The sequence below is a fragment of the Peromyscus maniculatus genome, chromosome 4 (genome assembly GCF_049852395.1).
Source record: "Peromyscus maniculatus bairdii isolate BWxNUB_F1_BW_parent chromosome 4, HU_Pman_BW_mat_3.1, whole genome shotgun sequence".
NCBI classification, from domain to species: domain Eukaryota; kingdom Metazoa; phylum Chordata; class Mammalia; order Rodentia; family Cricetidae; genus Peromyscus; species Peromyscus maniculatus.
The window spans coordinates 35,831,885-35,903,973 of NC_134855.1; the positions used below are offsets into that span (position 1 = coordinate 35,831,885).

A 72,089-nucleotide genomic window follows, 5' to 3' on the forward strand; every position below is an offset into this window, starting at 1 on the left:
ATTTGTTTCCTCAAATCCTGAGGCGTTTGTTGTCTGTTGTTCTGTTGATCTTTGCTATGAAGACTGGGGTAACATAAAATCTCAAAGTTGTTTTGATTTGCATTTCCCTAATTGCCAGGGATAGTGAGCTTTTTTTTTTCCAGATGTTTCTTAGCCATTCTTTTTTTTTGGGGGGGGGGGGTTGAGACAGGGTTTCTCTGTGTAGCTTTGTGCCTTTCCTGGGACTCACTTGGTAGTCCAGGCTGGCCTCAAACTCACAGAGATCCGCCTGGCTCTGCCTCCCGAGTGCTGGGATTAAAGGCGTGCGCCACCACCGCCCAGCTCCCATTCTTTTTCTTTAGAGAATTCTGTTCAGGTCTTTTTTTTTTTTTTTTTTTTTTTTTGATTCTTTGTGTTCTTATGTACTCTGGATATTAATATGACAAAGGTCAGAAGTATATCTGGGAAAGATTCTCTTCCTTTCTGTGAACTTCTCCTTTCACCCAGTTGATTGTTTCTTCAGCTGTGCAGAAGTTTTTAAATGTTCCCACTTGTCAATTGCTGGCCTTAATTCTTGGGCAGACCCACCTAGCAAGAAGGAAATCATGTCTGGTGCTGCAAACCTACCTAACTACCCAGGACTAGTGAAGTCATGGGCTTTGGAAGAGAATCTACAACTGTCACTTAACTATCGTAATCCCTAACTACATTCTAAACAGTTGTCCTTATATGCAAAAATAAGTATAATCCTCAACCCTTATCAAAGAAACTTCTCTATGCAACAGATGGGAACCATCATAGGAAACTATAACCAATCAAAATTCAGAGTTGTGGAGCATAGTCCCAACAGATACATCTACAGAACAACTCCCACTCAGGGAACATTGCAGAAGGTGGGTAGAGAAAAGAGTGTAGGAGACTTATAAACTCAGGGAGTTGGCTGTGAAATTGTTTGCAAGTGATATCAGAAACTACAGCAATAAGTGTCACCAGCAGGGCTGCCTAAACATGAGCTGAATAAGGGCAACAATAGACATGATAAAATGAATGGGGAAAAGACCATAAGGCCACAACACTACACAAGTAATTACAGGTATCTAAAAAATACTGAGACCCCAGGGAAGAACACACCAAGTTGGTTACCGAGTACCAAATGGTCAGCCCTGAAAGCATACATACAAATAACATTATGCAGATTGAGCAAATTATAATTAGGAATATATATGCATATATACACATAGATGCATGCAACAACAATCGATGAATAAAGAAGGCATGAATTTGAAGAGACCAAGGAGTGGAATAAGAGAAGGGAAATGCTGTAATTATATTATATTCTTTAAAAAAGAAGTAGCAAAACATTATTACAGAAAAAAATCCTGACAGATTAAAAGTCCTATTGTAATTTTACAAGAAAAGTAATACAAATGTATTCTGTGTATCTTAAAAATTACACATTTATGCTATTTTTGACCATTTTTACTCCATATGCATATATAAATTAAGTATATTATAAACATTAAATGTATAGAAAGCTCAGATTATATACTGTATTTCTAAACATGCTTAATAATATTATTTCTTCCTTATAAATATTGTACATATTGTTTCTCTGGAATTTGTGGGATAGATATCATTTTTCTCTAGTACATTATCACATAAATTATATTCAATATTGTAGAAAACAAAGTGAACAAGTATCTGAGCATTTCTTTCTCTTAATGACTGGTTGAAAACTTCATCATGTGCACTGGCATACCAGCCACTGTGAAGTAAAATATGCAGGAGGCTGTTGGTTTGAGCTGAGCCCTGTACTGGGTCCCAGCAGACCTAAATGGAATCATTCATTATGAAGTTCTGTGCCACCATGCCAGAGCTAAGTTGTTTGTCTAACCCTCTCAGAAAGCAGGAGAGAGAATTGGAACAGACAAATCCCCGATGGGCCAGATTCAGCCTGAGCAATCAAGAACCCTGAAAAGATAGTGTAAGAATCACCCCTCTGCTAATCTGCATGCCATTGGCATTAAAATATTTCTTTGTACCTGCTCAAACTATCTTATAAAATACAGTATTCTGTCATGCCGACTGAATTATTATTCAGGGAATAACTGTATTATTATTGTTATTCAGGGAACTATATTATTCAGGAAACACAACTTATAGAAAGGGAGTGGAGGTAATAGATTGGCTGTGGTCCACCTAGTCCGACAATGGCTGTGTACCAAAAGAAGGTCCAAGAACTCAGTAGTGCTTCAGTCCACAAGGCTGGATGTCTCAGTCTGTCTTCAGTTTACACGGGAATCTGAAGACATGGGCTCTATTGCCAGGGAGAGTGAGAGCCAGCAGGCAGAGAAAGCAAGCTTCCATCTTCTATGCCCTTCACGTAGTCAGCCAGCAGAAATGTGGCCCAGAGTAGAGGTGGATCTTCCTCCCTCAAAATATCATGGTTAAAGGTATACCTTCCCATCTCAAAGATCTGGATTAGAAGAGAGTCTTCCCATTTCAAATTATTTAATTAAGAAAAAAATCCCTCAGGGGTATATCTAGTCATTTGGATTTTAGGTAATCCCAGATGTAGTCAAGTTGCCAACCAAGAATAGCCATCACAGGAACTTTTCTAAATTTTCAGAAGAGATGCTACACCAATTCAGGAACCATTACTAGAAGCTGATTCAGTCTTTACATTTGTTGTGATCTTGCCCCTTGTTATCACCCATCCCTAACTCTTCACTGTTTGTAATGGATCTACCTTCTTCTCAGAAGAAAGAAAGAGAAGAAAATAAACAAGGAAGGAAGGAAGGAAGGAAGGAAGGAAGAAGGGAGGGAGGGAGAGAGGGATGGAGGGACGGAGGGACCGAGGGACGGAGGGAACGAGGGACCGAGGGAGAAGAATCAGAAGTAATCAGATACAAACTTTTAACATCGCTTTCTTCCATCTCTGTTCATCCTTATTTGTCTCCAAATAGATCCCATTTCAAAATTAAAAGCACCTAGTCTTTTTATAAAACAATTGCACATCTGGGTATATATCTTTAAAGAAAATATAAATCAATCTTTCAAAGAAATACCTGCATTCTCAGGTTCTTCACAGCTCTACCTGTAATCAACCTAAGAATCCATCATGTGTGAATGAATAAAGAAAATGCAGAAATGGAATATCAGTCTTATTTTAAAAATAAAGAAATCCTACCATTCATAGCAAAGTGGAAAAAAGAAAGACATTATGCTGAATGCAACAAGGCAGAAACAATGAGATTAATGCCGCATGATCTCACATCTGGAATCTAACTGACAAACTCAGAAAGGGAGAGTTGAACGGGGATTTCTAGAGGCTCAGAGAAAGATAGGAACAGGTTTGAAGACTCAAAAGTCTCACTTTTGTAGCATGACTTGCACATGTAACATTGTAGCATAAATAATTATGGAGTACTAATATACAGCATGATCATTCTGAGAGATCTTCAAAGTTCTCAGCACACAGCAAAAAAGTAAGTGGGTTGATATGGGTATAGCAGGTAACACCAGTGAGGCCATTATTTCACAATCTATGTCAAAGCATCAACATCATAAATGAATGCAATTTTCTTATAAATTTAGAAAAATAATTTAAGTGATATATCAATACAAATTCTCTGTAAAATATATGAATATATATTCCCATTTATAGCTTTATAATAGGAATTGAGCAGTGGAATAAATATGATGAGCCAAAACCAGAAATAAGTTACCAAGAATATGCTCACATGATCAGGAAACAATGAATAACCTGAAAGACTGACTTGGAATGTGTCTTAGTAACTTTTCTATTACTAAGAAGAAACACCATAACCAAGGAACCTTATCAACGATGGCACTTAATCTGGGGATCACCGTTCCTGATGATTAGAGTCCATGTTCATCATGGCATGGAGCCTGACAGCAGGCAGGCACATAGACATGATGCTGGAGAAGTAGCTGAGGGCTTACATCTGATCCACACACACAGGCAAAGAGCACTAATTGGGATGGTGTAGGTTTTCAAAACCAAAAATCTCACCCCAGTGACACACCTTCTCCAGCAAGGCTGCACCTCCTAATTTTTCCCAAATAGTTTTACCACCAAAGCTACCAAGCATTCAAACATATGAGCATGATCATTTAAACCTCCACTGACAGGAGTCATAAAACTGGTACTCATATTAATAAGATGCTGCATTCTCATTGAAGGTTTGAGGCTAGAGATCAAGCTAGATTTGCCAACTTCACACTAACAACGAGGAGGATTCTGTGACACTTGCCAAGGGCATAGAACAAGGACCCACACTCTGTTCTAATTGTGGGAAGTCACCCTGGAGAAGAGCTTGTGCTCTGGCCTGGAAAAATCTAATGCTGTGGGTACCAATGTTAAGAGACCTGCCTAGGGTTGCATTCTCCGTATATAGTTGCTATTAGGAAGGTTGTATATCCAAACAACACAGAATGGGGGGAGGTGATCCTGCTCTATGCACAAGGTGGTTTGAATGAAAATGGCCCCCATAAGCCCACAGGAAGTGGTACTATGAGAACATGTGGCCTTGTTGGAGTAGGTATGTTCTTGTTGGAGGAAGTGCATCACTGGGGGTGGGCTTTGAGGCTTCAGATGCTCAAGCCTGGCCCAATGTCACGCTCTCTTCCTGCTGCCTTCCGACCTAGATCTAGAACTCCTGGCTACCACTCCAGCACCATGCTACCATGTTCCCATGACAATAATGGACTAAACTGCTGAACTGTAAGCCAGCCCCAGTTAAATGCTTTCCTTATTAAGAGTTATTATTCTCATAGTGCCTTTTCACAGCAATAGAAATACTAAGTAAGACAATGCCCATTACACCTATAGGACAGAATAAGTTAAAATGTACAATTTTTGTTTTGTTTTTTAACTTCAAACTACACAGTTGGAGCCACATGAAAAATTGGAACATTTCCAGAAGCTTCCCAAAGATCATTGTTATAATTACATATATTTGCACTAATATCTACTCCAAATAAATATGCACAGAGTCTTGAGAAATCAGGTCATTAAACCTCCAAGGCAAAACAGATTTGCTTTCTGGTTGCAGCCCCCTCAGTAAACAACCTTTAAATAATCAGCTCTCTGCTCATAATGTGGACATCAACTCAACTAAATCAAAACCAGCACCAATAACCCACATGAAGGTTATCTGTTGAGCAATGTCTGACTCCTTCTAAAGATAGATAGAATTTTCAAATTTTCTTTTCTTTTCTTCCATTTGGTCCATCATAGTCATTGATATGAAGTACAAAAACATCAAATATGCCCAGAAAAGAAATGACTAGGAGATGCACAGCTCGTACGATTATCAGAAACTAATACCATGTCCCTGAGTACCTGCAATGTTGAGACTGCAGCATTGCATTTGACCAGCTTCTGCTATCCCATGGAAGCACTTGAGTGTGTGACATAGCATGCTTTTGTGACTATCTCCAGCCAAGTTAATGCTTCAGAAATGGTCCAAGGCCACATTTGGTTATCTCAGGGTTTAGTCCATGTTACTTTTCTCTCTGATAGAATCTTCATGGCTGTTCCTGAATCATATGGTAGCAGCCTGAAAAGTAATCTAGCGTTAATTGTTTTACTTCTGGTAAATAAACAAGTCTTTAACTCTCTCTGCATTTTCCTTCAAATCATAGAGAAATAAATTATTGATCTTAGAAAAAGTGGATATGGAAGGAAAAGAATATATCTAGTACAGTGTTTTAAGGTTGCTCAGCATAATTAACTTTGTCATACATTTTTTTATTTTTCTTACTAGACTTTGAATAACTCTATGATGCCACTTTAAGTGGAGATATATCTAGATTCCATTTCAACTTTGTAAACAATCTACAGAGCATTTTGGTTTGGGGCTTAACATGGTATTTTGATGCAAACTAAACATGATGCTAAATGTATACATTTTATTTTGAAGTACTGACAGTCAATTATTGTGATTTGATTGATAAAATTCTAAGTGAAGCTCTTAGGCCACTGGGGGCAGAAACAGTATCATCTTTTTTATGTTTTGAGTGTATAGTGTACTCTCAGTGAAAAGCTGTCATGACTGAATCCATAATAAAATGTAATAACAGAGAATAGGGAGATGGCTCAGTGGTTAAGAGTACTTACTGTTTCTTCAAAAGACCCAGGTTCAGTTCCCAGTACCCCTATGAGGTGGCTCACAACCACCTGTAACTCCAGTTCCAGAGGATCTGATGCCCTCTTGTGACCTCCACAGACACTGCAGACACTTTGTGATGGTTTGAATGAGAAATGTCCCACATAGTCTCAGTCATTTGAATACTTGGTCCAGAGGTGATAACGCTGTTTGGGAAGATTTACACAATGGAGGAAGTATGTCCCCGAGGGTGGTCTTTGAGAGTAAAAAGCCTTGCCTGATTTCAAGTCACCACTGCTCAATGCTTGTTAAAAATGTGATCCCCCAGTTTCCTGTTTCTACACCGAACCTGCTGCTTGTTACCACGCGCTGCTCCACTCACCTAGAACTGTAAGCTCCAAATCAATCCTTTCATTAGTAAGTTGCCTTGGTCATGGTGTTTTATTTCCCCAACATAAAAGTAACTAATGTATACTTGGTGCCCATATACACATTCAAGCACACACTCATATACATAAAATAAATTAAAATCTTTTAGAAAAAGAAAATGCAATAATAATGGTAAGAATAAGACAAAATACTCAGATAAACTTCTTTTGTCATTGCCGCAATCATTTTAGTCATCTTAACTGAGGTTATCTCTTCCCAAAGTGACTCTAGTTTATGCCAACTTGATAAAAATAAATAGCACACACACACACACACATACACACACATTTCTGCCACTTTATGCTATATATTAACACTGAAAATGCTGAAGATGCTCTGCATTTAACAGTATCAAATATTTGATTCTTTAAGTTAAAATAAATATGCCTACCTCACTAGTATACAAATTTGCTTTTGTCTTTAGTATGTGGTTAAATGCATAACAAAGAATTCATTTCAAATAGGTTGTTTAAATTTATAGGCCCAGACTCAAGAACTTAAGAAGCCCTGAGTCTGAGGAACAGCTCTCTATAACATTTAACTACATGGACCAGAGCATCACACAGTGCTGTATTCAAGAGCCTGCTCTTCCAATCTCTACTGTAAGGCATTTTCCTTCTCCCCATTTTCATTTCCCGTCTATAGAACAAGATTTTATCTTTCTGCTGCGCTATTATAAGTACTGAGTGTGATACTCAGAGGAAAGAGCTCAGCAAAGTGCTTGGGATGTTAGCAGGGAAACACAAGCATGCTAAAACCAGAGCCTGTCTGCTGTTCTCAAAAGCCGAGCTTCCGTTCCTGCAGCAGTCTGTCTTCATTCATACGCTTTTGTTAATTCATCAGTTTTGCACAGTTCAACTGGTATTTCTTCTCTGGTCTACAATATAACAAGAGGCGATAACCTTATTCTTATTTTATCCTTCAAGTCCATAAATAGACTCTTTAAAAACCATCCATACTTACTGAACTATGTCACCACAGATTCCAGGGGTTGTTTTTTTCATACTAGATATTGTATATTAACATCCAGAATGTACTTATCTTTCCATGCCCATTACAACCTATGATGTCCTTAATGTTAGTAATTATGTGCTTTTATCTTACATAGGAACTAAGCTATACAAGAAGGATAGATGAATAAAGGCAGATATGTGTGGAAGAAACAGCTGAGCTCTAATCCTACCACTTGTATGGATATTCTAACACAGAGTAGTAAGGCAGGTACTGAACAGTAAGGAAAATCAGGAGCTGAAAAGTCATGTTACATCTGGGTTATCTCCTTAGGGGCAAAGCACAAGCCTTGTTCAGCCACTGTAGAAGGCAATGCCTAAGAATAAAGAATAGAGACTCCCCCACCCCATGTTTACCTCAAAGGGTGGATGATTGGTTCTCTGGAGTAAGTGGCATCATATCATCTCAGAGTTTCTCAGAAAATAGATCCTGAGCAGTAATTTCAGACCTGCTGCACAATCTTTATAATTAGCAATGACAAAGTGCACATCCTTGTTCAGTTGTCTTGTGGAGCATAGTTATTATTAGGTATTACTCTGACAAGCAATTCACAAAAATGATGGGGTTGTAACATAGCTTCATTTCCTGTTGCTGTAATAAACCACCCCCAACAAAAGCAGCTTAATGGAGAATGGGTTTGTTTGGCTCACAATTCCAGCAAATCTCATCATTGTCTGGAAGTCAAGGTGGCAGAAATGTAAGACAGCTAGTGACATTGCTAGCTGTCCACTCTGAAGACCAAAGACTAATAAATTACTGCACACCTGCTAGTACTCAGCTCACTCTCTCCATCTCATTCAGTCAGGTGAAATGGTGCTGTCCACAAACACTGTGGCTCTTCCTCCCTCAGTTAATCAGATTAAGAAAATCTCCCACAAGCTCAATCAGAGGCCCACCTCCTGGTGATTCTAGGCTTTTCTAAGTTAACAATTAGCACTAACCATCATGGGCTATAGTCAGCGTTACTCAGAGAAACAGAAACAATAGGATGGACAGACAAGAGAGGTACATGACAGATAGACAACAAAGGATGCAGTAGGAGAATTAGCTCACAATTACGGATGGTGAGACTCAATTCCACAATATGTTTGCCATAGCTAGGAAACTAGGAGGTTGACAATGTGATACCATCCAAGTTAGAAAGCTCCAGGAGCAGAGGAAGCCAATGGTGGAGTTGGCAGTCTAAAGTTAAAGGCCTGAGAACTGAGAAGGATGCTGGAGTAAGTCCCGAAGACCAAAGGCCAGAGAATTTTGAAGTTCTGATAACTGAGTTCTGGGCAGAACTGAGCCTCCTGTCTCTGGAACAGGAAGGGTAAATGTGCCTTCTCTGAACTTGTGGTGCCCGCCCATATCTTTCTTATTCAGGTCACTGCTTCACACACCAGGCCCTTCCAGAAGTATCTTCACAGAAATACACAGAAGCGATAATTTATCAGCTATCTGTGTCTTAAGCCAGTTAAGCCGACATCTGAAATTACCATCATGGGAACAGTTCTCAAAGCTAGGGGGTAGATTTTCTACTAGGACCAGGGTGTCACAAGTTTGCACACTGGAAAGACCTAGGAATTTTTCTAAAAATATAATACCAGAAAGTAAATCATTTCTACTTCCTGCTTATCAGTTATCTAGAATTTGGGGTGGTGACAGTCAATATTGGCAACCTGATAGGGTCTAGAATATCTAGGGGACAAGGCACGTCTCTGAGGAATTTTCTAGACTGGGATAACTAAAGTGGGAAGACCCACCCCAGACATTGGTGGTACCATTCTACAATCTGGTATACTGGATTGTCAAAACAACAAAGAAAGCTAAGGCCATCATTCGTCTTTCTCTATGCTTCTTGATTACAGATAATGCACTGTGACTCAGTCTCTTGTACCTGGCTTCCCCACCATGATCGACTGGCTGCACCCTCCAACTGTGAGACAAAATAAGCCCTTCTTTCCTTAACTAGCTTTTGTCAAGTGACAGCAACAAGATAAACAACTGGAAGAAAGGGGCTTCCCAGTAGTTTTTAAGGTCAAAGCCATGTGGAAACTACTGGCGTTTCGGTTTCCCAGGGTCATGCAGAGGCTAGTCAAAATCTTGGCATAACTGTCAAGCTATTACCGGTCCATGACTGAGTAAATACTGATATATGAGTGTCCTAATCCATTTAAGTTTCCATAGAAAATACTATAGACTAAGTGCTCTATAATCAGTATCAGTCTATAATCAATATCAGTTAAGTGTTCACAGTTCTGGAGGCTGAGACGTCCAGAACAGCAGAGGTGGTGTCTAGTAACGTTTTGTCACTTGGTTCCTTCGAGATTCCTTCTTGCTGTGCCCTCACACAGTAGAAGGGGCAAGGTAGTTCACTGGGCTCTTTTCTAAGGACACTAGTCTGATGCATAAGGGCTCCTTCTTCCTTATCTCACCACCTTCCAAAGACTTTACACGTTAATTCACCCAATTGACGATTAGGCTTTCCACTGCGGGGACACAGACATTCAGGTCATAGCAAAGTGTTTTGAATCTTCTATAGGAATGTGACAAATTGTGTCAGTCTATTAAGTCTAAGAATGAAAAAAAAAAAAGGATGGACTAGTGTAAAAAGAGTAGCTGACCTACAAAGAAATGTTTCTGTACCTGTTCATGTGTTTGTGGAAGCCTTTTGAATAACTAAAGAGTCCTCTCTGGCAATGAGGCCATAAGATACCCCTTCTTTAAGCCATTAACCTCTTGGAGCTGAAACACTCAGGTCAAGAATTAATGGATCCAGCAGAGCACTCCAGCATCTGGGTACCACAGGGTTAATGAGTAAGGAGCGGGGTAGGTGGGGTTACAAACCAGGAACACATGCCCTCGAAGTTAGTTTGCTCTCTGTTTAATTGCCCTTAAAACACACACTCTCTCATAGAGCACAGAAGGTGAGAGCGCAATGAAGTTTTCTGGGTAATGGCTTGAAATGTTTTCCTTCTGAGAAGCGGTGTTGAGTTACAGCATGCAGGGAACTGGGAGGAGAGAAGCGGGCGAGAAGCGGCAGCAGGCAGCACCGTCCTAGCCCCACCTTTTCTTAGGCTTGAAGGAAGGTGGACATGGACCCTCCCAGACAAGATGCAGTGAACTGTCCCGTGGTGGCTGCAGCCGACTGCTCTGGGAGTCACCTGGAGCCAGTGTTTACTAGGGCTTAGCCAGGGCCAGTGAGCAGGCATAGATACTTTTCAGTGAAATGCCACGCAGGCAGAGAGTGACAGGCAGTCAGTAGGAGCTGAGCTTTTCCCTCTTGGACGGCTGTTTCCTGCTAGGTTCAGGAGAGGCGGGGGCCTGGCTCCTGCTTCTGCTGCTGCTGTCTCAACTCTCTCTCCACTCCAGGTAAGCAGACTCAGAGGGAGGGCAAGCTGCAAGGCGCGTCTTTGTACGATGAACAAGATCCGAAAGTTTTTCCGAGGAAGTGGGCGAGTCTTGGCATTTATATTTGTAGCTTCTGTCATCTGGCTGCTCTTTGACATGGCAGCTCTCCGCCTCTCATTCAGTGAGATCAGCACTGGGATACTCAATGAAGACATCAGAAGGAGGGAGCAGACAGGATTCAGAGTCCAGCCAGACCGAATGAAGATCCTCTACACCAGCATCACAGGGATGGGGCTGCCTCGGCATGGGGTGTGGGCCGAGGAGAACTTTAGGAAGGGAGAGGACCACGTACACCAAGTGGAAGAGAATATGGACCAAGTCCAGAGGAGAGGGAAAATGCAGATCCCCCTGGGAAGGGGAAGAGCTGTGCCTCTGTGGCATCCTGCACATCTACAAACCCTCCCAGTGCATCTTACCATGCAGAGGACAGAGATGAGAGCCCGCAAGCTTCAAGAGCCCTCGCAGCACATGGCACCCAAGCAAACAACAGTTTCATCGCAGAGGACCCCATCCACAGCATCAAGAGGAACTCTACTGACCAAAATATCAGTATATACAGAAACCTTCGCTAAGAAACAAGAGGCCCTGAAGAATCATACTCTCAGTGGTAATGCATCGAAGCAAGCATCTGAACGGACCCTGAATGTGACCGTCGGTGTCATGACTGACAGATCAAAGCAGCAATCACAGATGGTAAGAAAAGCAAAGACACACTTTACCAGCCCTCCAGTCCTGAAATCTGGGGAAGCCATAGCCATAAAGAAAACTGAGGCTCAGGGTAAAGAACTAAAACACAAAGGCCATAAAGTGCTACCTCTTTTTAAGTTCATCGCTGACACAGGTCGTTTAAAGAAGCAATCTATGAATGAGACACAGCTGCGAGGCTTGCCAGAAGATGATGGGGCCAAAGTGGTGCCAGGGAAGAAGCTTAATTTCTCTGAAAGCCAGGTTGTGATTATAACCAAAGAGGAGGACCCGAGGACAGATACCAAAGAGATGCCTGCTCCTAAAACCCAAACTGCCATTCCTGAATTACTGGGTGGAAGCCAAGGAAAACACATCCCCAGGAATCAAAGCAAAACATCTTCCTCTCTACTAGCTCCACAGAGAGCGATGTCTCAAGCCAATCTGGCCTTAGGGGGGGAACTCCATTCAGCAAGAAGAAACATGACTGCCAAGGCCCAGACTGCGGGACACCAGCAAAGCCACACAAATGCCCCTGAAAACCCTGGAAGGCACCGTGTGCTGAGAGTCGATGTGACTCTTTCTCCAAGGGATCCCAATGCTCCAGGTCAGTTTGGGCGCCCTGTGGTGGTTCCCCCTGGAAAGAAGGAGGAGGCAGACCGACGATGGAAAGAAGGGAACTTCAATGTCTACCTTAGTGACTTGATTCCAGTGGACAGAGCCATTGAAGACACAAGGCCTGCAGGGTAAGAACCATTTCTCTTCTTTTTCCTTGAGCCCAGTATTGGCCTCTCCTCTATAGAAACGTTTTATTGCAGTTTAATTTTGAATGAATTTTGGCCACCTAGAGAATTAATTTGACAAGAATTATTCGATGCTAGACAAATAGTCTACCATGCACACAGAGAAAAATTGTGATATCAGAAACGCACTGTGCTCTCTTTCTATGCTTGCATCTCGGGTCCCCACCTTAGGTTCCGTCCTCTTCCCTTTGTCAAAAATCTGTTTGAATGAGTAGAGGCATCCAATTCGCGGTAATCTGTATCTAAGTAGTAAAATGCAAAGCATAATTCCATTATAACAGTGAGAGTGGAGTAAATTATCATGTTGGAAGTTTTCATTGCTTACAAGCTTGGAAGGAACATATCTGGGAAAAGTTGGTATATTCACCGATAAGGGGTTGCCTAAGTCTCCCTGAACTTAAATCTTAAAATATGAATAACCATGAGTAATGATAACTAGGACAAGAAAGGACATGATTTAATCTCTAAACTTGAAAGTCCTTTTGTTGGTGAGAATAGCAGACCTTCGTACACTCAGTCACTGGGAGCAGTAATGCTAGAAAAAGTCTATCAGCAAGCAAATATCTATAGGAGCTTCAATAGCTTGCTAACAATAATCCCACTCAAAGGAGTCTACAAGTATGTAGGTGAACTTCATGAGCTTGAGAAAAGAGAGGACAGGCATTATGACCCGATAATAGGTGAAGGTGCTCGTGCAATTAGTATCTTTCTAATACTTCCTATTAGAAGCATATCACTTGCTCCTAGTACTGCACTTCTAAAGCTTCCCAATGACCCTCATGATCCAGTAATTCCAACAATTAAATTCCTTTACTCCATCACCAGAAGGTGTATCCAGTCACAGACATGACTCAAATGATTCAAATGCAGGCTGTGACTTCCTTCGGTCCGTTTATAAGTGAGGGTACTTGTAGCCATGTATTTATTACCTATTCATTAATAACATAGCTCTGATTACAACTCAGTTCCCTAAGCAAGCCAGCCTGGAAGCTGGAATCCACAAATGGCAAGATTGAGACTTTGAACATGTGTGGTACATAAACAATGTTTTTCTTTGGCTTCTTTAGAAAATGCTTCTTTTGAACACAGGAAGCTGGGGCAAGCTTTTGGACAGGGTTATCAGAAAGAAGGCAAGTACAGATGAACCTTCACTCATGGTATCAAAAGTAGCATCTTCATTGTGATGTCAGCCACGAAGAGAACAGTTCAGTCGCTTAGCCACTGACACAGAGCAATTGGCCGTGCACCACTGGCCTGTTTACATTAGGCACTGTGCCACTCATATTCCTCAAATTGGTGAAGCATCCTAAAGAACACAGTGACATTCCCAGAGGAGGAAACTGAGGCCCTAGGAACTTAAATTGTCTCTTATCATTGACCTAGTTCTTTGAAGAGAAATGATTAAAATTTGCATTCAAAATTCTCCTTCTCTCTCCTGTCTCTTGTGCATTCTCTTCCAAAAAGGGATTCTAAAAATTATGTTAGACCAGCTACAACCTGAAATCCTCCATGTCACGGTATTGCATCCTAACTACAGCTTTGCACAAGGAGAGCAGAAAAATGAAGTCTCTTTGAAGGCAGCGTTGTTGAAGTGTGCCCAGCAGATTGCTACCAGCTGGGGGCAGAATCAGGCAGGGCACAGGAGTGCATGCAGACTCCAGCTCTAAGTAGGAAAAAGGAACAGTGTGTGAGGCCAAAAGCAAGCACCAATGTTATCACTCAGCTGATTTATTGAAGGCTCCACGGCTCCCAGAGCTTGTTAATTTATAGTTTAGTTTGGGAAGTGGAGTCCTGAGCCCAGGAAAGCTACAATCAGACTCCGCCTTCTGCAGGAAGCTGTCCAGCTGTGCCTGAAACTGACACGTGTGCTTGAGATGATGAGTCAGAGAGCACATGGCCAAGTCCCCTCCCTCTTGCCACACAAACCACCTTGGCTAAATATAGGTGTGTCTTTGGGAAAGCTGCCTGGCTGATGCTCTGCCCCCTCTACTCCCATCCGAGGAGAAAAGCTAGCCATCAGGAAGCCTATGTGAGACCCCCCCCCCCCCCGCCAAAGGATTTCTGGCCCTTTTGTGCTACTCTCCCTTAAAGGAGGATATATAATGTTTCCTTTCTTTTATTCAGACTTTGAGTATAAATGTTTGCAAATCATGCGTTCACATGAAAGTCTGGAAGAAAACACAAATGAAAAACGTGGGATTTTTTTGGGTAGGCAAGATTTGGAACAAGGTCCCCCCCAAAAACTTTGATATTATTTTTCTTCAGCTTTGATCATAACGTACCTGAAATGCCTTACTTGTGAATATAATATTTAAGATAATAATTCTAGTCATCTTCAGAAAATTATTATAAAATATAGTAAGAAAATATATGCATATATACATGGGGAGGGAGTGTGGTCAAAGAACTAGACCTTAGCTGAAGTGCAGACTACTGTAATCTTTGGATTTCAAAACTTTAGGAATAGCTCCCTGATATTTACATTTGAAAACAAAAGTGCTATTATAGAGTCATTAACACTGTACTGATATAAGTACTATACCAAAACTTCTGTTGAATATAGATTGAAAAGGGATTAAAAGGATGGGTTTGCAATGTTCATTTTGATTTCATTTCTCTCAGTACAGATAATGACTAGTTTCTAGTTAATAATTTAAGGCTAAATTAACTGATAGGTTAGGATGAGGTTGACGTTAAGTAGAAGAGACAGACAGGGTTGCCAGGACAACTTCTCTCACTTTAGCTTTAAAATCAGTCTCTTTTCCAAACCAACTCTTCCAGCCTTTTCTTTCCAAACCCCAGGGAGATATTTCTAAGGTGCTATACAATCTCAAGGTCTTATCTGAAAACAAAAGACTCCTCTCTGTCACCAGCATTGTTCATACTGTCTTCTTAGGGCTGTCTATGTTTCTCTCCCTGGTGGTACATAACTAGTCTGGTGCATATGCTGTGTCTCCCAAGGTGGGCCTCAGCATAGGAAACAAGTCTCATGACACTTAAAAAAAATGTAGGTGATGTGTGTGTATGTATGCACATATTCACATGAGTGTGAATGTGTGTGGTGGGGGAGGGTTTCTTTACTTGCTCTCTGCTTCATTTATTGAGTCAGGTTCTCTTGCAGAATCCACAGCTTACTGGCCCAGCCAGTGTAGTCAGCTTGCCCTGGGGACCCCATTTCTGCTTCCCCTGTGCTGAGATTATAGGTGGATTCTGGGGTTCTAATCTCTCATCCTCATGCTTACAGAGCATGAGTTTTCCTGCCCACTGAGTCAGCTCCCCAGCTCCCCAGCTCCCGTGACTACGTTTTTCATACAATATGCTCCTGACTATCGCCTGTTGGTTTTATTAGCTAATCTCTTCACAGTCTCCCTCTGCGCTCTGCTTACATGGTCTTGCCATTTTCTCCCGCACATGCTGATCCAATATTACTTAAAATCCTAGTGTAGCCTGGGCCAAGACATAGCTGTGTCCACTAAATTCCAAAAGTGCGAAGCGGATGCAGCCTTCCCTTTGCTGAAGCACTTTGGTTCCTCACTAACAAGAGCATCTTTTTGCCTGAAGTTCTAAGCTTTTGTGGAAACTGTTTTCAACTTTACTTCATTCTCCTCTAGGGTACAGCACAGAGCTCAGCATTCCAAAGACAAAAGTTTGCACCATACTGACTTTAAAAGCATGTTTCTCTGGAATGGGTTTTGAAAACTAATGCTATTGTTAAATGGTAGATGAATGAGAGGGTATTAATTCAAATGAAGCTCATAAATTAATAGTTGCTTCCTGATTTTTCATGTTGAATATGTGGAGTACATCATCATTTGGCTTAAGGTAACTATGTCCTGTTTTACACTGAGCTATTAACTAATTTATGTTTATTCATTAGCTCATTTTTTGTTCTTTTTGTTTTAATTTTAATGTTTTGACTTTCAAGTGAGGAAATTGCTTTTGTTTAGATTTTTCTCATTTAAGAAATGAAATAGAATTTCATTTTCACCTAGAATACTGACTTATAAAATATACCTAAAATCAAATGTTCTTTTGACAATCACTTTAAACTGCCATATTCAATCTTTTAAAAGTAACAAACAAACAAAATAATCCCTAATCACTGAAGTCCTTCTTGTTAGTTCTTGAAGTGTGTTTGCATCAGTACTAATCAACATTCATACATTTCACATGCATACATAGTACACATAGCTCATACACACACACACACACACACACACACACACAAACACACACACACACACAAACACACACACACACACACACACACACACACACTTATGTGTTGCTGAGCCAAAGTCCTCTCCATCTAAATAGGTCAGTTCTACTTGAGAAAGTCTTTCTTTAGGCCTAAAGCTATGGTTAGGATGGATCTTCAAAAATGAACTTATTTAAGAGTGCACTTCCAGAATTTGTACTTGAAGAAAATAAAAATAATTACAGAAGTTGTTGCTGCCAGCAAATAAGAGTTGAGACTGGAGAGATGGCTCAGCAGTAAAGAGCACTTGTTACTCTTGTGGAAGACCCAGGTTGTTACACCCACATGGTGACTAACAACCATCTGTAACTCAAGTCCTGGGGAACTGATGTCCTCTTCTAACCTACAGGGTACATGTGGTGCATGTACATATATGCAGAAAAACACTCATACTCATTAAACAAAACTTGAAAAATCTTAGTCATGATGCACTCATCTATGTCTGCTGTATCGTAACAGCCTAACTTAATGCCGGCAATTCCTATAGAAGTCTGCCAAACTTTCCCATGAAGTCATTCAACTCCATCTTTGCTGTCTTAGTTCGGAACCAGGACTGTCAACTGGTACTTTGACCTGGAAAAGAAGGGTTTCCTCCTGGCACTCATGCAAATCAAAAGATAGCAATGAGCATTTCCTATAAACCTGACAAAATTACTGAGGGAACAGTTTCTGCAATCTTAATGTTGACTGTAAGGAGGTCAAGAAAGCCACATGTTAGTGGAGAAGGCAGGCAGGCAGGGGGACAGGCAATAGCTGATCATATATACTCCCCAAATCTCAAGCTGCTTGAAGTTTATCAGGCTGAGAGAAAAAGAAAAAGTTAAAGTTAAAAAAATTAGTTAAATTAATCCCAGCACTCGGGAGGCAGAGCCAGGCAGATCTCTGTGAGTTCGAGGCCAGCCTGGTCTACAGAGTAAGATCCAGGACAGGTGCCAAAACAACACAGAGAAACCCGGTCTCAAAAAAAAAACAAAACAAAAAGTTAAAATTTGAGATTTGATTTTTATATGGGATGAACGTTGGAATTGGTATAGTGGGGGCGATTTTGCGGTGAATAGTGATTGGAGAGCATGGCCTGCAATAGCCTGGAGCAGCTGTGAGGCTTCTCAGCCAGTGAAGAACCCATCAGTGACAAGGAAAGTCACCACCTAAAAGGCCTCTTTCCTGATTTCACAGCTGCGGGAGAAAGGACTTGATGCTGCTTCTTCAGTTGTGTGTATATCTGTACATGCAACTGTGCATTTGTGAGCAGACATGTGTCGATATGAGAGGGCTCAGGGTTGTGTTTCATAATTTTAAAAAAGTCACATGTAAAAGAAAATAAGAGGAAAAATGTGTTTAAAAGGCAGAAGCTAGACCATATAACATAACAATGGTCAAATATGGCTGAGAGATAATTTCTAAGCCTTCAGGCACCCCTGTCTGTCACATTCACCTCTAACTAGAAAGAGAAAGACAATCAGAGGGGAGAAATATAAACATAGTCCAACCATTAATTCGAAGCAAAAAAAGCCATTATATGTAGTAGGAAGGTTTCTCTGGTCCTGCCAGGCCCCTGCAGTCCTGTGGCCCACTTATAAAATAATCACTCAGAAACCTTATATTAATTATAACTGCTTGGCCATTAGCTAAGGCTTATTACTGACTAGCTCTTACACTGAAATTAACCTATAATTCTTATCTGTGTTTAGCTACATGGCTTATTACCTTTTCTCAGTTGTGCCTTCACATCTTGCTTCCTCTGTGTCTGGCTGGTGACTCCTGACTCAGCCCTTCCTCTTCCCAGAATTCTACTCATCTGCTTGCCCTGCCTATACTTCCTGCCTGGCTACTGGCCAATCAGCATTTCATTTATCAACCAATCAGAGCAACACATATTTGTAGCATACAGAATGACATCCCACAGCAATTATAAGAGTCCTAAGTAACACAAAACTGAGAAAGTTAGGGTGAATCAGGGCATATCGTCCTAAATGCTGTCCATGACCTAAAAATAGCCTTGAGAGAGCATAAAAGGGTACAGGACTTTGAACCTTTTCACAGCTTTCTCAGACATCTAACCCAGAGCCATGTTCAATCACCAGCCTCATTTTATCAAATACTTCATGTAATATTTCCCTGGCTCCTCCAATCCCAGAACACAATTTCCTGTTGTGCTCTCTGGCTGACCTGTTCCAACAGAACTTTCCAAAAAAAAAAAAGGGAAGTCTCTTCCCTTCCCCCAACCAAGGGTAAGAAAACTTAGAAAAAAAATAGGAATGTTTAGAAGAAGCTAAACCATTTAAAATAACAATGCTTAAATATGGCTGAAAGATAATTCCAAAGCCTTCAGGTACCCCTCTCTGTCACATCCACCTCTAACTAGAAAGAAAAAAACTGTTAGAGAGGGGGAATTTTCTTTCAAAACTAAAAGGAGCTATTTAGACTTCCCTGGAAAACATCTTTATTATGCCAAACTCAAGTATATTTTAAATGGGCTTGCCTTTTGAATGTGTTGTGTGCCATGTGTGAGACTTGAGATAGAGAAAGGAACAAAGGAACATTTGCAAAGTTCTTGCCATTTGAATCCTTATTTACCTTAAGAACAATTTTTCAAAGTCGATAATGGTCACCATCATCCCGGTGTTAAGGTTGACATTGTGGCAGGTAATTCAGGCAATGACATTGACTTCATTGCAGACCATACTTTCTTATTGTTGGCCAAAAGCCAGCACACCAGGCCAGGCAGCTGATACCCTTTATCTTTTATGTCTGTTATTCCATTTGACCACCACAACAGCCATGCCAGACTGATAAAATATTACATCTCCTTATTGACAAATGAAGAAACACACACACACACACACACACACACACACACACACACACACACACGAAAAGACAAAGGCTCACAGCTCAACCAATGCTTAGTCTTCTGATTTGCCCTCACTGAGTAATCATTGCCCTTCACCAGACTGGTTCTCTCTGACTGCAGCTAGTCTACCTCACAATGATAGGCCTAGGCCTCCTTGGTTTGCCAAGGTTCTTTGTGAAGGGAAATCTATCTCTTGCTCACAAAACATTTTTATTATATTCCAGACAGTGATGGGTGCATGTATGTGTATGTATGTTATATATGCATGTGCGTTTTATACTAAGCACCTCCCAGCAGTACTAAGGATAAGAATGTGCCTTGCATGCTTTACTGGTGAGAAAAGCAAAACCAACTAACAGACTTGAGATCCATAAGATTCCTCAACTTCTAATTTGAGTGCTCTTTCTACAGGCTCCATAACCTCCTTCTGATTCCTTATATTCAGATGACTTTGGGAGAAATTAAGACTCCTCTCTTCCTCACACAGAGGTCAGAGGTGAGAAGGAAAAGGAACATTGTACAGAAAATCTCACAAGATGATGAGAATAGGTGAAGAGTGCAAGGTGGCTACCTATATCCCAGAGTATGTGTGAGGAGAGGAGTGGCTTATGCATGGTCATACACAGTAGGGCAAGCAGGAAACACGGCCCCCAGGTGCCCTGCCCTCCCCCAGTACTATTTCCACCCTAGAACTCTCCCATCTTAGCTTCTGCCTCTATCCCAATTTCACCCTGACAGCTGCCTGCTCAAAATAGACTATTGTTAAAGTGGCGAGTGTTGGTGCTGGTGGGATGTATTTCTGAGCCTGAGTCCATTCCCTCTGGTGACACTTATTTGCCTCACCTACGGCAGCATCGGCTGGCTAAAAGCCTTTGTGGGAAGGGGAGGAGCGGCTCTGAGAGCTCCCAGTCAGGTGACTTTAGCTAAATGTCAAGGATCGTTTTCCCTAAAAAGAACAAAACATAAAAGTGAAATCCTCATATCAGTATACCCTCTTATCAGCGAGGGGCAAAGAGGCTCAAATAATTTTAAGGTCTTAGGAAAGAATATAATTCAAGACAGAGCACATCGGCTGGCCACTCGGTTCTCCCGATGCTCCCGAAGATACCAGAGTGTGGGGAGTGAAGGCCGCTCAAGGCTCCCATGGAGGCTGTTGTTGAATTGCAAATAGAAGTGGAAACATATTCTTCCGACCTTCTGTTCAAACCCATAAAGACTGAGATTTGACCCACATGATGTGTTTTGCCTCTGCTGGAATAAAATGAAAAATTCATAGAAACGAGAGAATGTTATCATCCCCTCAGTGTTCTGATTTGAAATGGTCTGAATTTGATAGTCTCCATTCAAATCAAGTCAGTGGCCAAGGACTGAGCACACAGAAGCTGAGAAGGTGAACCATAAGCTTTGGAGTCTCTTGATAAATGAACAGGCACTTGGTAGATTAAGATTAAGGACTGCTTAGGACAGGGCAGTGCTTCATGTCAGAACCTGTGAGTCTAGATAGAGAGCTATTCCAAGCTCTCACACAGGCTTTTCTGAGTGATGCCTGTCCCATATTTTTATATCCATTGTCTCATCAAACCTGCATAGCTGTTTTGTGATGCAAACATCGTAATCTTCATCCTAAAAAATGAGTGATCTGAGGTTCTGAAGATTAAGTGGCATGATAATGTTCATGAAGCCATGCAGTGCCACAGAGGACTGAACTTAGCTCTTAATTGTCCTTCCATATCCTGAGCCTTTGCCCTACCACAATCTTACATCAGCTCTTTCAGGATGATCAAAGTCCTCACATTTGAGTTTCCCATAATCCATAGCCTTTGGATTGCTGCATTGATCCAAACCTAGACTCCCAGACTCCTGTAAGCAAAGGAGTTTGAGTAATTTTTAGCAGAGAACAGGAATTGTAGATTTAAACACCTAGTTTGTGTAATGAACTAGTAATAAACTAAGTAATAAATTACTTAGAATAGAATCAATTCTTAATCTCGGAAAAATTCACAAACCCAAGTATCATGCAAGTCAGATTTCCATGGCTATTCCCTCACCTGCAAAAGTAGCAGAAATTAAGACTCTGACAAATCAGAAACAAAGATAATTTACTGTATTTGGGGCAAGGGAGAATAATTTGAAGTGGTTTTGCAGCCTGTGGAATCTAGATGAAACTGGATGGCTGTCTCTATTTGTGTCAGGAGCAAGTGTTACTAGTGCTGAAAGCTGTCTGCCCTGACCAGCTATGCCTGTGAATAAGCAACAAGAAACCTGGTTTGTTAGGCACTTGGCACATGTTTAACCTGTGTATTGATCTAGAAGACCAAGTTCCTAAAAGTGTGTGACCTAATGTTGGGTTACCCAAACAAACACTAGAGTATATGGTTCCAGCCATGCCCAGTTTTAAGCACTAGAAAGTCTTCTGAATGTGTATCTATGAGAGATTTCTCCTTTGAATTCTAGAACATTCTAAATTTTCTTACACCAACCAAGTAAGGGAAACTATCTGTTCCTGTTTTCCCATTGGAAACCCTGACTTCTGTCATATCACAGGAGAAAAGATTCCAACTAGTGTCTAGCTTAAATGGAAGGTATTTCCAAGAGTGTACTTTTTTTCAGATAAAGAACTTACAAGTTTATTCTACATGACTATTACACAAGTTAGGTATTTAGAATAGGTATAGCCACATGGGTGGCTGGAGAGATGACTGATCTTACAGAGAACCAAGATTTAATTCTATTCTCAGCAGCCATACAGCAGCTCACAACCACCTGTAACTCTGATCCCAGAGGAACCATCACCCTCTTCTGGCCTCCAAAAGAACTCCATGCATGTGGTATACAGACATACTTGCAAGTAAATATCCATGCATATAAATAAATGAATATTTAAAAAGTTTAGGATCCACAGGTTCTGTGTGATGATTAAAAATTACCCAACAAAAATGTAGGTTTTCATCCCTGCACATGAAGTTACCTGTATATATACCTTTTCTCCCCTGTCTCAAAGGAAAACATCTTTTCTCTTGCTTTTCAAGCTTTAAATTTAAGCTTTACTCCATCTCTGTCCCCTCATCCATCCACTCAATATGATTTATCAAATATATATCATGTGCAACAGGCCAAGAAGTTTGTGGTAATACAGGAAGAAAGCAGATTTGACATACATTCAAAACTTCTGGGATGTAGAAGAGAAGGAAATAAAATTAACAAATGGATGCTGTAAAAGAAATACAGGTAGCTATAACAGAATAGTAGAACATCTGTACTTGGACAGGGTGGCCAGAGAAAGCTCTGTGCAGGAAATATTGAAGCTAATACCCAAATGAGCCAAAGAAGCTGTCCACAAGAGCATGGAGCTGGGTGCTCATTGGTCAGACAAAGCCGTACACCCAGCTCTCACAACCACCTCCTTAGTGGTTATGAAGAACTGGGGGTGGGAGGGAGCTAAGAAAGAAACTGAAGGAAAAGAGCCTGAGAAAAGGGTGAAAATCAGATGAGTACACAATCTCAGGAGACCAGGAAATACTGAGAATGACCTAAAGAGACTAGACATGTCAGCTGCATCAACCACCATTGTGAGGTTGACTAATGCAAGGAAAGCCTGCTCCATTAATAATTTTGACAGTCATTGAGATTTTTTGTCAGTTCTTAATTCTATCTGTACCATCCCTCACACCCATGAATATGGCTTCATCACTCAGGAAAGGGAGAGAAGGAGGCTAACACATTTGCCCCCCTCCCACCTAGCAGCTCTCTGCCTCCTTTTAAAAGATTTCTTACAAAATAGTCTGCACAACACCGTTCCTGCATCTGGCTTGGATTTATCATTGTACTCTAGCCCCAGCCACCCTTTCTCAGTGAACCACCCTCTGGTCCCTCCAAGCTTTCCTACTCACCACCACAGCTTCTGAGAACTGGAACCCTACCTTAGAGATATAAGCTACCTTATAAAAATCAATTGCAGACTTTAATTTTGTTTCCAAAATTGTCCTCCAACTGTTGATGATTATACAGCCAACTACATTTTTTTAAATTAATACACGGCAAGCCACAACTGATGTCTGTCTTTTTCCTAATTCTTTCCTAAACTTGAGTATCAATATTTAATTCATGGCAAAGTATTACAATTAATATTTTATTGGATTTCTACAAACTTACACCTTTAAAGAAGCCATTTTTTTTTAAAAAAATAATGAGAGTGAATGGCTAATTTAACATTTCTCTAAGTTATAAGTGAACCTATCTTTGCATTAGGGGGAGGGGGAGCCCCACATTTAAAGATATGTAGGCATGTTGCCCCTCCCAAATAAAAGCTATTTCCTACTTTAACTTCTTAAGTCCTTGGGGTGGCTGATGAAAACTGCTCTTCAAAGGTGCATTTACTTCCTAATTCCCACAGTCTGCAACAACTCCTTACATAACGAAAAGGTGAATGTTGTGTGGCAAAATTGGTAATTAGCAAATAGAGTGCAGAGGCTGGCAGAATTTTGACAAGCATGATAGAAAACATCTGAAATGTTTCTCCTGAAGATGTTAATAGAAGCAACATGGATGCTAAGGATGCCAGTGAGGGTCAGAAGAAAGAGAGGTACTCTGATAGAGGACGTTTCTATCACCTCTATGAACATGACGTCATCATGAGAAGAAATTGATCAAAATACGGGCACTGGCAGCATTTCTCCTGGTGGCTTGCAGGGACTAAGCAGCAGGTGATGGGGATCTGGGGAAGGGGTAAGGTGTGTTACAAAGTGACAGAGAGCTTGCCTCGATTGTGTCCGCTGTCACATAAAGATGAGCAGAAGCTGGAGGTGATGAACTGGGACATTTTGTTAAGGAGAGTTGCACAGCTATGAAGGTGTGACCTGGTAACTTCTTTCTGCTCGTAGAAAAATGTAAGAGAGGTTAGGTAAATTAGGAGAAGGTGTGGAGCAGAAATCTTAGGTGTTACAGCAGCCACATGTAATTAATATAATCCTTAAATATAGTCAGAAATGCTCATAGTCTAGAGAAATTCCAATGTAGGTGTTCTTTCTACAGAATAAGATTAATTTAGGCAGCCTGTTATTTTACATTAACATTGGAATCAGATTAAGACATCTGATTGAATTGTGATATTTTTGACTTTACAGCACCTGAAAATGTAGTCCATGTTCATTTCTACCCTCTAATGTTTTCATAAGTTTAATCACATAGTATGAGGATACTGAATTAGCTTTATGTAAGAACTTACATTCCCCCACCGACATATGAGTCATTCTTGTGTCTCTTGTTTTGTGTATGACAAAGATTCTCAATTTCTTTGCAAACTTTCTGAATCCGTTTCCTGGGGCTGAAGGATGTATGTATGTTTTTCCAAGGCCTTTTGGTTATTATGCTGGAAAAGACTGAAATTATAGATCATGATGATTTTGCTTGTATTTCTTCCAAAAAGGCTATGTATCAGATATATATTTAAGCAAGGAAGGCTTTTAATCTTTGCTTTGTAGCTGGCAAATTAAATTTCAAAGAAGTTATGCAATGTCTCCAAGCCAGTAATTAGGGATAAGTGATATGTGACCATATGTGTATTTGAATCCCAATGCACACTCTGTTAGTGCATAAAATCATTGTAGACCAATGAAATGAAAACTATATCATTTTACATTCCCTTGTATATTACAACTAGGTAAATGGTACTGGGTGGGTCATTGATCTCTCATGCTTCATTTTGCACCATTTAAAGAAGTATGTGATAATACATTACACAATTGCATCTCAAGCAATTGCCATGGTATTGAATTAAACTGTGTTCACAGCAGTACTTTGACAACTATAAACAAAAAAACAAGCAAATGTTGTTTAGCTATAGCATTTGCTTTTATCTTTGTCTTATTCATTAAGTAAACAAAACTGAGCCACAGTACTTAACAGAAGCTCCGGTTCTCACAAATGCTGCAGCGACTGCTAGCTATTTTTACTCTGAGGATTTAAACTGCCATGGATACTTCTAGGGCTAGGGTGAACCACAGTTTCAGTCTCAGATCTGGAACTTACTAACAACATAATCAAGAGCCAGTCTGTCCATACATTCATCTGCTGAAGGGGGAAAGAGGTCTGAGTCTTACATTGAAATAAGGCGGAGTACTTAGTGGCAAATATAATTTGGAAGGTCCCACTTCTCGCTGCCCTGTGATGGTGACACAGGCCAGACACAGAAAATGCCAGTGAGGCAGCATGAGCTGCAGAGCCTGCAGGGAACCATGACCAGGTGCAGCCCACTGAGCACCTGCTCCCTTTTAGCCTGGCTCTCGTTTCTATGCCAGCAAAATGACTTCAAGTATGGCTACTCTGCAGTAGTCACAGCAAGGAACTTCCAAATAGAGAAGTGGGAAAGAGTGCAATTATTTGGCACATGTACATTGTACCATAAATACATTCATATGCTGAGTGGAGTGAAGGATATCTCTTTTGGCATTTGGCAGATGGCTATTTATACAGGCGATCATAAACTACTTAGTAACACTAAATAACTCAGAATGCTCTCTTCTGGTATATAATTTAATAATGGTAGCAATAACTACTGTTCAGTGAATGCCTGTGCCAGGAAGTATGCTTCATGGTTTTTTATGCAGTTCATTAGGCTCTAAACCACTTAGGAGATCATCACCTTGTTTGGCAGATGTGAAAACGGAGGCACAGAAAGAATAAGTAAGTTATTATTGAGGTTAGTATCTTGGTGGTAGGATTGGGGTCTAACCACCTACAAAGTTCTATCCTTTTCACTGCAGTCTTATACCTCCAGAGGAGGCAGTGTGTCTGCCATAGTTAGTCATTTCAACAAATGCTGTTGCTGAGGCATACAACAACATGATTATGGTATACATATAAGCTGATGGCAAATAGGGGTGTGTGTGTGTGTGTGTGTGTGTGTGTGTGTGTGTGTGTGTGTACAGATTATTTAGGGCCCTTTGTGATTTCAGTGACATATCTCTTAGCTGCTCTTATATCCTGGCCCAGGTGTGCAGAGCAGCTAGTTCACAATGACCTCCCAACCACCAGCATCATCATGTGCTTCGTAGATGAGGTGTGGTCTGCTCTCCTGAGGTCTGTGCACAGTGTCCTCAACCGCTCTCCTCCACACCTCATTAAGGAGATTCTTCTGGTGGATGACTTCAGCACCAAAGGTAAGAAAACCTTTGAATCTCGTACAGTTTTAGAGTCTCTTTAAGAACCCCATACACACACAGCTGGTCAGTGGTGGCACACACCTTTAAACCCAGCACTCAGGAGGCAAAGGCAGGCAAATCTCTGAGTTCAAGGCCAGCCTGGCCTACAGAGTGAGTTCCATGACAACCAGGGCTACAGAGAGACAAGAAAACTTGTCTCAAAACAAACAAAAGAACCCCCCCCACACACACACACACAATTAGTAGGAAATGAGCTGTAACTATATTCTGGGAAAATCAGATGTAGTGACATATATCTGTAATCCTAGTACCTGGGGGCAGAGGGAGGAGAATCAAGAGTGCAAACTCAGCCTGGGCTATATAGTGAAAGCCAGTCTCAAAAAAAAAAAAAAAATAATAATCTGGAAGCCATTCCTACTGAGGATAACTGTCAAGCTATCAATAGCTACAGAAGTGACTGTCAGTACATCCTTGAAGATCTCTTAAAAGTTCCTTAGCTAGATCCCCCTACAGCCAACTAAAAAGCAAAGGCGCTTTAATCTGATACCAGGGAGCTGAAGCCCTGAGCCCTGGTACCAGAGCTGTCTACCAGAACCACACTTGGAATAACCAGGACTGCCCTTGTTTGCATGCATTATATAACTGGAAGCCACATAGACAACATCTCAGGCTGATTTCCTCAAGCTATACACCTACCAATCAGGACAGCATTCCTTCCTTGGTGAGAATCACATGCCAAGAAACTGCCCACAAATGTACTCACTCCAACCAAGCAAGTCCTTCTCCAAAAATGGAGACCTCAGCAGCCTGTTGTTTTATGTAAACACGGTAGTATACTTGTTGCTCTGCCCACTGACCCTTTAATATCCTCAATGAATCATTCATCAGAGAAAAGGGAGGGAGGGAATGATAGCTCTTAACCAACAATAATAGTGCTGGCTTCTTACAAATTTTCAAACTTGTACACATGATTTAGGTGCCCATCTTGGATTTGAAAAATCAGTAATTTTAGAATATTGAACCCACTTAAAATATTTTCAATAAGATGGCATCAAATAAAATTGTGGTCCATGAGATAAAATTTGGTAACTGGAATAACATCTTAGTTGTGGATTTGACATTGCAAAGACACTGCTCGTAAACCTAGTTAATTAAAGTATTCTTTGTTCATTCTGACCCTGGTATAGACTACCTAAAAGGTAATTTGGATAAATACATGTCTCAGTTTCCAAAAGTTCGGATCCTTCGCCTCAAAGAGAGACATGGCTTGATCAGAGCGAGGCTGGCAGGGGCACAGAATGCAACAGGTAAGAAACTGCTCTCCTTTTGTTTCATCAAAAGTTTGCTTTAATTTATGATGCTTGCAAAAAAATGCAGTTTGAAAGAATAGAACCAGGGATACCCACATGTACATCTCTTAAGGCTATTGATTTTTAGCCTAGTGAAATGACTATTTTGTCATACACACACACACACACACACACACACACACACACACACACACACACACTTGAATGCACATGCTAGATACACTAGTCATATTATCTGGGCCTTTGAAAAGAAATTCACAGACACCATGACACTAAACACCTGAGTTTTCACTGGGCATTACTGAAAAAAATAGGGACATTCTCTTAAATAAGCATACTTTCATAGTGAAAAACAGCAAATACCTATAAATATTCTTTCAGCTTTTCCCATTATTCCCAATATTTTTCAATTCAAATATCTTTTTTAAATTTTATAGACTTTTTATTTTGTCCTTTTAGTCTCCCAGTCTAGCCAACCTCACACATTGTGTTGACATAATGTGTAATTTTAAACTTCCAGGCAATATATTTGTACAGTTGTTTAAGTGCCTGCACTTACTACCAGGCCAAGGTCACCTGATATAGCCCTGAGGAATTAAATCAGACTGGTTGGAGGGGCCACAGCACAACTGAGACTATGACAACTTTACTGAGAGCAATCAGAATTTTTATACCTTTATCAAAAAAGAATATAATGGCAATTGCCAGGGTCAATCCAGTTGTAGTTGCCAGGATACAAGGAAGTTTGCAAGTCATTCAGGATACACAAAAACTAATGTCTAAGAACAATTGTCCTGTCAAGCCTTCATGCTTCCATGACTACTAAGGAAGCATATGGAGAAACCAAAGTGGCCTGAACACATCACTGTCTGAGGGAGTGCATCAGTCTCTCAGGTACTGGAGGGCACATTGTGTCCCAGGAACCATGGACTGAAAAACCTCTCAAGGCAGCTAGGCCAAGCCAGCTCTATGGTTCCCTGCACAACTGACCATGTTATGAATTTTCAGTCCCCATGTTACCTGTAGGATAAATGATTTGAGTGTCATCAATACATACAATGTGACTACAGGTCACAGAATTTGCTTATTTCTTGTTTCTTCCTATATTGTCAGACTGTCTCACTCTTCATTATACTAAAATATTGACAACTAAATATCCACTTTGAGGGTTGAAAGTAACTTGTGGGTTAATCCTCTGCTTTCAAAGATTAACCTAATTTTACACAGTGATTGAGCATATACTGCTGACCCTTGCTAGAATCAGTTATTAGAATGAGAGCTCACAAAACAACTTTTCTATATTTTCCCTTTTTAAGCCGCCATCCTTATGTAGTAGAGATGCCTCCAAGACCTTGTGTCTTTCCCTCTCCTTCCTTCTCTTCTCCCCTCTCTCTTCTTCTACCCTCTTTCTAACCTTCTCTTCCATCAAATTCTCCTGTGACTCTGTTTCTGTGCAAATTCCATGTGAATATCTGACCACCATTCTTCTTAAGTACTCAAACTGTCCATAATTTGACCACTCTGAGCCAATGTAAACCTGAGATTTTGTAACCAAATCCCTAAATATTCAAAGACTTCAGAATCATTTAATGCTCAGGTCCTCACACCTCTCTTTCCTGAAGCTACCTTTCTTTTCTCCATAGTTATTTCTGTGGTTCCAAAGAACACTACACCAATTTCCTTGTCTCTTTTTACTGTTGTGGGGTGACTGGAAGGTGAATCCTTTCTGTCAGCCAGTGTTCTAGAAATGATAAAACATTCAGCATCAGTTTTACATCTTTCTATGGAAGGATCTGTGCCCCACAGTAATAGCAGATTTTGTAAATCAGATGTCACTCTATAGCCTCCCATACCCACTGACTTAATCCTTACGGCACCTCTGTGAAACACGTACAGTCATTCTCTCAAGCTGATGAGGGTAATGTATGCATCTGAACCCAGAAACCCGAGTCCAGAGTCGGGATTCTCATCTACTACTATTCTTTGTTGTCTGTAGGTGCCACTCCACCTCTGAAAGCCCTGGTATTGCCAGTGCCCACCAGCTTAGACTTAATAAATTCTCATGATGGTGCTCACTACAGTCTTATTTTCTTGTTACTAGACATCCCAAATATTCTTATCATCCCAACAGTTTGCTAAAATAAAACTTAATCTCTTTGTGCATTAGTCAGGATTTTTTACAAGAACAGATCTGGTACTGAACGTACAGTAAAGGCAGAATTATTAGATGACTTTACACAATACAGTCTGGGTAGTCCAACAATGGCTGATGCACACAGAAGAGGCTGAGGACACAGTAGATGCTCAGTCAGTAAGGCTGAGCATTTCAGTGGTCTCAGTCTGTCACTGAAGGCCTGGAGAATTCCTGGAGAATAAATTGTTGTATTGCTGACTTTCCCTGAGAAGATAAAACACAGAATCTACTCACCTCAGATAAGAAGTTCATGAAACATACCATCAAAATCCAATTTAGTAAACCAATGAGTTTTACCAGTTTTACTTACAGGTTTAGGGGTGAGGGGTTACTTAAAGGAGCAGAAATGACTCCAAGACAGCTGCATCACCAAAGCCCACTCCAGCATGGGTGACAGATCACAAAAGGTAGGAGCTCGGATCACACCGCACAGCCTGCAGGCATCTTAACAGGTTTAGAGTGTCCTTTCAAGGTAGCTCAATTGGTCTGAATCTTTTCAAGGCAGCTCAGTTGGTCTTTGTCTCTAGACAGTTCTCCTGGCCTCTGCTTCTTCCAGGCAACTGGGTATGTCTCCGTCAGTCTCCTCTCAGCAGTTTTCACTATTTGTATACCTTTAGTAATGGGGGAGCAGTGAATATGATCAGTTTCAGGAACTTCCTGAAGCTATTTGTACTGTTTAATTCCTGTCTTAAGGAACTTTCCTGCAGTATTTCACCTCCCCTTAGAACACCCCTGTTATTTTACCTCCCTGGAAACATCCTCTCTTAAGACATCTCCCTTCAAGATAGATGGTTTTAATCTCAGAGGAAACTACTATATAAGACTGGCCGACAGTCCACATTAGAAATCCAAAGAAGCTGGGTTCTGATACTAGCAAAGAAATGCAGCAGCTGCAGCAGAGTGGATAGACTTGCTAGCAAGATGGGAGGGATCAGGCAAAAAGCAAAGCTCCCTTCTTCCATTACTTTTGTCTGGGCTGCTACTAGAAGCTGATGCCCACATTAGGGTCAGTATTCCCACTTCAATTAACTTGTTACAGAAATTGCCTCACAAGGTACCCAGCAGATGGCTATTTGGATGATTTCTGATCCAGTCATCATCTACAATGTTAACACATTTTGTAATAGGAATTTTAAGTGAGCAACAAATGTATCACGACAAAATTGTCATTATGGTGGTTGCTAAGTTTTTTTAAATTGGTATTTATTCTTATCTACTAATTATAATATCAAGGATTAAGCCCAGGGCCTTGCATTTGCTAAGTGCGTGTGTTACCACTGAGCTGTGTGTCCAGCAGTGACTTTACTTTTTTGCCATACATTCATTATGAAATCTTTATGCATCTATGTCATTTACATTGATTGTGCTTGTCCCCCATCATCCTCACCTGGCAGACTATATTTGAAAAATTAAATGTCTTTCCAAGCTTAATTTCCTTAGTAAAGTAAATCTGTGAATAATGCAAAAATATGACAGTTAAGAAATAATTTAGGAAACGAAGTTATCAGCTGGTATGTGGCTAAAGAACATTCACATGTACAAGCATTGAGTGCAGATGTGAGCTTGGCACTTTCAAAGCAGAGGAGGAGGTCCTAGGTAGGTGCTGATGAGAACTGACTAGAGAAGAGAGTGCTAAGAGGTTCATCTGAAGGAAAAGCAAAAATGGAACTTCTGTACGGTCCTGTGTGCCAGGTAAGAAATGTTAGAAAATCAGTGAAGGTCAGTGACTAGAGAGCTAAATTGTCTGATTTGCATTTTAAAAGCCCAGGATGGCCTCCATATAGAAAATGGATGTCCGAGAGATGAAAGAAGAGAAGTGGAGGGTTCATTTAGGAGGCTATTACAGTTGTCCTGGGCCAGGGAGGAACAAGGCCAGTTGGAGGAACAATCAGACTCATAATTTACACTGGGCATGGACACTACAGGATACACCATCAGATAAGACATAATGAGAGGGGGAATCAGAGGAATAAAAAAATAAATATTAAAAAAAAAATAAAACCCCCTTGAGCTGCAATTAGATGGATATTGGGGCCAGAACTGAAGGGACTATAGTAAGTTCTTACACAGCACACATTGACTTTAAAATGAAAATTAGACATTCATGTGGAGAAAATTAATGAATACACCATGAAAAGCGTGCTTCTTATCAATGGATTTCCCCCAGCCTGCACAGAGAACAAAGCATGCTGGCAATGGCCTCCCAAATAGCCCAACTATTAGACAGTTCTGTGGGAGGTTGGGCTCTCTTCAGCGGAACTTGGTTAAAAATAATGGCAATTGGTTACAGTTCATTCCATAAAAGTCTGTCTTTGAGTTTAGTGAATCCAAATGAAAACATTTAAATTTGTGTCTCACATTCATCAGGACCCCTGAGAACATTGACTCAGTGTTATCATAGTAAATGTTGAACTCTTTTGACAATGGGTTCTGTTAAGAAATAAACTTTATATCACAATCCAGTTACATATATAAATTCATATGTAATCACAGAAGAAATTTCATCAAACAGCATGGGCAGTGAAGTCTGTCTTCCTCTCTACATTACTGGACAGTACCATCAAATGATTGACTGCTTCCCTAAGGGTCATAGATCTTGACCTGGAAAACCCCAGCTAGGTGCATCTTAATTGCTCACTACTTACTAGTAAGAAATTCTGCTCAAGGAACCTAAAAAGGACAAGTTTGCCATCTCTAATTTTTGAAGGACTACCCCATTGTAAATCATAATACAAACACATTTAAGATAAAATTTTGTAAATGGTATATAAAATCACAGGTCCATTTTAACACTTAAAATAGTTGTGTATATATATACATGTATACAACCAGCCCTCCTTATGTATAGTGTTGCATCCATGGATTCAACCAACTGTGGATTAAAAATATGTGAAAAAAATCATTTGTACTAAACATATACAGACTGGTTTTTCTTGTCATTTTTCCCCAAATAGTTTAGTCTCATAACTATTTACATAAGATTAGGTATCACAAGTAGTCCAGGGATGGTTTAAAGTATACAGAAAATACTACACTGTTATATATAAATAAGCACATGAGAACAGTATCATGAGGACGCCTGGAACCAATGCCTTGTGGATACTAAGGGATGACTGCAATGATTTAACAATGCAAGGGACCTTGGCAGTTTGAAGCCAAGGAGAGGCACAAAGTCACACCATGCAAGAGTTCACAAGAAGGGTTTATTGGGGGAGGGGGTGCCAAGGAAGCCTCCAAGCAGGAGTGGAAAGACCAGAAGAGAAAACAAACTGGGAGAGAAGGCACTTGTTTTTCTCAAGGAGATATAGCACATGAGCATAGGGAGAGTGCCTGACTAGTGGCCACTGTGGTAACAGTATAGCATCTTGGAGGCTGGTGATGAAGTGTCCTGCTGTCCCCTGGTCCTTCCATGAAGGCAGGCCAGTGTAAATGCCTGAATATTAACAATAACTGCGTATATAAAACAGTAAATAATAAGCTAATAAAGTCTTTATCAAATTGCTATAAAGATTCAGAACACTTATTTTCACTCCATGTTCTCATGCCTTGTGGATGACATGGTTTGAGAACAATGCTTTGGGCAGCATGTGGGAGGCCTGTGTCTGTGAGCTTGAAAAGCAGAAAGTTTTGCCACCACGATAGGGTTGGGAGCATCCTAAGGATGAACCCTGGCTCCTCGAAGTGAGCCTGATACCTGCCCTAAGTTCTGTCAAGAATATTCTTCAGCGATTGCCTTTGAACAGGGCTTTCTGGCCTACTGTGCTTATCCTCCTCATTCCCCTGTGCATTTTCCAACGCCGTGAACAGTCATAGGTTAGAAACTGCACCTGTCCTGAAGACTCCTCGAAATCCAGAGATGCTTCAGTCAAAAAGCTATGAATTGAGAAAACGAGCTCAGTTTCTGACTGGCCACGCCATCTCTTTCCACAAATGATTTGCCCAATGGGATTCAAAGGAAAATCATGCAGCTGACAGGGATGAGGCTACACAGTCCAAGACACAATGCAATGAAATTCAAACAGACTCTCCTGGCTGGTTTTGTGTGTCAGCTTGACACGGCCAGAGTCTTCAGAGAGGAAGGAGCCTCAGTTGAGGAAATACCTCCATGAGATCCAGCTGTAAGGCATTTTCTCAACTAGGGATCAATGAGGGAGGGCCCAGCCCATGTGTATGATACCATCCCTGTGCTGGTGGGCCTGGGTTCTATAAGAAAGCAGGGAATCTGTGACTGATATGTAAAATTAAATTAATTATAAAATAAAAATATTTTAAAAAAGAAAGAAAGCAGGCTGAGCAAGCTATGAGGAGCAAGCCAGTAAGCAGCACTCTACCATAACCTCTGCTTCAGCTCCTGCCCCCAGGATCCTGCCCTGTTTGAGTCCCTGCCCTGACTTCCTTCAGTGATGGACAGCAATGCTGAAGTGTAAGCCAAATAAACCCTTTCCTCCCCAACTCACTTTTTGGTCATGGTGTTTCCTTGCAGCAATAGAAACCCCAACTAAGACACAAACTTTCCCCCCCTGGAGGTTTAATTAGCTGCTTTTAAAATCTGAAAGGATTATCTACAAAATAGCCAGTAGCTAGCAGTCCTCTTGCCATTAACAATGCCCACGGTGCCCTTCTCTTTGGCTTTCTTTTTCTTCTGGTCCTTCTCCTTCACTCGCTTCAGGAAGCCGTCTCGGCTCTTAGAGAGCTTGATGTGCTCAATTCCCACGTAAATTCTCTTGGCAAGAATCTTGCCCTTGACTTGTACCTGGGTTCAGCTGAAGCACCAGCCCTCCCCACCCAGAGAAGCATACTTTGTTAGGACTAATGGGAAGGAGCCTGAGCTGCTGGAGCCCATTCCATATGAATTCATGGCCTAATGTACAAAAAGAAATAAAAGACATGGACTGTTAAAAAAAAATACCCATGGTGCCTTCAGAGCTCAGGACTTCTGAGTTTAATGTAGCATGAATCTTAAAAGTTCTTATTAATAAAAGTAAACCCAAGGCCAGTTATTGGGGTGAATACTGAAAGATCAGAAAAGTAGAACAAGCCACAGCTTCCTCACCTCACTAATTCCTCAGCTGATCATGTTTCCTTAGACTGGAAGCCTCTGAGTCCTCATCCAAATGGATCTCAGCTGAACTGCTGCTCGAAAGCCTGAAAGCTTAACCAGCTAAAAGCTTCTGGTTTCTGGACTTCATGCCTTATATACCTTTCTGCTTTCTGCCATCACTCCCTGGGATTAAAGGCTCACTTCCTGGGATTTAAGGCTCACTTCTTGGGATTAAAGGCGTGTGTCACCATGCCTGGCTGTTTCCAATGTGGCCTTGAATTCACAAAGATCCAGACAGATTTCTGCCTCTGGAATGCTAGGATTAAAGGCGTGAGTGCCACCATTTTCTAGCCTCTCTATCTAGTGGCTGTTCTGTTCTCTGACCCCAGATAAGTTTATTAGAGTGCACAATATTTTGGGGAACACAATACCACTACAGTTTAATTCACATGAAAAGGTTAAGTCAGTTAGTTGCTCACTGAACGAGGACTTCAAAAGGCCCAAGTAGGATGTCAACATTTCATGGGCAGGCAAGGGACAATTAAATTATTACTAAGAATTAGTCACCAAAGAAAGGTAAGCCATACTGCAGGGCAACTCCCCCATGAGAATCAAGGGTTATATTCTCAATCATTCCATGACAAGTCACTTAGCAAAATTCTTAACATTGGAATGAGCATTCATAGGCTCAGTTAATGAACTTGAAGTAACATCAAACTCTAGGCCTACTCCAAGGTTTCCTGAAAAGCACCAGAGGGCATAATTCAATAAACACCACCAGCCTGTTTCTGCTGCAGGTTTAAAGCAGGTGTCTGCCATATCACTTAAAAGCCATTAAGTAAAATCAAATGGCAAGCCAGTGGCATGTTCCTCAAGAAACTCTAAGCACAGCACTCTAGCACTAACTACTTGATGAAGCAGCACTGTCCACACATGGGACAGAGTGCCGTGGTCATGAAGGAGTTAACGGTATTTGGCCCGCTGAGTGGTTTAAGGTTAGCCATTTTAATTTTACGTTATTTTATTGATGCTGTTGTTAATAAAGCCCATCTCCGAACAATCTAGCAACTAGTACTCAGCCCCAGAAAACAGGAAATTACGCCAGGTTACAACAAAGATTGGGTTAAGTTACTCTGAATTTGAGTTTGAGCAATTCACAAAAATAAAAGGCCCATTTGTTAAAAGATTGAGTTTTAGGTGGATCTTAGAAATCTGCCGTAGGGAAAAGCTCAAAGGACGCAAGTTGTTTGTGTGTAACTTCAGGGCGCTCCCCGTTTCCTCGTGCCTCTCAGCCTCTCTGCAGCAGCATGGCTACGCAATTTTCACAGATGATCCTACCACAATTAGAAACACTACCAGGAGCCAGCTACGTAGAGGGAGCGCCTTGTTTCCTTATCTAACACAATCCTGAGATTTTATTTTAAAACAAAGTATCTGAAAGTGCAGCAATGGCATCTGGGTGTAGGAGAGTCTCCTCATCCCCCAAATAAAGCAGTATAAAATTCCAAAAATATATTTTCAGCAGGTGCTTCTTCCCTCAGGTTCTGGCAACAAATGAATGAGAATATTAATGAGGTAAGATCTGGGCCAGGTGGGGAGTGAATGCAGATTTGGATTCCCATCATGAGCTATGGGATGAGTGGTTTTATAATATTACATGGCACCCTAGGTGAATTACCTTGGGAAGTTACCTGAGTCATTTGTTCCTCTGATCTTTTTCTCTTAAGTAGAAAAGAGAATAAGTCTAGGATTCCGGTTCATAACAGGGAACAGATAAGACAGCCAGGTAGAATACAGGTACTGCATGGTAAGACTTGATGGAACTGTGCAGGCCTATACTGGAGTGGTCAGGGAAAACACTAATCAGAATAAAGGGAACCTCATCAGAAGACTGGCCATGGGGCATGTCTGTACAGCACTTTTTTTTTTTTTTTTTTTGGTTAATGATTAATGTGTGTCTTAGTTAGGGTTTCTCTTACAGCAAGGAAATACCATCACACAAAAAGCACGTTAGAAAGGAAAGAGTTTATTTGGCTTATACTCCCAGACCACAGTCCATTATTGGAGGAAATCAGAATAGGAATTCAAGCAAGGCTAGAACTTGGAGGCAGGAGCTGATGTAAAGGCCACAGAGGGGAGCCATTTATGGGCCCACTTCCCAGGACTTCCTCAGCCTGCTTTCTTATAGAACTCAGGACCGCCAGTCCAGAGAAGCACCCCTGACACACAATGGGTTGGGCCGTCCCCCACCAGTAACTAATTAAGAAAATGCCTTACAGTCAGATCTTACGGAGACGTTTTCTCAATTAAAGTTCCCTCCTTTTGGATAACTCTAGCTTGTGTATCAAGTTGACATAAGACCAGCCAGCACAGTGTGGGAGGATACATCTCACTGTGAGTGGTACCACCCCAGGGCATAGGTCCTGAGTTGTACAGGGAAACAAGCTGAGCATGTCAGTAAGGGTGTTCCTCTGTGGTTTCTGCTTCAAGCTTCTGCCATTGAGTTCATGCCTTGGCTTTCATTAATGGCGGCCATGATTGGATCTTTTAAGCCAAATCAACCCTTTCTTCCCCAGGACACTTCAGTCATGATTTTATCACAGCAGCAGAGCAGAATAATTCCAGTAGCTTATCGGTTGTTTCTAAACATAAGTGGTGCTTACTCCACAGAATCTCTATTCCTAAAATTTCTCCATACTATTACAAATGAAGTCCTAGGAACCAGGAATTCAGTGAGAAGAGAAGACACCCACATTCAAAGTCATGCTTCTCAAACAGTCCCCAACACTTTCAAGGATGAAGCACATGTATTTGCTGTATCATACTGTATTGTCCAATATTTGTGAGTTTTGGTTTGGTTTGGTTTTTTCTCTGCAGGTGATGTGTTGACATTCCTAGACTCTCACGTGGAATGCAATGTGGGCTGGTTGGAGCCACTTCTGGAAAGAGTTTATTTAAATAGAAAGAAAGTGGCCTGTCCGGTAATCGAAGTTATCAACGACAAGGACATGAGGTAACACTACCATATCCTGACATTGGAAAGCAGCAGAGAGTGCTGATCCTCATATGTGCTGTGTTAAAACCTACTTACCCAAATAGGGGAAACACATGAGTGATATCTTGGGATCAGAACCTATCAATTCAGTAGTCTATTTGGCCAGTACACCATTTTTTTTTAATCTGTTAATCAATCCAGCTGCTCATTATCAAATTCTTTCCCTTTGATAGTCAGTTGAACTCCCAAATGTTTATTTTTCTCCGGTTTCTAGTCATACCCTTTTTGGAAGCTCTATACATTCTTCTAAGTTGTCATTTCTTCCTCTAAAATGGCCTCTATTGACTGAAAGATGAGTGTAAGTTGAAAAGAAGCAATCAAGCCAGCTAACCTCTGGAGCAAATCATACCCATAAGATCTTCTGAGAGAACATTAAGAGGTCCATCCCACACCTGAACCAGTCATAAGGCTGTGTTGGCAAAGTCCACAGAGACACAGATAACCTTAGCATTTGAGATTTCATGTGTTTTGTTTGTCCTGACTTAGTTACATGACAGTGGACAACTTCCAAAGAGGTGTCTTCACGTGGCCCATGAACTTTGGCTGGAGGACAATTCCTCCAGATGTTGTTGCAAGAAATGGAATTAAAGAAACTGATGTAATAAGGTAAGTGTGTAAAACTGAAGGCTGGACAGTAGTCCCAAGTCCTTTGTAAAGACAGAAAATAGGATAAAAAAAAACAACAGTTATACTCTATCTTCTGAAAATTGGCAAGAATTATAGGTATCACCTAGACATGATGGTACATACCTGTAATCTCAGTACTTAGGGGGCAGAAGCAGGAGGGTAGCACATTTAAGGGTAGCCTGGGCTACAGTAGTAAGCCTGTCTCCCTCTCCATCTCTCTGTCTCTCTCTCTGTATGTATATATATATATCCTTAGCGAAGCTTTGTGAGAAGTTAGTTTGTTCTCCCTTACCTCCGAATTCAATTTTAAATGTACCCGATTTAGCCCTGACACAGAAGAATCCAAAATAACCCTGGGATTTGTGTCAGAACACAACTGACAGATAAGAATCCTAGCCCCACCCACATCTCTGCACACCCTGATTAAGCTCAGCCCCTGGGAACCAGAAACTTTTCACTAAAGCCAAGCTGTGGGCTCCATCCCAAGACCTCCCTGTACCTACCCAGAAATGCCTCCAGTCTCCCACACAGACACAGAGGACCCACTCTAGGAGTTAAGCTGCCATGGGGCAAAAGTGTAACACAATCCTTTCTTTTTGCAGGTGCCCCGTCATGGCAGGTGGATTATTCTCCATTGACAAAAGTTACTTTTATGAACTTGGAACTTATGACCCTGGTCTTGATGTTTGGGGAGGAGAAAATATGGAACTATCATTCAAGGTATTCACTACTCAGTCTGACTTCCTTCCTTCCTTCCTTCCTTCCTTCCTTCCTTCCTTCCTTCCTTCCTTCCTTCCTTCCTTCCTTCCTTCCTTCCTGTCCACCTGTCTGTCTTTCTGTCTGCTGTCTTTCTTTCTTTCTTTCTTTCTTTCTTTCTTTCTTTCTTTCTTTCTTTCTTTCTTTCTTTCTTTCTTTCTTTCTTTCTTTCTCTCTTTCTTTCAGTTAACAGTTCATCATTCTAGGGGGCAGAGCAGATGGCTCAGTTGCTAAAGAGGTTGGCACACAAGCATGAGGACCTGAGTTCGGATCTCATGCAGAAAGCCATGTACAGTGACATGTATCTGTGAGTTCAGCTACTCTTGTTGAATCAATGAGTTCCACCTTCAGTGAGAGAAACTGTCTCAAAAGTTAAGGTGGAGAGGAATTGAGGAAGACACCTTCTGTTGACCTCTAACCTCCATATGCATGTAAACATTCATACGCAAGCACAAGAACATACGGACACAAACACACACCTGAGTGTTTATGATTCCCAAGTGGCTTCACTTGACCAATACAGCCACATATGTGACTGCGACTGAGAAGAGATTTCACCATGGCCCAGGTTCTATGGATTGACTGCTTCATTTCCCAGACTTAATTTGGAAGAATCAACCACTGTTGCAAAATTGTTGGAACTAATATTTCACAGCAGTGTTTTTATGTCTAATTATGGGGTGGTTACTTTCTCTTTTTTCTGCACAAAAGCTATGGGATTCATACTTAATACAAATTTCTTTGGGATTCATCTGTGACATACAGTGACTTTCTTGGAATCATTCTCTGATACACTGGGAGCAGTCGAAATATCTGCAGTGGGGTGATCTTGAGAATACAAATGACAAAGACTCCAGTGCAGGCCACCAGCAAGCCGGGTGTGTGGCACACTGCAGCATCTTTGGAGCATGCAACGAAGATCAGCATTGACTCATGGCCAAGAAAGCCTTAGCAAGAACAATAGAACACCAATATCAGCTTCCCTATGCAGCTGGCTGTTCTATGTTCACATGGGTATAGGTTTGGAGGTCCAAACAAAGAATAGTTTTGAGTTGAGTACCACAAGCCTACAGGTCTCCCAAAGGAGGTGATGAAATGGACATCCATAACCTCTCCCTGATTCAACCCCAACAGGAACATGTGTGATATATTTTATATATTGGCATTCTGTAAAGGGTTCTTTAGAAAAGAGATAAAGAGAAGTTTTACATGGATGGTTAGGAAGGGGAAGCGAAAGGGGTCCAGCTTACACAGACCTAGATAAACCTACTGAGTTTCCTTTTCTATGGTGAAAGTGTTTCTGAGTTGGAAGTTCTACTTTTAGCAGGAAGAGGAGTGTCTCCAGGTAGTATCGTGGCATTGTTCCTTGTCTATGATTTCTGAACTACCATTTGATAATCGGTTGCTTCTCACTCGCTCCTTCCCAGGTCTGGATGTGCGGTGGTGAAATCGAGATCATTCCCTGTTCCAGAGTGGGCCACATATTCCGAAATGACAATCCCTATTCCTTCCCCAAAGACCGCATGAAGACAGTAGAACGGAATCTGGTGCGGGTGGCTGAGGTCTGGCTTGATGAGTACAAGGAACTCTTCTATGGCCATGGAGATCACCTCATAGACCAAGGGTTGGACGTGGGCAACCTCACCCAGCAAAGGGAGTTGCGCAAGAAGCTGAAATGCAAAAGTTTCAAGTGGTACTTGGACAATGTCTTTCCTGACTTGAAGGCCCCCGTTGTGAGAGCTAGTGGTGTGGTAAGTTAACACGGCCACTTAAAGTCTTCCTTTGCAAAAACAACACAGAAACTCCTTCAAACATGCTTAGAAAAGGACAAAGCAATAGACTTTAAGCAACAGGCACGGAAGCCACTGAGACAAAGTAAAAATGGGAGTTGTGAGAGGTGAACTGGGGAAGTCTGTCACGTGGTCGTGCTGACTGATAACTATCACTTCAGGATATAGCCTTCATCTCTTCCTTTGGAAGTTGACGTTGAATGGAGGACATGGATAATAAGAAGTGAAGTATGAATATAGAATATGATGGCTCTTGTAAAGGAACAGGCCAGGGGGCCTGACTCCTTTTAAAGGCATGCTGTTAAGAAATCCTCTCAGAAGGTTTGAAGCCAGGCCTGAGACACAGTGCTGAGCCAGCCCTGAGAGGTGGAGGCTCAGCTCCTACACAACTCAGGACAGGCTGGAGGCAGAACAGATACAGAGAGGGGAATGGGATTGTCAGGGTGTGAATGGAGAAATGAAGGTGGAGAAATATAGCGTAGAGAATTGAGAATTGGTTCATGTGGGTCCTTGTGGGGAATTTCCTTCCTCTACTTCCTTTATCAATAGGGTCCAATGGAAATACAAGCTTTAATTTGGGTTTTTTTGAAAAGTTTGGTTGAAAGGTTGAAAATAAAATAAAATAAAAATTTCAAGGCACTAAGGGAAGTTTCACAAAGGGTGAAGTGAAGCAAATAGTTTGAACGGGGCCCAGTGCAAACAAAACTTCAAAAAGTTGAGACCCTGGGGTGAAGCCCTGAATCCACCCGGGAGTGTGGCTTCCTGTGATGGCCTGTGATTGGAGCTCATGCTTACATTTGTGTTTAGTCTCATCTATTGCTTTTCATATTTATTTACAAATATTCCCAGTGGTTGTTGTTGTTGTTATTGTTTTCGGTCATAGCCCTGCTCCCTTGTGTTCAGAAAGATCCCTAACTTGCCTATCAGTGTTCTGCTTTCTCAGAACACCCGTCTCTGGCTCTTCCTAGGAAACAGATGTATAAACCAGCCCTTCTCCCAGCCTGTCAAGTCCCCGGATAACAAAGACTCAGGAAAAACTATGTTGTTGTTCTCACCAGGGAAATCCAGGGAGGGTATCAAAAACAGGAAAGTAGTCTGGATATTTGTTCTGATTTTACAAATTTTAATCAATAAAATACATGTGATCTGGTTTATTTCTAACAAAATGTTGTGCACAGTTCACAAGAGTACAGCAGGAATTGGGGTAGGTCCAAGTAGCTATCACCTACTTTAGATAACTAAATAGGAAGAACAGCTTGGCCTTAGACACATCAAACATACCACTTAGATGTTTAAATTCCATCCTCCTAACTCAGTGAATTTCTCTCAAGAATCTCAACAGCATTACTGAACTTTGGCCACCAGAGGGCGCAAAAAAACTACCTTTTGAGTCCCCTGTAAGTTGCCGCTATCTTTGAAAAGCTCGCCTCACACAAAAAAACCCAAAACCATAACCCCCCCCCAAAAAAAAACACGCTAGCAAATACTGCGCATATAGTTCAAAGCAACCTCAACAGACCCTTTTCTTCCATTTCCGTTCTTTGCTGTCACATGTGGATAAGTATTAAATGAAGACATCATCTGCTCTCTTCTGATAAGAGTGTTATTACCATTTTTAAAATTTGAGATTCCCCCCTCCCCCCGCACCCCGATTAATATCAAATATAATTCAGTAGACCATGACAATCAGGAAAAGTAGCAAGAAAATAATATTTAACTTTTTGTTTCTTGCTTCACATTTTCTCATTATTCAACCTACACATCTAGAAATTTAAGTCCATTGAATTTTTTTTTTGTAATTTCTCATAGTCAAAAATATTGAAATCAATAAACAGCCTCAACAGTAGTATTTTTCCTTTGCAGAACATTATTAGCAAGCAGCCTATGCCTAAGATTTAACAATTATGTAATTAAATATGGGAGTTCTCTACATTTGACAATGGGAAAATGAAATAATTCAACACAGAAAGTATAAAATCTACACAATACTTATTGTTGTTGTTATTATTATTGTTATTATTATTATTATTATTATTATTATTATTATTATTACATTGAAATGGTTTACATGAAGGACCCACGAGGAGAAATTCTTGCTTATGTTCCAGTGCCTTCCAAGGCCTGTAGGATGGAACTGTTAGAAATGAAACAAACGAACAAAAAAAACAACGTAAACAAAATAGAACAACAACAACAAAACCATCTAAACTAAACCTTCCCAAACACTTTCTGGGCAATGTTAGTTGTTGCACCAGGAGTCCATAGTCAAGTAGACCTGGGAAAGAACACACTGTGTGTCCTGAGCGCCCGCTGTGTGTTCTCACTTGGAAGGCTCTGAGAAGTTCTGAGGGAAGGCAACTTGTTCAGCTGTGTTGGAGGCAGAGTTTTCCAAACTTATTTTATGGTAGGATAATTTCTGAATGGTCCATGAGGACATGGGACTCATTTCTCTGATAGGACCCAAAGAACAATGAGGTTTTCCATTTCCTTCTTTGCAGTCCAGAACTGGCTCTACCCCATGCATGGCTGTTCATGCTCCCTGAACTTAGAGTACCATTGCATCTTTTCTGCATGCTGCTACTGCTCAGACCTACTGATGGTGGATGTGCCTGTATTTACCATTTGAAGCTGTGAATGGAACATTTTGAAGATTTTCTTTTAATGGACATCTGTCCCTCTAGAATTGCTGTGTCCTCCTGTGTCAGACACCTTAGAAATTACGAATCAGTAAAACTGCTGATATTTCCTTATATTCCTTGAAGGCCAGGAAGGGTTCCTAGTTCAAGCAGGTAGGACATACTTTTATTTCAAACCCAAATGAAGGTCAGCATGTGACTTCACATTCTCAGAAAGAATCGAGCATCTTTGTTTCCTCCCTGTTCTTGTAGATGAGTTCTTTCTCCAGTACCCACGGGCCAAAGGTCAGTTCAGATTTTGTCTTTCTGAGGACAAGCTCAGTCCCAGTTCTCTGACTGGTACATGCCCACATCTCACACTCCCCACATGTTTCTATGAGGACATGTCTTCCTACTTACAGATTCTAATAATCCTTCTCATTGCTTCGTTTGCATTTTTCTGACCCCACAAATGACTCCCTACCTAATCTTCAAGCTAAGAAAGCCACGCTTTCACAAGTAGACACCAGCCCGCTAGACACCCTGCTACAAAATCTGCTGATCCTGTGGCCAATATGGCCTCCATTGTTACGGCACCCCAGAACTGGAGCTCTGTATTGGAGCCCATAAAAGCTGAAGAAACACTAACATGGTTACAACCTCCCAAGCTTAGCAGGCTTTCCTGGAACATGCCTAATTTCTCCTCTACAGAGCACCTCCAGCAAATTGAAAAACCTAAATTGCATTATTAACCTACCTTCCTGTTAGTCCTGCCCAGGATGTTAGAGAAGGCATGGGAATCAACATTCTCTGCATTAGATGGTGACTGATGGAAAGCTTCCTCCATATTTGACCCTGTAAATTGGTTAAAACCCTGAGTCTGCCAGAAAGGGCCTGTATGCCTGGCTCTGCTTTCGCTTTCCATGACTTCCCTGTAATGAGTCGTAGCTTGACTGAGTCATTAGAAAGAGTCTGACAGGGAATCAACTGGAATCTGCTGTTCTCTGAAGGACAATTTATCTAGGGTTCAGTGCCCAAGAAATCAGATCAGTTAGAGGGGTCATCCAAGAAACCACAACCTGTAACTCTTGGCTTGATGAAATTAGAGGTGTGTGCACTGACTTTTAAAATAGGCATTGGGATACATTCAAGCCAAAAAAAAAGAACCCTCTCCTTCATTCCTGTAGCAATATTTGCTCACTTTCATTTAGCATTCCAGGAAGGAGTTAATGAGAAGCTGCTGTTTCCAGCTGAATCACAGGCTGACACCGACAAATTGAAGCTGTGCTCTGACAGGATCACCTTGTGTCTCTACGAGAGCTGTGACCAAGACAGTCATCCACTGCAAACTTTTGCTAATCTATTGACTATCTATTAACCTTATGATAGTCAACCCTCTACTTTCGATATGTGTCTGGATGCTTTGTTATACACTAAGATATGTTTGTTCTTAATGAGCATTTTGTGTTCTGCTTCTTAGCTGGTGAATGTGGCCCTGGGCAAGTGTGTGTCCATCGAAAATACCACAGCCACGCTGGAAGACTGTGACGGGAGCAGTCAGGTAGGCTCAGCTGGGTTCTCTGTTCCTCGGTCGTGGACAGGAATCATGACTGACAAGCTTGTTGCTCACTTGACGATTGACCTCTGTCTAGGAGAAATCCATAGATGTCTAAATGTCAATGTAATCAATCGTCTGGTATAAGGAAGTGCCACTCCACAGAGAAGCAATGTAAAGGGGGTGGGGGACTGTTGGCAATGAAGTCATTGCTCCGTGATGGATTTAGTCTTGACTTTTCTTCTTGCGAAACTGGCTTAGCGTACGCCGTCTTAAACCTCTGTAAGTAGCCGTGAAGACAGTGCCTAGCTCTAGAGCTGAAATGAACTGTTAACACACTGGGGGCTGGTAACGACTACCTAATGCTGGGACTCTGTAAATGTTGGTGGTCGTAATACACACAAAGTGCCTAGGACATGGCTGGCAGGATGGCTCAGTGGGTAAAGGTGCTTGCTAAACAAGCCTGTCAATATGAGTTCAATCCCAGAAACCCACATGAAAGTATACAGAAAGAAGCAGTTCTACACTACTCCTCTGACCTCCACAGACCGTCTGTGGCATGCATGCCTACATATAAGTATCACACACGCTCATGCACCTAACAATAATAATAAAATTTAATGTTTATCAATGGGTAGAGACCATGTTTCCAAGCAGCCATCTTGAGCAGTCCATTTTATTCTCTGATTACATACCTCTCCTCCGGTATCTTAAGGGAGTGATGGACATGCCCTAAACTATGATCCTTGATGGGAAGCCTTTTAGCAAAATGATCACAAAATCAGAGCGCGTGAATAAGAGGGAGTGGAGTAGGGCCAGGAAAAACAGAGAAGGACTCCTCCTGCCATGCTGGAGGTGAGCTCCAAATGATTATGCCTCCCTCTCCGGCATCTGCACCCCACATGGGAATGCTATCTGCTTTGGATGCTAAATAGAATTCACAGGAACACTGATTCATGTGTACAATTCAGCCTCCAGATTGTGGATCGTGCTTTGATAGACAGATCATTTTGTGATGATGGCCTCATCTTGCTGTCTTACTTCTTTGTCCTGATATAAGCATCGTGGTTTGTACCTTGAAGCACATCCCATTTCTACATCTTAGTCCCAAGCTGCCCCGAGAATAGAAGACATATCTGTCAGCATAATTCTGCTGTGGATTATAAACCTGAAGCCAAGGAAACACTTTCATAATTAGGAAAGAGATAAAATAATAAGTTTAAAGAATCAACTGGAAAAATGAATTTTGCTTATTAACAATTCACAATGGAGATAGTAATAAATTATAGAAAAACCAACTGTAGAGTTAGTTGAAAATATATGAAAATAGTCAATTCTCCATTCTTTTAAAACTATCACCATAGGAACTTAACATACCTGTAAAATCAATATTTCACCAGAAATTCAGCTTTTGCTCTTGAACACCAATGACTTGGGAAGGTAAGACCAAAGTATGCATAGTAGAGCCAATGCATTCCAGAAAGCTCCATCACAGTTTAGTTCTATTGCTCCTTTTGAGTTTCTCTTACTAGTGGTTTGTTTGAATAACAAAAAGGACAAGATGTAGAGGAAGTTAATTGGGTTGAGGCAGAACAGATGAGGTTTAATACCTGACTTGTATTCATCTAGAACACTCAGAAGAAATGAAATACTCAGCTCCACCCTCAATCCCCGTCCCTTACTTAACTAGAAGTTTTCTTAGGGTTTTACTTTAAACCCTTTCTAAGGTGTGGTCCAGCTTACCTTAGTCACTACATGGCCTCCTATTCCGCTGTCTGTCCTTGGTTCTCAGACATGGATACTCACACAAATCACCTTGGGAGTTTGGTAGGATAGACTCTCACTCACCGGGCCCATGATGGGGCCAAGAGTCAAGATTTCTGGGTAGCACGATGTTGGTTCAGGGACTACACTTTGAGTGGCGGCATTTGCCACCATGTCTTTAAGATAACCTTTTAGTCTACATTAAATCCCAACTGAAGCCAGTCATGGTGACACAGACCTGTGATTCTAACTGTCAGGGAGGCTGAGGCAAGAGAATCACAATTTTAGCACTTGCTTGGGCTGACCTAGACACCTGAAAATTGCTACAGAAGCCAAAAGAGATAGATAGTCTTGCTATCCAACAAAACAATATGACAGTGGGCAGGTTAGATAATACACATACTCATCAGATCAGGGCATCTACCCATGGTCTCACCTATTGCTGATGAAAGTCTTTGGCAACATCCCCTGCCTCTGCTTGCTATCTGAATGGCCTCTCCTGTGCCCATTCTCTACAGCTTCAACAATTTAACTATAGCTGGGTAAGACTTATTAAGCATGGAGAGCAGTGCATGGCGCCCGTCACTGATCAAGGATCCCTGAGACTCCAGCCATGTGATAACAGAGACAGCAAGCTCAAGTGGCTGCACAAGTCAACCTCGGGCTTTCGTCCAGAGCTGGTAAGCAGAATGCCTGTGCCATCCCTTTCCCACCAAGTCAACTTGCAGTCGAAGGGGACAGAAAACTCTGAATATCAGCCTCCTCAGCTGGAAGGCTTAAGTGCTGTTTATTATAATAGAGGCAGTATAAAGGTTCACTCAAGGACATAGAGAGAGTTTCTGTAAATATTTAATGTTTTGTTTTTATTTTTGGTTTTGTTTGCTTTTTTTCAAAATGGATTTCAAATGAGTGATTTAAATCGAAGGCACTCATTGCTTGCCATTATATTGCTACCACCATCTTAGATTCTAAAATTCATTTAAATCAATCAACAATGCCATATGTATTTTTGAAACTTATTCTCATTGGTTAACAGAAGAACCTAGAGATGGAAGCCACGGGAAAAGCAAGAAGCGGCATGCTTCCTGCAAGTGCTGCTGCTTAGAATGGTTCCAGCTCCCCGTGTGCTCTCCCTCCAGGAAACGGGTTTTTTCCTCATCCCTGTGTGGCTCCACAGAAAAGACAACTGATTACAGGAGGCTGACTATGTGTGTGTCTTGCCAACTTTGCATTTGGTGATAACACATCACCTGTTGAAAACAGGCTCGAGGAGACTGTTTCCAATGCAGTTGTTATCCTAACAAAACACCCCAGTGTGACTGTATTTATTCTCAAAGTCCATTCAGTTTCTCTTGGTTGTGTTTGCTTAGGATTCAAGGTCATCAGCTTTGTCATAGAATCTCGAGATAGTAGGCCTAGTCTCAGGTCAGGACTGTCTTCTCAAGTTTCTGCCATCTCACTAGCATGCAGTTATCAAATGCCTTGTGGGCATTGGTGTTGTGGTTAGAGGTATCTTCCGAGCATGCCTAGCGGAGATGGTCTTGACTATGGTAATTGGTGTGGGAAGCCCCATCTTAATTTTGAGGGGGACTGTTCCCTCAGAAGGGGATCCTGGGCTATGTGAAGCAGAGAAAGGAGAGCTATGTAACATTTGTCCCTCAGTCTCTGCTTCTTTTCTGTGTAGGAGATGTGACTATTTCCCTCAACTCCTGCCACTGTGAGTTCCCCCACAGTTGTGGGGTGTAACCTTGAACTGTGACTGAAGTCCGCTACTGTCCCTGAAGTTGTTCTCCTCAGGATTTTATCACAGCAACAGAAAAGAAACAAGACCCAGGGCGATACAGAGATCATGATTCTGCCCAGAGCTGGCCCCAAAGGAAACCCACTTTATTTTGGGGGTGTCCCTGTCTGTTAGGTTGTCCTTTTTTGCTGTCTCATTCAGTCATTCTCTTCCTACTCAGAGCCAAAATCAAAGCAAGACATTCATTCTCCAGCAGTATATTTTAATTTTTTGAGGGGGGAGGGGTTTTGAGACAGGGTTTCCCTGTGTAGCCCTGGCTGTCCTAGAACTTGCTCTGTGATGAGGCTGGCCTCGAACTCACAGGGATCCACCTGTCTCTGCCTCTGAGTGCTGGCTGGGATTAAAGGCATGTGCCACCACCACCCCCAGCTGTATATTTTAATGGGGGGGCACGCTCTTCTTACTGATAAGGGTTATTATTGTCAGTTGATACTGTCAAATAGAGAATTATTAGTGTATAAAATTCTCTTTTCAGTTTTTATGCTTTGGGGGAAATTTCATGATTATCTATCGACTAAATTATATCACACCTCCTACTTCTTTAACACTGCACTGAGGAGGAAAGAAAGAGACAATGAAAATCAAAGCATCTCTTCTCTGAAGAAGTGACTCCTGGCAAGGATACACAGTGAGCAAGTACTTAAGAGTAGCTCTTCCCCAGTAAGTTGACTTGGAAGAGATAATTAACTAAAATAACAGAAACTAGAAATCTGTCTGTGATGCACTACATAGCTACCCTCTGCCATTTGGTCCCCTTGCGATGTGTCTAGATAGTCACGGAGGTAGATAGCCTGCTCTCTCTCTCTCTCTCTCTCTCTCTCTCTCTCTCTCTCTCTCTCTCTCTCTCTCTCTCCTTTTTCTTTTTTCTATTAACAGTCATCATACAAACCTGTTGAAGTCCCTGGCTATCGCTTTAGAAAAAGACCTTAAATCAGCAGTTCTCAACCTATGGGTCACGACCCCCTGGGATTCGAATGACCCTTCCAAAGGGATCACCTAAGACGATCAGAAAACATAGATATTTACATTATAATTTGTAACAGTAGCGAAATTAGAGTTATGAAGGAGCAACAAACATCATTTTATGCTTGGAATCGCCACAACATGGGGAACTGTATTAAAGGGTTGCAGCTTTAGGAAGCTTGAGAACCACTGCCTTGGACAATTAAAGGGAAAAAGATTGAGTCAGCTCCATTTTAGAGGTCTGAGTCTACCCTAGATTGGCCTTGTTGTACCTTGGGGCCTGTGGTAAAGCAATACATCACAGGAAAAGAATAGGTTAGAACATGGCTCCATTTGTGACCAGAAAGTAAAGGAGAGTACAAAGATCACACAGTGCTCATCACAGACACTGCCCAGTGACCTATGAATCTAAGCCTCAAACACCTCTCAAAGATTTCACCATCCCCCAACAGTTGTACCCTGGGGACCAAGTCTTAACACATCTTTGGGGGAGGAGTGGCCTTCAAGATACAACTAGAGCAGTCCCTGAGATATGTAAGTCTTAAAGAACAAGAGAAATGGAGAGAGACTGAATAACAGGAACCTCTTGCTTTTTAGAGTTTAACTCTAGATAACAATGACTTGTTGAAATGATAGACTGCTAAATTTGCATTGTAAAGTGCTCCCTAAGTCAGTCCATGCCCCTACCCCATACTCTGGACTTTGCCATCCACTCAAGGTGTCACATTTGGAGCACAGCATGGAAGGCTTCCCTATTGCTGGTCCCTATGAGTCTATAGATGGGAAGGAAGTGATTTAGTTACCTCTGTCTTCACCACAGAACATAGACAATGCTGAATGATTTGCTTCAAGGCCACCTACTTTGCACAACTTAAATACACAATGCAAACATCGTATTTCCAAGGTTCTGTAAGTCATAATTTTGCTTTAGCATGAAAGTCTCCCCTGTTTGGGTTTTAAAAAGTATATTAAAATAGCTCATTAATAACTAATCATGGTCATATTTATGGAAAATTGAGATTTATGAGTTAAAAATTATAAAGTAAATTATCTCTCACTTTTAATAAATATTGAGCAACATTAAGGTCATCTGAAATACCCTCGTCTTGTTCTAACTAAATCTGAACATTTGGCATTCTATATTGTCAGAGCTTAGGTGGGGAGATCACAAATAAAATGTATCTAGCATTTGCTAATACACATAAACATTCTAAGATGTGAGCTGGATTAATAAATTAATAAACTTGCTTCCTGACATACTCCATGATTTTTGCTTTGCTACCATTAATGAAGTAGTCATTCAGTATATTAAGTGCTAACCAGACTTTTTCCTTTAAATGATACAGTTATCAGCCATATCACTAGAAAAAAATGACTGTTTGCTTCCTGCAGAATTAAAATTTTTCAGCTAGAGAAGCTGGATCAATTAGTTTGAGACAGAGACAAATTTGATGTTTTCCAAAGCTTGTGCTTATGTCGCTAATTTAATTTAAGAGAGTGCCTGGGAGAATAAAAATACAATTTGCTTATTCTGTCTTCATATGTCAAGTTTAGTCTTGTAGTTCACTCCCATATCCTCTTTCTCTTCAGGTGGATCACATTGTTTTTGAAAACTATCAGCAGTTGTTATGTATGGAAGGGAATTTTTCTCAGAAGACCCTGAAAATGGCCACTTGCAACCCAATGGAACCATATCAAAAGTGGAAATTTGAAAAATACTATGAAGGCTAAAGAGGAATGTTTTATCTGGTTAACCCCCCACCAGATTCTGTGAAAATCAAACCCAAGTTGGTGACTGTATTTCTCTCCTTAGTTATTTAAATTTTCCATTTTAATAGCATTTAAATGGAAGATTTTTTTTAAGCACCAAAGGATAACTCAGGGAAACAGGCCACCACTGGACTGGAATTCTTTGACTCTGGGTGGCCTTTGGAAGTGTTTATGCCCTGCTCTGGGCTGTGGTGCATACTGCAAGTCTTCCTCATGTGCTTTCACAGGTAACCAGAATTGAAGACATATCATGATGTCATGATCATGACTGCTGTTGGGCAGTTCTTCTGGCCCGTGAGTGGAGGTAAAACCAACTGGATTCTGCCTTCATCAAATTCATCTACACGGATTCTCACACTGGGAAGACTCAGCCAGCTGCACAGAGACACTGCCCATGTTTACCTGAAAGTGGATAGCAGTGCTGATAATTCTCCATGACCCCCTTCTAATGGGGGTGTTGATCTGGATGACCAGAAAGTTTTCTTCCAAATCTGAAGTAGTAAGGGAAAAAATTAAGTGGAAAGGAAGAAGCCTTCGTGTAATTAATTCTGTGTGTTCTTTCCATTCATTTTGTGCTTTTTAATAATGCTACATTTAAAAACAAAACCTGGTCATAGCAATAATTTCTTAGGTTTTTGTATTTCCTTCATGTAAAGAAAGATAGGAGTTTGGGTGACAGCACACTGTGATAACTAAACTTGCACTTGATCATGAAACATCTCAACACAGGGTGAGAAGAACTGATAAAATTAAGGCAGAAATGATACAGAAGAATAGGACAAACCTTGAAATGCTAAAACAATAAAAATACTACACTAGATTTACCAATATTCACTTGGATGAAGTATGCTAAATACTCTAATACATGCCAAAGCAGACATGAATTCAAAAGGAAGAAAAGGAGATGAGCAATTTGAGGAGATAGTTGATTAAAGACTTGTCCCAGACTTGACAAAATAAAGAAGGGAATGTGGTGCTTCTGAGGGGAAAAGGCAGAGCAAAACCCTCACGTGGACCTGAGGCTAACACAGGCCAGCCATGGAAAGCTAAATGTTTCCTTATCCAAACTGAGCTCTCACATTAGGTATATCAATCCTTAGGCACTGCAGAAGAAAGCTTAGGGACCATGGTCTACTATAATCCTTTTGGCAGGAAAATTGATGTTAGAAAAAAAAAATTCCCCTTCTGAAAACTCCTACAGACAAATTGGGGTGAACGGGGTAAGAATTCAGATCTCTAGGTGTGACTCAACCACCAGTTTGGTCTGAGTTTGCCCACTGTGGTCCTTCAAAAGGAGATAAGCCAACTTCCTTACTGAAGCTTCACCCCTTCAGACTGGCCATGCTTATTCTTACTGGTGGATTTAAATCTTTGTTCACATGATATTATGGTAAAACCGAGCATTTTAGTTCTGGTTTCCTATTTGACTCTTAATTTTATCTACCAGTTAGTTACCAAAAAATCATGACTATCAATGAATAATGGGAAAGGAAACATTTTTTCTTTACACATTTACAGCATATACAGTATATTTAAGATGTTTCATTCCAGTAACTGATGATTAGAGATGAGATAAGAGAATATTTTGAAAATGAGATAATTCTTTCTAAAATAGTCATATGGGAAGAAAACAAACAAACAAACAAACAAAACATACAAGTCTTTGCTAATGAACTAATTGAGCCAGTGACTAAAGAGTACACTGAGTGATCCATGTCATTTTCATGTGACCGAGACACCTTGAACATCCCCCTGCCCTCTGGTCTATAGAGTGTCTATTTTATCCAAGGACAGTTTCTTCAAAGAAAAATCAAGTCCTTTTAGCAACAGATGAGTCATGCTTTGGATTGATCCACCTTTGTAAGTGAAGAAAGTAAATGTTTTTATTTTTTTTCCAAGAGAAGCTTCTGTGTAGTCTGCTCAATGTACTACCAAACTTTACCTTGAATACATATTATATAAAGTTACCTCTGAGTACTGTCAGTAGAACAAAGGCTTTGTTTGAAACATCATGTATTTATTTAGGGGTAAAATTTCAACAAACTCTCTACCATACATTTTTCCACTTACCCTAAGATGCAAGGAATTAGTCATGAGTTAGGAATCTGTGTGGGCCTCGCCTTGAAAGTACTGACTGATTCTCAAATCTACTGCCAACATTTCTTGAAGCATTATCTCCCAAATTTGTTTTTAGAAGACAAGAATGAGTGTATAAATCCTACTACAGCATCTTTTACATGTAATGACAAACCCTTGAGGTAACATTTCGTGGTCCAAGAGAATTCTTCAACAGGAGAATAGGTTATCAGGAGCTTCCCATTTCCTTGACTTGGCTTAGCTTATTGCCTTTTCTTAGAAATATGCCTATGCATCTTGTCAACTTGAACACGGAATAGCCTTGCTAATAAGTTATTGAACTAATTGGATCAAAATACTAACTTCCTGAGTGCTGGGAGTGCTTCCTCACCCTTCAGCGTGCACACTGCTTTCTCTTTTCAACAGTTATGCAGAATCCCCCTCCCCTCCCGTGGAATGACACAGCTGTTGTTGCTACGGTGCTGTTTTATCACGAGCGTCAAATTTGCTCAGTTCTGCTTGCTGACATTCAATTATCTGTCATTCACAGGACTGCAAAACCAGCCGTGCCATGATCGCAATGCATCATCAGCTTCCCCCGCACTACTTCAGAAGCGTTCTTCTAGATATTAGAAAACCTTCTTTCTAGTGTTGGCTTAAAGATTGCAAAGGGTCATGGACATCACTTAGAATGGATAAGACTTCAACATTCCTAGCATGTCCTAATTTCATGAATGGGCTTACAATGATTTTCAAGGAACTCTTGAGCATGATAATGGGGTTGAGGCCTACTAGGTAGCACCAGCTTGCTTCTTGTTGTTCAAACACTTTCACTTTTATGTAGAACATAGCCAAAATGTCAGATCTTATGCAAAGACCCCAATAGCTCATATAAAAACCACAAAACTACAAGAAATGAAGGGAAAAGAGAAACTAATTATCATTGAGTGCATATATCCTCCTAGATTTTGTGTGTGCTGATCTTATTGGCTTGTATACAACTTTCTTTCCTCCATATAATAAGGGAGGTGTCTGTCTCTTTCTTACACTGAGGAAGGATGTGATCATCCCATTAACAACAGATAAAACTCAGAATAGAATCATTCTATCTGGTCTCACAAAATTATGCCCACTACCACATGCCATGGCCATTCCTTTTTTAAAGTAATAGGGTTATCAATGTAGGCAAGCTCAGGTAAGCCCCCCATGTTGTTCATTACTGGTTTCAAGATAAGGAAATGAGGTTGGGTAAAAGCTTTTTGGTCTCTCTTGAATGTTTCATAAGCAGGAAATCAAGATTGGGCTTCTCTGTTGAGCAGCTGAAGTATAGATGTTTGCGACAACCCTCGTAGCTCTTGTGGTGATTCACCGTCTTGATGTGATGGAAGACTTCTCCACCTGCTGGACCAACCTGACAAACAGAGATCTAGAGAGCTGCTTCACTATGAATCACAGTACCCAACTCCCTTCTACCCTTTCTCCCTTCCAACCTTCAAGCAAAACTGACAAATAATTCATTTTTAACAGAGATAGAAAATAAAATTTTGGAAACCCCTTCAATTTAAAACACAAGCCACAGGCTTTAACTTCAATTCACTTTACAGATTGTATCACAGAGATTTTACAACTGCCACATGGGGTATTCAATGATTGCTGCAAGCCAACTGCCTAGGAAAAGAGAACTGATAAACAAAGCTATTGTACAGAATGTTTATTTTTGACAAATACTCATTCCATGGACATTTTGCTTAAGCCACATAAAGTGTTATATTGCTCTGTGAGATTGGTGGATGGTGTTTCGGATATTGGGGTGTCTGCATACATTCCTCAGTGAGGCTTGGTGGGTGGTGTTTCATATGTTGGGGTGCCCGTGTATGAAAGAAAGTAAAAACAGTCCATAGTGCAGATTCAATGTCTGTTTTAACCTGAGGTGAAAACTGACAATTACTGTCTCCATCTGGTCCTTTTGCAGGTTTATGTGAGTTCTCCCTTGTACAAACACAAACCAATGTGGAAATTTGCATTTTCCAACATGAAGACCAATTTCAAATATGTGGAATTCCTAATAATGGCAACCACCATAAAATGAGTGAAAACAAATTTGTTTATATTGACCTCTATCTGCCAGTTCAAAGACAGTGGTTATACATGAGTACACAGATAAAGCCTTTGTTTTATATGTTGCAATTAAAACTAATAAAATATATTTTAAGTTTTACTTGACTGTTTGAAAACATCAGTTGTGAAAATATACACCTTGTGTGTGGACATATATTGTGTGTATGCATGTGTTTCTTTAAATTGGGAGGGGATAAAAACCCTAGGTATTGTGTGACAACATAAAGGAATACAGCAATGGCAAGGGACCATTGGATCTCTGAGTTCAACAGCATTTTCTACTCTGAATCTTCTTTCTATACCGAATGTTTCAAATGGATTCGCCCTGTCTGCAGTTTCTCTAACATGAAAGTGAAATTAAATTACATTTGTGGAAGGCTATAGGATTCTATACACACCTTATTTCTTTAAAAAAAAAACTGACAAGATTTATCTAGTTTTATACAAATTAACTATAGGAAGTGGTCATTAAAGAGAGAGAGAAAGAGACAGATAGACAGACAGACAGTTAAGGCAAAGATCAAAGGAGTGATTTTGCTACTGATTTCCTTAACAAGTTTATTAATGGGAGAGCAAACTCATAGAAGAAATATTTGAGTTAACTGAGTACTTCCAAATAGTTACCTCTTGCCGGGCAGTGGTGGCTCATGCCTTTAATCCCAGCACTCGGGAGGCAGAGCCAGGTGGATCTCTGTGAGTTCAAGGCCAGCCTGGACTACCAAGTGAGTCCCAGGAAAGGCGCAAAGCTACACAGAGAAACCCTGTCTTGAAACCCCCCCCCCCAAAAAAAAAATAGTTACCTCTTTTGTTTCTGATCAGCTAAGGTTATTTATGCAGAAGGAATCAAATGAATAACTTTAAATTTATAGGAAAATATTAAAAATGCTTTTAAGCTTCATTTTCAATATTCTCCTGAGCTAGAAGCTAGCTACCAGTGTCACTTGTTGGTATTGTGTTTTCCCAGTTATCTTCTGGGTGATTGACTTCTGGTGCCCACTACACATGTTCTCTCTCTCTCTCTCTCTCTCTCTCTCTCTCTCTCTCTCTCTCTCTCTCTCTCTCTCTCTCTCTCTGTTGATTGTTTGGCTTATCCTTCCCATGTGTCTCAAGAGTTGAACACACATTTTGCTCTTTTACTATGTCATGATATGCTATTCTAATATTGGAAAGTATAACATTTGACATTTTGGATTTTATAACACTTTTGTTATTATAAACAATGAAAGTTTGGGCTTCAAGAGAAGTGGATGATTTTCTCAAATCATTAAACACATCTCTTATTTATTATACTCTAGAATTTTATCCTTTTCTAGAATTACTTATTTTAAATGTTTTCCTTGGTCACTATGAAAAGCTTAATGTCTGTTCCTCAATCAAAAATATGCCACAAGTAGCACGTCATGTAAAAATTTAGAAATAACACTATCAGTGTGTCAGAAGAGCATAAGTGCATAATCTCAATGACTACAAAGAGAAACATGTGTTTTTCATATTGTTAATGCCAATATGCATCTAAAACAAAATCTCACTTTCTTCTAAAGTAATAGAAGTTTTTCATTTATGTTATATATCTAAACACCAGAAGTTCTTACTACAGTTTCATATATAATTATTTAAAATCTTTTAAAAATAAATAATGCACATTAACTGTAATTAGGTGTACTCTTACTTTTTTGTGAAGTGGCATTCTTAATCGACTAAATAGCTGCTTACATGGAAAAAAACCTCTCATTAAATTCCAAAGAAAGAAGTTTGGAAACCTGAAACAAAGAACATAAACTTTTATTGAAAATAAATAAGACCAGGTAGTTAGTTCTTTATTTAACAGCAGGAAGGTAGGTAGATGATAGATAGATAGATAGATAGATAGATAGATAGATAGATAGATAGATAGATAGAGACAGAAGCTGGCAAATTCCATGTCTTTAAATATAGCATTAAATGAAAGATAAATCTAATTTTTACAAAGAAGTAAAGCTGTCTTTAATTCCCATTCATCTGGCAACAAAAGAGATTTAAATCATTCAAGAAATTCCAGCATTCACATAATCCTCATCAGGTATCAGGTACCAGAGTTGTTACCACCCTGAACCTTGAATCATAAAGTCTCAGCTAAACCTTCATGCATGGTTATCTATTAATAGTGATGCAGATGAGTTTAAAATATATTAATATATACTGCATGCAATAGGAACAAGACCATTGCTATTTCCAGATTACCAAGACCCAAATATCCAATGTGCTCCTGCTGCTGCATTACCTTGTCCATGAGCATGAATAATTTCTCAGATGAACATACCTTAAAACAGTCTTTGTGGACAGAATGTTTTAAAATTGAATTATGTGGTAAGAGAACACAGCTAAAAAGTCCGAGTTTATGGAGTATCATATATGCTAGTATCTTTATCATGTTTCTTAGCCATATACTACTCATCCCACTTAAACTCCATGGGAACTTGTCAGTTACGTCTAACAAACAAGCCATCATGTGGGTAGATTAACAGGGTAACCCTGTTACATAAAACTGTGTTTTGAAGTTAAGTAGAAAATAATAGGGCTCATCAGGAATCCAGGAAAGCAAACAGGTTGTCTCTGTAGAATGATGAAAGGATCTAAATTAGAACAGGAGATTGTCCCAGTCTATCAATCTCCTACCCAACTTTATCGAAAAAAGACTAAATTTTTCTCATTTTATTTGGAAAGCTTGAATTTGCTCCAAAAGAAATTAGCAGGCTCAACATTTTAAGGGTAACAAATCTTACATGGGCAGGGTGAAGAATAAAGAAGTACTTCAACCAAATTCAAAACTGAGTCTTTTAAGTAGTCCATAGTAGTATGTGATACTATGGAAATATACTATATGACCAGGAAGAATTAAGAAACCTGCTATGAGAATACGGGGATTTGTTACACATAAATAAGCAATCGTCTAAGTAGGACGAACCCAGGCTTTTGCACCCAACGAGAAAGAAACAAACAAAGGGTTGAAGAGCACAATGAAGACTGTATTACATTCAGACAATAAGGAATTGTCTTTTATTTGGATCCAAAAGATATTTTTATCTGTGGTAACAGAAAGTTCAAAGCAATACATACAGAAGCAGAAAATGAATATTTGTGGAATAAACTCTCCAAGAGTATAAATATACTCTTTTCATAAATATTCAATGCATTATTTGACATGTTGGTTGGAGTGAAGCTCCACAAGTACAATTTTAAGCTTCTTGGTTTGGGCTTTGGTCCAATAAAGTATATATTCCCCACCACTATCAGCTTTTTCACTAAAAATATGTATGCTCACACCCTACTTCTAAAATAGTCTAAGATAATTATTTGCATTTTCATAGTAACTAGTACAGTTATGACTGCCATTGTCTCTCATTTCTAAGCAAAGAAAATGGTTTTGAAATACTGTTAATACAAGAACGGGTGGTAATGGAGTAAGGCATTTTCTTAAAATTGTGCTAAAATTGCCATTTTTATTTTTAATTATTTCCGTTGTGCTAGACAAGATTTTGTTTTCAGTAACAAAAATAAAGCTGTCCAATACAATTCTCTAGTCTATTGCTCACCAGTCATCTAGCCCCTCCCTGGAGCAACTTCACAATGGATTTCATTCATTTTGAAAGCATAAAGCTAGCACTTTAGCACACAGAATTCTGACTGACAATTGCTCAGGATTTTAGTGAGGAAATTCACTGAATGGTGACACCTAGCAAGGCAATCTGTTGAATTTTCACTCAGTAGATGCCAAGGAAAACCACTTAAGACACGGTATTTTTTGAAGATAAACAGAAAGGAAAAAAAGTTACTGGCAGAATCTATAAAAAAAAATAACCATGTTTAATGGAGGAGGGGTTTAATCCCAGGCTTCCCATTGGCCTGAAGAAAGAAAGACACCAAAAGAATTATGGGAGTCACATGAACAGTTCTCCTTTCCCTTGACTCTCTCTCTTACTATTACTACTTTTAATGACAAATCACGCCAGACTTGCCTTTGGGGCAATGCTTGCCGAATAACGCTATATTAATTAACTTTTTAAAAGCAAACACCCAGGAATTAGTCTAAAGCCTGATTTGAGGTTGCCAGAAGGAATTTTGTCTATGGTTATTTCCACGTTGCTTTAGGGTGAAAAAGACATTAAGCTTGCACATCTCGCCAACATGGCACCTCTAGGCACAACGGAGTTAAACTTTCTTTAGCTCTCATGCCGCTTCTCAGTCCCTCTTAGTTTATAAGTGCATCATCGACTCAAATTCATCAATTCTCTGTTTGGTATTCCCTTTCCTGATTTTCCGATAGGATATCGTATTGTATCTGGAATAAGCATTCCTGGAGATATCTCCCTTCTTTCCCAACACGGGCTGCTCGTCGGGGGTCCCTGGCTGGGAGCCGGGGCTGCTTAGCGGGGAGTCTTCCCTTGCATGGTTTTCCTCTTTTAATTGAGAACCGTCGCTGTGATTCCTCTTAAATTCTATTACTCGAACTTCATCTTCGTCATCATTGCAGTCGTCGACGTCTTCCTCATTAATTTCTTCATTCCAAACTTCTGGTTCCTCATCACATTTAGAATGCAATATGTCAACTGGAGTAGATTTCCGGAACCCCAACCACTCTATTTCTGCTGCCTGGTAGGTTGTACTGTCATCTTCTCGGTGCTCTAGAGGTTGGTGGGCGATCCTTTCCTTCTGTGTATTCATCTCTAGGTCACTGCTGCTCAGAGGAATCTTCTTCCATGGATGCCCTGTAGCAAAATGGATTTGTGAGTCAGATGTGCTGGGGTTTCAGAGCACCTCACTGCTATCCTGTAGTCCTCTGACTCATTCTTCCAGACAGTCAGATTTCAACTTGTGCCTTATGGACTGTGACTCTGGGTTGCCTGATAAATCTACACAATCAAACAGGCTTCACAGTCAAAATAGTTTGCAGAACACTGCATTTCATATAGTTTAATAAACATCTCAGAATTTATGTTTTTTAAATGCTTGATGGATATTGTATGTCTTCAGTAATGTCTACAATCCAACCTCATTCAATTGGAATTCTATTGTCATAGACTGGTGTATTTAGTAAGATTACTGTTCTCTGAGGCACACTTAAAATTTTTCCTTTGTCAAAACTAGATATGCATATATATGTTGAGTGTGTATATATGTATGTATGTGTGAATTTGTATCATGCATGTGTGTGCATGTATATATTGTATATGTATGTTTATGTACACACTCAATACATGTTTGGAATTATTTTACATCTACAAACACTTCCTTCAAGAACAATGCAAAAAATACCTCAGAGTGGAAAGCTTTATTACAATGTAAAAATGATGACTACCTGTGTCTAGTCACACTCAGAGTAATAACTTTGACATTTGACACTGTCCCTTGAATGGTAAAGAAGAGCAAAGGCTTGGACTGGAAAAATGGCTCAGTGTTAAGAGCACTAGTGTAGCTGAAGTTTTCCTTGTCCCGGCTCCCTAGGTCTCACAGTCTTGCAGCTGCTGAGACCCAAATAAACACACAGAGGCTTATATTAATTAAAACTGTTCAGCCATTAGCTCAGGCTTACCACTGACTACCTCTTACATAAACTCTGCCCATTTCTGTTTATCTATATGTTGCCACGTGTTACATGGCTTTACCTGTGTGCTGTTACATGCTGCTCCATGAACTGCTGGCTGGCATCTCATGACTCAGCTTTCCTGTTCCCAGAATTCTCTTCTCTGCTTGTCCTGCCTATACTTCCTGCCTGGCTCTGGCCAATCAGCATTTTATTTATTAAACAATCAGAGCAACACATTCACAGCATACAGAGTGATATCCACAGCACACTAGCTGCTCTTCCAGAGAATCCAGGTTCCAGTCCAAGCACCCACATGGTACCTCACAACCATTCCTAACTCCAGTTCCAATACCTTCTTCTGGCCTCTATGGGCACTAGGCATGCACATGGTACACAGACATACATGCAGGCAAAGCATTCATACACATAAAATAAAATGTATACAAAAATGAAAAAGTATAAAAAAAGAGCAAAGGCAGCCTGGAGAGATGGTTCTGTGGTTACAGGTACTTGCTCTTGCACAGCAACAGGTTTGGTTCCAACAGCCACATGGCAGACTGTAACTCGGTCTCACTCTACGTCCAAAAGGTCAATGCTTTCTTCTGGCCTCCAGACACCAGGCAGGAGATAAAGACACTTACATACATACAAACAAAACACTCATGTACATAGAATAAAGCTTTTTAAGAAAGATGATCAAAGGTCTCTAGATGTTCAGAACTCATATGCTGACAACTGAGTCACACCCATGGCTCAGGATCTTCTGCTGACCTATAGGGATCTAGATCTAATAATTATGTTGGGCTTCTATGTATACAACGCTAGATTCTCCTGATGTTCCAAATGACAGTAACAGATTATTTGGTACCATGTTGTGGCTTTTAGATGGCTTAAGCACTATAATCATTGGTTTCCAAACAGCTGGAACCTCTTAGCACACTTCCCTAGTATTTCTTGATGAAGTTTCCTGAAAAGGCACACGTGGCGGGCTTCTGTGGAAGACCATCTATCCACAGGGAACAGGGCTAGTGTGTGTGGCTTCCCCATTCTCTTTCTAAGCAACAGCAGCCTATAAACAAAGTAAAAAGCAGTTGTCAACTTTGTTCTCCCTTCATAGTTCTCCCTGTAAGTCTGTTTTCATCAAAGGCTTTTATTTTTTCTCCGAGTCCACGTCTCCATGTGCTGTGAAAAAGACAAGTAGGCATGTATTACCACCCACACTAGTCCTAAACAGCTGCTGTCAATCCTCCCCTTGATATTCGTTACATTGCAAAAAAGTGGACATTGGATATTTGCTATGATAGTAGGCTTTGTTTTGTTGTGTCTCCCCCCACACACCAAAAAATAAAATAACACACACACACACACACACACACACACACACACACACACACACACACATGATCCTTTTTTTCATATACATGACTCAGGCCTAAGACTGTCAAGAATAAAATTCATCCTTCAATTTAAATTGATTAGTGTTTTTCCTCAATATTTTTTAGCATCTTTATACTCTTAGCAGGCATATTCCCTTAGGAGATTTTACAGCTGTTTGCCATCTTGAAAATAAAAGGCACGAAAACCAGTGCCGCTATCACAGAGTAGAAGCACACTGTGAAAAGACCCACAGGCTGAATGACCCAGAGACCTAGGATAGAACCAACCATGACTGGAGGGGGAAAAATGTCAATGTAATGATGCCTAATGACATTATGCTATATTCATAGATTGTTGCCTAGCCCAATAGTCATCAGAGAGGCTTCATCCAGCAGTAATGGAAACAGATGCAGACCCACAGCCAAATATTAGGCAGAGCTCAGGGAATCCTGCAGAAGAGGGGCAGAAAAGACTGTAGGAGCGAGAGGGGTCAAGGGCATCACAAGAAAACTCACAGAGTTAACTAACCTGGGCCTATAGAGGCTCACAGAGACTGAACTGAAAACCAGGGAGCCTGCATGGGACTGAACTAGGCCCTCTGCATATATGTGACAGTTATGCAGCGTGGTCCTCTTGTGGGACTCCTAACAGCAGTAACAGGGACTGTCTCTGACTCTTTTTGCTGGCTTTTGGGACCCTACTCCTCATACTGGGTCACCTTGCCCAGCCTTAACACAAGGCAAGGTGCTTAGTCTTACTGTAACTTGATATGCCATGTTTTGTTGATATCCATGAGAGGACTGCCCTTTCCTGAACAGAAAAAGAGGAGCGGAGAGAATTGTTCCCATTGCGGGGTGGGGACAGAGTCGGGGGTCGGGGAGAGAGAAGAGACTGGAAGGAGAGGAGGGAGGGGAAACTGCAGCCAGGATGTAAAATAAACAAATAAATAAAAAGAAAAAAGAAGAAGGGAAGGATTTAAACAGAGGCAAATTCAGTGGTTTCCTCACTCTCCACTTGATTGAAAGCCAAGATCCTAGCAAACTGTTTTTTTCAGCGGGTCCCCTGACTGATAAAGAAGCTGTAGGTGGACAATGGTGAGCCCTGACTTGATAGACTCATCACATTAAAAACAGAAGGATTGGGGCAAAAAAGTTATGTAATTCATTTCGCAGAGTCTTAACTTTCACAGACTACTATCCAGTGAGATAGTCTCCTGTGGGATCTCAGTAATATTGGCCACTGCTGGTAGCACTTTCCTATGACTGTTTACATATTGTGGGAGTAGTCTAGGCAAAGGGAGAAATTCAGAAATCCCCAGGCACCTCCCTGTTCTCCTTGGCATCTGCTATTTACATGGTGTTCTAAAATGTCCCTTTGGTGGTTGCCCTGTGTTTTCCCTGGCATGGCCCTAAATTAAATTGATTGGGTGCTACATGCTGACTTCAATTTGGAGATAAGCTCTTTGTAGCTTCAAGAGAAGGAAAGAGTGATAAATTAACAGATTCCATTCTGCACTGCACTCAGGAACTATTTGAATGGAAATACCTTCTTAGATGAAAATGTCCATAAGATGTTGTACCCTTGTCTACTGACTTCACTAGACATGTAACATAGCCTCTTCTATGTATTTTTTGTCTCATAGTTGTGATTTTGAGTGAAGAGCACAAAATTAACTTCATCACTCTGGGGCACAGTTCTTTGACAAAAAATGGTTAACAATTCTTTCAGACAAAATTTTTCCATAGAGTAACTCATTTTGTAAAGTTACTTTAGACTGAATGTCCAAGAGAGACTTTATGCTAAACCTGTTTCTGAATCATCTCAGAAGCTGCCTGATACCTGTCTGGAGCACCAAATTGAAAAGAAAGCTTGATTTAGGGGGCTAATCTATCAAGACATGACTATCACATTGCCATGCCGACCAGTCAGACTAGTTCATACAATTTGGGGCTTGAGCCACCTGGAAAGCTGGGTAAGGTGGAACCCACAGAGAATGAGACTGTTGTATTTGCCCAAAGCAGTTGAAAGATTTTGAAGTCATTGATTGGAACTGCTTCTCAGCAGCACATACACAAAACATTGCATGCAATGTTGTCATCATATCCAGCTGAACAGTGTTAGGAAACTAGGATTCCTGTTACCTTCTCTGAATGCCATGTCCTCAGCACTTGCTTCTTGGAGAGAAAGATCTCTGATGGCCTTGTGAACAACAAAGAGGTTCTCTTCTGAGTTTTCTAGGGGAAAACACTAATATTATAACAGTGACAACATATATAGTTAAAGGTTCACAAATGATCAATTCCGATTCTAGGTGATGTCTTTCGTTTTAATTATGATTAGTAAAAGTTATCATTCTACTTTTCTGATTCTTTTTAAAAATTGATTGTGTATATTTAGTAATTAGCTTCCACAATAAGAGTCTCTATATATGTGTGTATAGATATTTATATTTATACATATATATATGCACACACACACACACACATATATGGATTCAGACCTCTCTAGATATGAACAGAAGGGGATCTTAAAATTCTGAGTTCTCTTTTTTCAAACAACAATGGACTTGTGGGTCTGACAATAAATAGCAGTAGTTAACACTGAATTAACATTTAGAAATTATTCTAACAACTCAATAAAGGTGGTTACTATTTTTCTGCTTTATTCTAAGTAAAAATGCTCAGGTTTCAGCAGAGAAAACTGGGATTTCAGAGCTACCAGACAAACCTAGATTATGAGTCTTTATGATAGGAATCCCCTATTGGGATAAAGGACTATGGTTCTTGGATCCAGTTTCTTAGTATAATACGAGTTTATATAAAAGGGGGGGGGGTCAAGGAGGCTTGTAAATCAAAACAATTAAGCTGAGAAAAGGAAATCCTTTACCGTGGAGACTCTTCTCACCTGCAGGCTCTTCGGGTAGTACGCTTCCTTTACTGTTTCCACTTTCTTCTTGACTTCCTCTTGCAGGCACATCTTCAAGACTGGGTTCAACGCTGTAATATGTCTGGGTCCCCCCTGCATCAGCTGCGTCCTTGCTGGTTTGACTGATGCACTGTTGGTCATTATCAGGTGGTCTGTCCCCATTACACTCTGTCCCGCTCAGTGTCACAGGAGCGTCTGCCATGATGTTCACTGAGGTCTGATCTAGGGAAAGCAATTGAGAAAGTAAAGGAATGGATCTTGGAGAAGATCTATTGCTGCAGGTCCTACCGTTCCAAAACCTATCCTAAAAACATACACTTTCACTCTGACATCATCTAATAACAAGATTTGTCCTAAAGGTTTCCAGGGCTCACAATGAATGTGATAGGGTTTGTCCGTTTGGTAGCCAATCCAGGAGCAAAAACCAGCCAATCAGCAGCCTCCCCACCACCCCACAGCCCCGCTCTTAGAATTAATGTTGCCCTTCGATTTGCATAAACAAACAATCTGAAGCAATCAGGCTTTTGTGTTGGCATGCAGAGGGGGACTTGCAGCTTGTCAGTCCCCCCTCTGGGAACAGAGATTTTTGTCCCTTTCCATAATGGCCCTTTGTAATTTTCCTTGTAACAGGAGCCACCATTGTTCCCAGGCTTTAATCCAGAGAGAATGACCACCTTGAGGCACATTAGTTCTGTGTAACCAGCTTAACATTTCCAAACAGATTTGGTTCGAGTAAAACCTCAGCTCTTTTGTAGGGGACAATGGCATCGTTTCTCGTTTATTAAAGAATAAAACCAGCTTTTCAAGGACCTGTAAACACGACAACTTGATTGTAAACGACTTTGGCAACAGATTTCATGGTATGTCATCAAGAAGCTGAGAGGGGACCTAAGAAATAAACAAGCAAATTCTGGATGTGCTAAGAACAGGACTCTCACACTCTTGGTGTAATTCATCTTGTCTAGGGCTTCTGACTTACCAGCTTCTTTATGTCTATGAAACCCCCCTTATCCAATAAAACACTAGCATAAATTTCCCATGAAGTTTTCCCTTGCTCCAATCAGAATTATCCTTTGAATTCTATACGGGTATTTGTGATGCAGTCTGTCTTCCAGAGATTGGTTGAAATTAGGCAGCGGCTCACTTCCCTTTTGCTTGTAAAGGAATACATTCTTTCTTTTTTCAGGATTGCCCAGACCTTCCTCAAGGCCAATCCCTTGGCCAGAGCAGCTCCTTCTGAGCCCTCAATTCTGGGCTAATGTATCCTTCCTTTAACAACTCTTTTCCAGACCCACAGTTTTCTCTTCAGAGTTTAATTGGTTATGATTGACTGAATAATTTCACGACAATGAGCCTTTACCAAGTCGAATCTAATCGTCGTCAGAGCAGGATGAAGGGAGCTTGCTTACTTTTGTTGTCAGCATGCACCACCTGCCTTGAGCTAGGGAGGTCTGAAACCGTCCTGGAAGAAATGAAGACATTCTAAAGAGACGCTCTTGTGCCCCTCCTTCAGCTATCAGACTATTATTGAACAGTAGTTCCCAAGGAATTGGAACTTCCTCAGGTATTTCATGCTGGAAGAAGGAAAAGGATGAAGCCTGGTGCCAGCCAGAGAAGGCACTTGTCTCCCAGGAAGAGTTTTCATACCGTTCTGTAACGTTATGAGATCACGTTGCAGCAGTCGGTGGAACCATGACCAAGATGAACAGAACTACACCTTGGCCAAGACTACTTAGCAGTTAGCCACAGCTCTTGCTGTCCATTTAACCCAAAGCTCGTGTCAGCACTACATGATGAACTTGAGTCGGTGACCATAGTTTCCACATTGAAGAACTCTTCTACTCTTCACTGCATCTGATTCCAGTTGGTCCACTGATAACAGGGAGCCACGCCAAATATGTTAGTGTTACTGGAGATTGTGGCTGCCCCTTCATGATGGCATCACCTTATGCTACTGAGGAAATCAGGGTCTCTTCTTGGGGTTCTTGGTCTTGTTTACAAATGATTTCAGAATGGACTCAAAAGGAAGCTTCAAAGACAATCTTACTAGGTTAAGAGAAAAACTTCATATTGTGGTGATATTTTAATTGTGCTGAAATGTGATTTTATTTGTATGTTAATAAATAAAGTTTGCCTGGAGATCAGAGGTCATTAGCTAGCCAGGAACAGAATTCAGGTGGTGGTAGCCCACACCCTTAATCCAATCACGTGGCAGGCAGAGTCTCTGTGTGGTCAAGGACACAGCCAAACGTGGTGACCTTTGAGTCTTTAATTCCAGTACCAACCATAGAGATCAGGGGATCTGTATAGGCAGGCAGTGAAGAGGAAGTCAAGTTAGAGCCAATGAGAAGGCAGAACAGGAAAGCAATAAAACACAAGACACACAGGAAGAAGGTCTCTCTCTCTCTCAGGGGAAGGACGACAGCGAGTGGTAAGCTAAAGGGAGTCGTGGCTCTTGTTCTGATCTCTCAGGCTTTAATTCTGTATTTGGCTCTGTGTTTCTTATTTAATAAGACTGTTTAGAAATTTGTCTATAGCATATCAAACAAGCTCTAAATCCCTGCATCTGCCTGTAAGAGCAAGATGCAGAAGAGAAAGAGAGGAAGTTAGACCCTTTGCACTAAGCCCATTTGGAGGTCAGCCATATGATGAACAAGTAACTACACAGCACGAGGGAAAGCTTTAGAGAAAGGGTAAGGAAGCCCAAATTGCCTGAAAAGGGCACACTTAGATTCAGGCCAACATTCAAAAGAGTGAGAAGGGAAGAAAAAGTCACACAATTTGAGTTAGGACTCAGGAAGAGCAGCAGACCTAACAGAACTTCTCTACAGGATGAAGGTGTTGCCCTAGGGAATGGAGAATCTGAGAAGGAAAAGTACATTATCTCACTCAAGGCATAATTATTCTTCCTACCTCCTCTGGAGAGCGGTTTATTGTGAGACCACCTTTCTGGTAGGTAGTACCTTGGCCACTTGGTTTGCTGGCCCAACTGGATTAACTTATGACAGGGGAGACAATGACATGTCTCTGCCTAGAAGTAGATTCTGTTTTCCAGCCTATGCGGGTACAAGCTTTCCCTTAATGGACCTTCAAATCTATTCAGCTATTCGACCTTCCTAACAACTCTGGCAGCAGGCATTTGGTTTTAAAATTTTAAATATATGTGTATTTGAAGAAATGAATAAATCTATACCTCCAAGAGAATACACTTGAGAACATTTTTATGGGAAATCAAGAGTAGAGATTGAAATGTGTTTGTAAATTTATCTCCTAAAAAATTGTGTCTAAGAGGGCTGCACAGAGAGCTCAGTGATTAAGAAGACTGGCTGCTCTGCTAGAGGACCTGAGTTCAATTCCCAGCACCTACACGTCCACTCATAAACATCCGCCATTCCAATATCAGATGATCCAACAACCTCTTCTCATCTTTGCTGGAACCAGCCACACAAGTCCTGAAAAGACACACAAGCAGGCAAAACACCCATACACATAAACTAAAATTTATAAGATTTAAAAATTTAACATTGTGTCTAAGGATGAGTCCACTTGATTCTCTATCAGGGACAACAAACACATGTTACTGTGAAGTCATCTGCTCAATCCTGTCCCAGGGAAACATCTCTAACAGAGACTAAAACTCCATCTCTTGTTGTCACCAGCTCTTCTGTCTGTAGCACACTGTCTGTTTGTTAGATGGTGGGGATGTCATACAGCTGGTAAACCCACCGATGAAGTGGGGTGATGGTGGGGGATTTTGTGTCAGTGAAGGCTTTCCCACCCCAGGAAGGGCTTAATTCAGAACTTAGGGATCTAACTCAGAATCTCACAGTCACAGAAAAATTTCAGAGTCTGTAGCTTCACATTTCATCTGGAGAATCTGAAGAGTGAAGTTAACGGATTATAGGGGGTGAGTTTTGGAAAGAAGTTTACTTACGGGGAACATAAGGAAAAGAAAGGAGGCAGTGGTCCTGTGTTGCTGGAGCTGAACCCAGAAAGTGGAATACCATCGAGCTGCTAATCTTGGGGCTTTTTGTAGGACTAATGGCAGACACTAGGGTGAGGCTTGGGAGGAAGTATCCAGTCTAGTTGGCTCAGCCATATTGTGTCTCCTCTCAGCTTTAGACATATCTTACATTCAGCTTCCAGGCACGGGTGCTCACTTAGGAAAATAAATAAGCAACCAGGAACCAGAACTCCCCTACCCCTGGTATTCCTAGGCCCTGGTAAGGACAGAACTGCAGACAGGACCAAAGATATTTTCATCTTTCAGTCAAGGAAAAGAATGCCCCTGAGACTGTTTGACAAGTTTCTCTCCTGCTCTTCCCACCTTCAATGGCACACACCATAAATTAAGCCACCTGCCATCCCTAGCCTTTGCACAGATATTCGCCTTGACCACAGCTCCCACAAGAATCTATCACCAACCACCTTGACAGCTGAGAGAACTGTCACCATGAGAGGGCAGCAGAGGGACTGAGGCAGAGCCAGCCCTTCCCAGGAGGCACACAAGAGCTGCTGGAGACAGTGAAGGGGGTCTGTCCTCACAAGAAACAATCATGAAGCCTATAGATAAGGAAAATTGAAGGGAATCTGCGGGTGTGCAGAAACTGCAACTAAAGTTCAGGTACAAATAGGGACATATCAAACTCTAAGATCCTTAAGGGCAAGAAGTGACCCTCATTCAACCAAATGGCCGGTAGTACACAGACATGTAGAAATACATTGGTTTTAAAGGGCCTATCCTCAATCACTGCCATTGGGGGCTGCCAAGGACCTCAGTTCAGAATCACCACGAAGTTTACAGAATCACCACAGAATATGTGAGAAGCCAAGGCATTACTTATGTTAGAGCTAAGGTGTGGCCAATGAACACTAAATTTAAAAAATTAATTCAAATGATAGTTTTGATCCTGGAAGCATGGAACCAGCATTCATGCAGATGGTGGTCTGCGTAGTGGAGACAGGGCTACTGTTTTAATCAGAACTGCAGGAGTAAATTAGAACCACAAAGAGATCAAATAATGACCCCATCTGTTATGTCTTGAATACGAAGTGTCACTCACAGCTCATCATGGTGAGAACATCCAGCTGTTAGCACTATGTGAGAGATTCTAGAAACATTGGAAAATGGGGCCTTGCTGGAGGAGTGGGTCTTTGCAGATGTGCCTTTGAAGGTTCCAACAGCTCCGCAGTCACGTTCTACCGCTGTGCTCCCTGCCCTCCAAAGAGAAATGACTCTTTTCTGCCTAGTGGGAAAGAATAAGAAATGCATGAACAAAAAGAAAGCAAGTTGGCAAGGCAACTTCTTTTTGAAAACGGGGTGCAACAGATCCCAAGCTGGACAAGGAAGCTGAAAACTCTAGCCAAACTGGCTGCTGTCTTTTATCTCTGACGCAGATGAAGACTGAGTCTGCAAGAAATCAACTTCACACTCTAGCATGATTGACCAATCAGAACAAAGAAGAGAGGAGAACTTAAGAAAATGGGGGCCTTTATAGGGCTAATTCTTCTCAATTAAAAAAAAAAAAACATTTCTCACATGTCACACCTTTGCACTGATGTGATGGTCTGCCCAAACACATAGGGTTGAGCAACCTCAACTAAAACTTCTGAAACATTAAGCCAAAATCAATCCTTCTTCCTTCATATGTGTGTCAAACAAGAATGTTACCACAGCAATAAGAAAGCCACATAACTCGCAAAGTTAGTACCAGAAAAGTGAGGCCATTGCTCTAACAAACTGATTGTACAGTTCTTAACTGCTTGTGGGAGGAACTTGAAGGAGTGTTGAGAAGCTGGCTAACGAAATCCAGAATGTTGCTGGCAGACCTTAATGGGCAATTCTGGTGGGAGCATACTGTGTCAGAATTCCTACAGGACTGGAGATGGTGAAAGTCATGAGATTTCAGGTGGGAAAGGGGGCTGTACTGGGAACTAGACTAGAGGCCATTCATGTTACATTTTAATAAAGAATTTGCCTACATTTTTGTCATGTCCTAAGACTTTGAATAAGGCTGAATTCAAAACTAATAGGCTAAATAATTTGATACAGGAAATTTCAAGATAGCATAGCATTTAGGTTAC

At 40.8% G+C, this 72,089-nt stretch overlaps 2 protein-coding genes across 4 annotated transcripts; one reads left to right on the plus strand and one right to left on the minus strand.

Annotated features, from left to right (window-relative positions):
• The first annotated feature begins 10,610 nt into the window (after positions 1-10,610).
• Positions 10,611-52,542, plus strand: Galnt5 (polypeptide N-acetylgalactosaminyltransferase 5). The gene is made up of 10 exons (XM_006992805.4): positions 10,611-12,376; positions 26,536-26,702; positions 27,893-28,012; positions 38,128-38,263; positions 38,792-38,911; positions 39,535-39,652; positions 41,116-41,439; positions 45,574-45,654; positions 47,931-48,092; positions 51,767-52,542. Exons 1-10 carry the CDS (start codon positions 10,956-10,958, stop codon positions 51,905-51,907), a joined length of 2,790 nt encoding a protein of 929 aa, XP_006992867.1. The 5' UTR covers positions 10,611-10,955; the 3' UTR covers positions 51,908-52,542.
• A 5,355-nt stretch (positions 52,543-57,897) lies between these two features.
• Positions 57,898-66,557, minus strand: Ermn (ermin). 3 transcript variants are annotated; one of them, XM_015986397.3, is made up of 3 exons: positions 65,985-66,557; positions 65,222-65,314; positions 57,898-60,885 (listed from the first exon to the last, which is right to left on the minus strand). In XM_015986397.3, exons 1-3 carry the CDS (start codon positions 66,205-66,207, stop codon positions 60,374-60,376), a joined length of 828 nt encoding a protein of 275 aa, XP_015841883.1. In that variant the 5' UTR covers positions 66,208-66,557; the 3' UTR covers positions 57,898-60,373. The 3 variants fall into 3 exon arrangements, with proteins under 3 accessions (XP_015841883.1, XP_006992866.1, XP_042131241.1); XM_006992804.4 differs by having other exon boundaries at positions 57,904-60,885; positions 65,967-66,370; XM_042275307.2 differs by having other exon boundaries at positions 57,904-60,885; positions 65,222-65,327; positions 65,985-66,332.
• Positions 66,558-72,089: the final 5,532 nt, after the last annotated feature.

What these genes read in the sequence shown, in the direction of transcription:
- Galnt5 (XM_006992805.4), top strand. Translation starts at nt 10,956, where the DNA reads ATGAACAAGATCCGAAAGTTTTTCCGAGGAAGTGGGCGAGTCTTGGCA. An exon ending in ATCAACGACAAGGACATGAG is followed by an intron (nt 38,264 to 38,791) that starts GTAACACTACCA and finishes GTCCTGACTTAG; the next exon opens with TTACATGACAGTGGACAACT. An exon ending in TTGTGAGAGCTAGTGGTGTG is followed by an intron (nt 41,440 to 45,573) that starts GTAAGTTAACAC and finishes TCTGCTTCTTAG; the next exon opens with CTGGTGAATGTGGCCCTGGG.
- Ermn (XM_006992804.4), bottom strand. Translation starts at nt 66,207, where the DNA reads ATGGCAGACGCTCCTGTGACACTGAGCGGGACAGAGTGTAATGGGGAC. An exon ending in AGGTGAGAAGAGTCTCCACG is followed by an intron (nt 65,315 to 65,966) that starts GTAAAGGATTTC and finishes GTTTTCCCCTAG; the next exon opens with AAAACTCAGAAGAGAACCTC. An exon ending in GGACATGGCATTCAGAGAAG is followed by an intron (nt 60,886 to 65,221) that starts GTAACAGGAATC and finishes ATTTTGCTACAG; the next exon opens with GGCATCCATGGAAGAAGATT.